The sequence below is a fragment of the Triturus cristatus genome, chromosome 2_2 (genome assembly GCF_964204655.1).
Source record: "Triturus cristatus chromosome 2_2, aTriCri1.1, whole genome shotgun sequence".
Classification (NCBI taxonomy): domain Eukaryota; kingdom Metazoa; phylum Chordata; class Amphibia; order Caudata; family Salamandridae; genus Triturus; species Triturus cristatus.
The window spans coordinates 234,147,675-234,219,763 of NC_140582.1; positions in this window are offsets into that span (position 1 = coordinate 234,147,675).

Here is a 72,089-nt window from a genome sequence, read left to right on the forward strand (position 1 = left end):
AACGTGCCAGATCTTAAGGTTTTTCTTGAAAGATAGATAAGTAGGGGCAAGTCTCAGATACAATATTTGCAGTTAAATAAGAAAAAGATCGACCTTCAGTACAGCTTCTCCGGATAGTAGGAACCTGCAAAAGGTTAGCAGAAGAGCATAAAAAGCACAGGCTTGCATATTTAAACCTTTCTTCTAAGGTGTATATGGCCTTCATATTTAATTGCTCTGTAGGTCAAGGTCCAAATTATTTTTATTAGGTCTGCAAAATGGCCATAAAAGCACAAGTTAAAAACAAATACAAATGTTACATAAGGCAATATCAGAGTTTAAAATACCAGCGCACATCGTCATTGGCCTTCAGTATCACTAAAGCTGCAATCGTGCTGCATATTTTTTCCTTGGACTTATTGCCTGAGTAATCAATTTTAGCACTTCATAGCAGGTTGTTGGTCTCTGTAGAATCAGTAAACCCTCTTGGTGTTTTGTGAGGCCCTTTCCTGATAAAATAAGACGTAAAAACAGATTTAAAACATTTGAGTATAAAGTGCAGAATAACATAAAGTGCTTAGTGGACTGTGTAGACCTACCATCGCATGAACAACAGAGTAAAAAACCAAACCAAGTCCCAGTGAGGGAACAGGCCACCAAAAAGTGGATCATGTTTACTCGAAGACGAGTTAGATAGAATCTGTGAGCTGGAACCTTTATCCAAGATAGATAGGATTCCATGTTTTTGCAGGTTGACAATGGAGAGTATTAGAAAACAGTGGCCATGTCTAGAACTTTCTCAAGTCTCATCTTATCTTTGTGGTTGTAATATATGTCCTTTACCAAGGTCTTCATAAGTGTGGTTATTTCACTAGTATTCTCAAAGAGATTGATAATCCTAGGTATTGAAGAGTACTTTTGACGTACTTAATCCATGGGATAGTTAGCATGTCATACTGTTTCAGGAAATCTTCCACGATTTCCCAAGTAAAACTTAGCTCAGGTGTGGACCAAATTTTAACCCATAGCAAGATGGGTGCCAGGCCCACCGTGTCTTCTAAGAAATTTAGACCCATTTGGTAGTGAGTTATAAAGCTCACTGTAGTTCTGGAGAGTCCTAAAAGCCTGGTTAAAAACGTATATTCTACTGCCTGAAGGGACTTTGCCAGCATGTACCCCCTACACTCCAGCACCGTATGAGCCCACAGACAAAGATTTGCTTTTATATAACATGGTCAGTTCTGGGAGGTTTATGTCCCAAGTTTTTCGCAAATCTAAATAGGGATCCGCATACCGCCTCCATCATGGGGGATTTTTGGGTGATTAGACAGTCCCATCTCAGGTTGACACTAAATAAGATACCCAGACAGCTAAAATTCATAGTTTTTAAAATGGATGTATTTCCACACAAAACATTCTATGAGTGGGTGGTCTTTGGTCCACATATTAAGATGTAAGATTTGTGGTGTTATTAACCTTAAGATTCAGCACCTGCATAAAACTATAAAAACCCATCTAATAGTGCTTGCAGGCCATTTGCAGTGTGAGCCACAAGGACAGCATAGTTTGTGTATAATAGCACAGGGACTAAACATGAACCAATTTTCGGGACGCTAGGAGTGCAATGGGTTAAAAAGGAATAGAGGCCACACACAATGCCTTAAAGGTGCTTCTTTACTGCACCAGAAGCCAATGTAGGGTAGGAAGAAGATGTCCGACGGGCAGCATGTTGCCACCACAGTACATGGTAAGTGCATGGTCTGGTTTATAAAGCTTGCTGAAATTTCATGTGGTCAGGCTGCGTTTGCAAGTATGGTATTGTACTGTTCTAATAAGAGTGGCTAACTGGCCTGAAAAGGATCTTTATTCAAGACAAACTTTCTTGAAAAATAGGATTGCCACAAATAAAGACCCTTTGACATGAAGACCACAAAAAGTATTCGAGCTCCATTGGCTACAAAGGAAGATTTCCCCTGCTACAGTGCTTTGTATACTAGACATAAAGATACATAAATAATAGATCAAACTGAAATTAAACCAACAGAGGGCAGTCAACGTTGAAACTCATTAAGGCCTCATAATCATTAAGGCCTAAGGTGGCAGTGAAGTAAAGGGAGATATTTGTATTGGAGCTCCAGGAATAATACGTGACTATTCAATAACATTTTATTGTTGTATACAAACCTATCAATGATTACAGCTATCAAGAAAATATACAAGATTTGTATGATAACATTAATAAGGAAATTAATGATACAAATGGGCAAGAGACCGTGTCAATATAAATGCTTGTTCATCCTTGTGACATCCTTGTGTGCACAAGACTATTGCCTTTATGTTGATACTCTATTGAGAGTGAAGATTGGAGATTATGATCCACATAACATTTCTAGCACAATAGCCTCCTGTTCACACCTCATGCCATCAACAATCCTAATTTTCAAAAACTGGAATTTGGTACAACACTTCTTGTCAATAGGGGTGGAAAATGTGAAATATGATCACAGGCAGGTAACGGCAAGCACCTTTTCAAGTGGAGGAGAAACTGCAATTATGTGGAGAAGTGGCACAAGAACCATTAAAAAAAATCTGATTGGCCGCACTCTGCTAGTCCTATCAGCGTGTTGCCCCAAAGAATTGTGGTCCATGAAGTAGCGTCGGCGGGTACGCCTATGCCAAAAGTTTAAAATGAAAATGAGTGTCGCGTTAGCCATCTCTGGACACGTGTTTCGAGGTAGTTGCCTCTCGTCAGCAGGGAGTAGGTATGTGTGTGGGGTTGCTGCGTAGGCTGCCAAAAAATATTCTCAGGTAAAGTACCACTCAAAGCACGCAGGTGCGTAGCCATGGGCTCGTCAGCCCCACCGGCTCAAGGGAGCCTGAATATAAACAAAAATCCGATTGGCCGCACTCTGCTAGTCCTATCAGCGTGTTGCCCAAAAGAATTGTGGTCCATGAAGTAGCGTCGGCGGGTACGCCTATGCCAAAAGTTTAAAATGAAAATGAGTGTCGCATTAGCCATCCCTGGACACGTGTTTCGAGGTAGTTGCCTCTCGTCAGCAGGGAGTAGGTATGTGTGTGGGGTTGCTGCGTAGGCTGCCAAAAAATATTCTCAGGTAAAGTACCACTCAAAGCACACAGGTGCGTAGCCATGGGCTCGTCAGCCCCACCGGCTCAAGGGAGCCTGAATATAAACAAAAATCCGATTGGCCGCACTCTGCTAGTCCTATCAGTGTGTTGCCCCAAAGAATTGTGGTCCATGAAGTAGCGTCGGCGGGTACGCCTATGCCAAAAGTTTAAAATGAAAATGAGTGTCGCGTTAGCCATCCCTGGACACGTGTTTCGAGGTAGTTGCCTCTCGTCAGCAGGGAGTAGGTATGTGTGTGGGGTTGCTGCGTAGGCTGCCAAAAAATATTCTCAGTTAAAATACCACTCAAAGCACGCAGGTGCGTAGCCATGGGCTCGGCAGCCCCACCGGCTCAAGGGAGCCTGAATATAAACAAAAATCCGATTGGCCGCACTCTGCTAGTCCTATCAGCGTGTTGCCCCAAAGAATTGTGGTCCATGAAGTAGCGTCGGCGGGTACGCCTATGCCAAAAGTTTAAAATGAAAATGAGTGTCGCGTTAGCCATCCCTGGACACGTGTTTCGAGGTAGTTGCCTCTCGTCAGCAGGGAGTAGGTATGTGTGTGGGGTTGCTGCGTAGGCTGCCAAAAAATATTCTCAGGTAAAAGAACCATTGCCTCCTGTTACAGTAGCCTGTCTACGGTACCCAGTAGCGGCTCCTGGAGGGAGTGCTGCGGGGGTGGTCAGGTGGGGAGGGGCATAGTGGGGGGTAGTAAACTCAGGATTAAGGCCGACCGGAGTTCAGTAACTAAATAAAGAAAGAAAACAAATTACATTGCGCACTGCATCGCCGGTTTGGCGTTGCAGCGTGCGCATTGTAATCCTTTTTTTAAATTTATTTATTTAGTTACTCAACTACGTTCAGCCTTAATCTGGAGTTTACTACCCCCCCCCACCCTGCCCCTCCCCGCCCCGCCTCACCGCCCCGCAGCACTCCCTCTAGATGCCGCTACTGGCGGTACCAAATACAGCAAACACCAATTGTGAGGAAAAGGCTAGGTTCACCAATTTGCTGATGTATTCTGGACAAATGGCTTTAGTTAAGGAAATGTATATGGTACACGACAGGGTTAATAAACTACTTATGTAATTATGTACAGATAAATGTTTTCAAAATGAAACAATCATTTTGTAAAGAGTTATTTATGCTGTATGATCCATTTTTTCTTACAAAAATGTGTTTATTAATGAGATATGTCTATATTTATGTAAATATAAAAAATTAAATTCACATCACAGGCCAAGAATCCTAAGAGCAACAGCTGCAAAAGAACTGTTACTGAAGGAACTGAGCAAGACTCATTTCACAAAGTGTAAAACTGCCTCTAATTGTCATTTTCTTTTATTAAAATGTAGTTGTTACGGGAAGACTGCATTCAAAATTTGAATTAGTTCCTTCACTGAGGCCAGCACAGGCCAGCAGATTGGTAATGCTCTCAACAACTACATATTTAGCAATTAGCCAAAAGATGTGTCTCTTAACCATGCTTGTTCGAATAGAGTTGTTTCTTTCCATTAACTCCTTTATTGCTTCAAACATGTTTGCCCTTTGTCCACATGATGGCCCAATTCAGTGAAAAGCAGTAAAAGATAGTAAAAGAGGAAAATGTATTACCCTGATCACCACAATACACAAATTCATAAAGAACACTGAGAAGTGTCGATGGAGGTTGCCTCTCCTGTTAGAAGTGATATACAAGTAATCCGTCGGACTCTTTTTCATTCATATTTTAATTTTTCAATACAGTTGATGAGATTAAAATCACGTGCATGCATCCAAATTTAATAAAAGCATCATTAGCTTTGATATAAAGCCTTTACAAAAGTGGCTATGGTTCCTCAGTTCAGGAGTACAAAAGCATAAGTTAAACTAAAGAAAATAGAAATACCACAGGAAAATTTTTCTTAAAGTTAGAAAAGAGCTCGACAGCAGGAGTGTGTATATAAAATGCAGGTCCCACTGCCTAAAATGAAACCTATTTCTAGTAAACGGCCAAAAGCTAAATAAAAAAAAGACAGGCCCCGAGTTTTCAAATGTCACTGGGGACATTCTCATTCTGGGCGTTTACCTGTAGAGCAGGTCTGATGGTATGGTAATGAGGAATGAGAATGGCGCTTGTGGTATACTGACTAACCATATATGGAGGCATACTAGCAATTGAATGCAGTGGGTTGCACAATATCCTGCAAATGTACAGCAAAAACAATATGATTTAAGAATTGCAGGATGAAAAAACAAAAATCAACAAACCATCAATCACTGTAACTTTCTAACGAAATATACCCAATATTATGCAGCTTCTAATTAAAATATGCACCCACACGATGAATGAGGCACCCATGCGCCTGGAAACTCTTTACATCTGAAAATCCTTGTTTAGAACAATAAGTAAATTATGCATTAGGAAGAAGTAAGAAAAGGTTGACTTCGCTTATAGTTTCTATTTTTATTTTTATTCTATGATTTTTTTCATATAGGATGATGTGGACTACAACAGTGAAGTAGTGCACTCCACAGCAGTGGCAAATATTAAGGCACACTGCATAATGTAAGAATAAGCAACATTTGATAGAAAATAAACAACATAAGATAAGACATCATGACAATAATGTAGTAAAACAATTTGTAAAAGGTATCTACGCGTGGCAGTGAAGTTCACTCTGTGTTCTTTGTGACAACATCTTGCGAAACACACACAGAAGAAAGATCATCAACTGAAAATTCAGATGAATTGAGCTATGTTTGGACACCTATGACATGATTTTCTGCATAAGATGTTCTGTCAGACACCATTTAGGAGGCCACTGCGCTGACAAGGGCTACCGGGCCTAGCCATGATGATTGAGGCAGTTTGCCAGTGGTGTCCTGGGGTCCATCCTAATATGGCTTCGCAAACTGGCGCAAGTACAACCCTTTCTTCACTTGGCTCTTAGGGTAGCACGCAGTCATAAGCTTCTCAGGGAAGTAATGTGGGGAGCAAGAGCTCAGAACTCAACAATCAACCAATAGACTCAATAAAGTGTTGTCCAGCTAAGTGCTAGTCTTTTAAGTAAAAGTTAGTACTTTCATCACACGGAGTTACAAACTACTACATAATCCAAACTTGGTCCAGCAATAGGGTTGTATACCCACTAATGGATCTAATGAAATGCGAATATCCATTTGATGCCCGCTTCCACACTCTATCTCTCTTGTATGACTAAGGCTAAGATTTGGGTACAGCCTTAGGCTAAGGTTTGGTGCAGATCACTGGCAACTACACCAAAGAGAGGCTCATGTGCCAGTTCAAAATGTTTAGTCCAACAAGTTTGTCCTGGCAAATGTTAGGGTTAATAGCAACAATTTAATCTCCTCAAGGTGTGGGCTGGCCCTGTACACATATTCCACTCTCAAGCTTAATCACCAGGGTGGGAGATCATGTACATAGGTCTAGCCCTCTTCATGATCAATGGTGATGACCAACACTCTTGGAATGCTTGTCAGTGGTCACAGACTTCAGGCTAACACAGCAGACGTTCCTCTTCGGTATCTGAGGCCCTTGAGGCCGATGCAGACTCATCTTTGGCAGTTGCGGACATGGAGGCCAATGCAGCAGCTCCTTTCGTGTGGGTACCGTAGGTGATAGCAGCAGCACTAGGCCCTCAGGGTGGATTCTGGTGAGTACTCCAATCCTTGACCAGGAAGAACTTGGAAATGGAACAAAGTGGGGGGGTTTGGATCCCACTTTTGTGTAGCTTTTAAAGACAAGTGATGTAGATCCACTGGCTAAGGGTGGTTTTCCTTTCAAATGTTATTTTCAGGCTGCTTAAGGCACAGCTTTTCAGCAAAGTGAAGGTTCTCACAGCAGATAGCACAAGTATAAATACAATGACCAAGAAGTGGTTGTGAGTTCTCTGCACCTGACCTTATCACCTCTCTGAAGTAGTAATCAGAGACAGACCAAAGGGCAGGTCCTGCCTAGAAACATCCTCACCCTGAACAACAGAACTCCAGACCTACCTCTTACCTCTTACCTCTTACCCCTATCATCAACCAAATGGCAGTGCTCGGGTTGAACTAACAGTCCTTTGCTAACAAGGCCCTCATTGAATTTCTATAGGCAACCCTGTATCCATCCTCCTTGGTTCAGTGCTTGGGTCCCCACTCTCCAGGCACAGGTATGCAGGCGAACATTCTTCTACTGTCGGGGAAAGCAATCCTCACACTCCTTCTTGTACCAGTCTAAACCAGGGGAATTCAAAATGATTAAAACTGGCCCCAGTACTCAGACTCATACAAACACAGTATCCTACTACTATACTTTTACTACACATGCACACACACTCAGCAAACATATGGAATATCAGAGCAAGGTTCTGGGTTTCAGAAAACGGTAGAACTTTACATGAAGTGGATCATTAGACTGCACTCAATTAAACAGAGAAAAAGGTCTGGCATACTATAAATTACACAAAAATGGGCCACTGCCACTGCCAGTTCATGTGATGTCCCAGGGCATGAGCAGTAGTCAATTACCTATTATGTAGGCATGCTTGGGTTGCCCCTCCTGGGTCCTTGACATCGCATTGCCTCAGGACCCAATATTCAATTAGAAACCAGGTCTCTCCAAGACTGGCTTAGCACCCTTTGTATAATAGACTTTTACCGCCGTCACCGTCTAGTCGCCATTTGGTTGGAGCTAAATAGTGCTTACCACAATCTTGTGGTCTTAAGCATGGACTCTCTCTACCAAATGTTGTCAACAGATAAGCAGCCTTACAGAGGGCTTATAGTAAGTATGTACATTTTATTTGTTTTTGAGCAAAAATGATAAGAAAGTGACAAATGACTATAGCAATCACGTTACATGCCAATTAAATAATTAAGAATAAACAATGACATATTTTAAGGGCTTTAATTATTTTTTGCCCTGAATTAAACTGCCATTAGGATCTGGTTGCAGCCCCCAAGTATCAGTCAAGTAGCAACCGAACTCTACTGAGACCGCAAGATCTGGCAGCTATCTTAGGCACATCCACGTTATTTAAAGCAGCTCCCCCCCTTTCTAACTTCCAGTAAGTGCTGTTTCTGGAAGGAGTTGGCAGTGCTAGAGCCTTACTTGAATTTTGATCTTGCCAGAGTGAATCTAAAGTGTATAGAGGCAGGATAGGTCTTCTTGGTTTTCACAGGAGGACTCCTGTTTTGAAAGGTCTTTTCCTGAAATAGCATAGTTGAGAGAGTGAGTATGACATTGGAATATGCATTGTAACAATATTGAAACTTCGTATTTGCAAATTAAGGAGTGACTAAATTGTTGCTACATTAATCGTAGCACTACAACTTAAATTCCAGTACAGGAGAAAATTATCTTTTACTTTAGTACTGTGGACAGAAAACAAAAAATAGGGGAAAGGAGCTCTATCTCTAACACTATATGATAACAGCATACAGGTGTACTTGTTATGGTCTGGTTTGACAGTGCAGCTGTCAAACCGGGCAGTTATATGAGCAACACTAGAGAGGGGCTTTGGTTCCACCCTTATGTTGGGAGCCAGGAGTACATGTGATTGGGCTGAAGCTGTGTGCTTCGACATAAGAAGTACTTGCCCACGCAGTTGTGATCATTTTGCTTATTTATCCAGCTGCCTAATCTTGAACTTTCAGGGGGCACACGCAATACATTGGAATGCTATTAAAGCTTTTTAAATAACAAGATAATCTATGTTGTTTTTCCCAGGCAGAAGCACAAATAGGAGGAGGGTATTCTTTCACCTACATGGGTTTTTAGGGCTGGCTTGTTAGTGCAACTGTCACCAGACCTTTTAACCTACGCTAATATTATTCTACAGTTCTTTGCTTCCACACAAACACATATCTGTTCTTACAGTGCTTCACATTACCATGCAACATTCATTTAAAGTCATACTTATTGGCATTGCCAATGCTTGTTCAGATAGTGGTCTGCATTCAGAAAGGCATGGTTTGAGGAAGTAGCAACCATAACTCGATTGAGACTTCATGAAACATTTATGTGTAAACAGATCAAAAAAGAACTAATAAACACTAATGTTGTTACTGAAAGAACTGAATTTCGACAAACTTGTGTGAATTGCTTTGGAAAAGGCATGTAACTTAATAACCAAGATGTTATGCTTTTTTGAATCTTCAAAGTATTTTTGTAATATCTTTGCAGGGTTCCAGCTCAGCTTATCCCCCTAAGCTGAGGGGCAGTAGCCTAAGGTCCTTCCCTTAGCAGACTACCTTCAACAGAATAGAAGTAGGAACAATATAAATCTTTATAAGTTAGTGCAATTTCTCTGGTGGTTTTGGAGCACGCCAATAACACTCTCTCTGTCAACAGGATCCCATACCCACGCCACTCCCCTGCATCTTGTAGTGGTCTGCCATGTGAAGATATTCTGGTGGTTAACATGCCAAGGCTGGGGTAGAAGTGCTGACATGCTGCTCCTGCATAAATTCAGACACATTGTTAGGGACAGGTCTAGATTAGCATGACACCAGGGCCAAAATAAAAGTCAGGATACCAGTTTCACTGGCTCCACCCTTTCACGTCTCGACTATGTCATATATACGTGAATTTAGTACCACATATTTGTGTGCTTTAATATAATTAAGTAAAGTGGTGCACTTGACCGAAATACTGAAGGTGCGTTTGCTGTATAATTCAGACATTTACATGAGAGTGCATCCTAATGTTTTCCTTATAGTGGTACCAGATTGCTGATCTTATATATATCTGCATTTGTGAGGTCTGAGTGATTTTGTTAACTCCTATATACAGACATATCCATTTGAATAGTTCCCTGCATTTATTTATACCTGTATATGTATCCATAACCATGCATTTAAATGTGGATTGAAGTGTTTTGATAAGTTAGTGTGAACAAAGGCCTTAAGCATTTGGACTGTAATGTTTAACCTCCAACATGAAAGTTTGCTCAGTTTGCAATGTTTTTTCTTCTTTGCAGGTGCTTTCATACATTCTGATAGTTAGTGAACTGCACATTTTGTATGAGAAATAGTAAGGCTCGGAAGAATAACTTTTGAACAAGCACAAGACGCGCTAACAAACAAATGGAGGACACCTACTCATGTTATATCTAGAGACGGGAGGAATCCAAGTCCTGATGTTCAGATCGTGCGATGAGAGTATCGAATAAGGTTGCCAAGTTCTACTGTGAGTAGGTGGAAAAGTACTGGAACACATAATGTGGGATTCTTGAATGTTCTAATGAGTTTTAATTGCTGGTTACACTTTAGCTTTAGGCAGATTCCTTTTAGACTCAGAGTGGTACAGACCTTTTTTGCTATATATTTATGTTGTGTGGCTTTATGCTATGCAATACTCCTGATTTTGGAGAACTTCTACAGAGGTCCCCGCACTCTTGACACCTTCCTGCTTTACTGGATCTAATTAGGGTTTCCCCAGTTAATACTACTTAGTTCAGGCTTAGCTTAGATAATTTAGATTTACTCAATAATTAGACATGAGGGCCGAAAATCATATATTCCTCACCAGATTTTGTTCCTTATTTTCTGCATGCTATAACTGAATTCCTTGTATGCTTTATGGTGTTGAAACTAAACTTTGTCAGATGATTTGGACTGCCAGAAATGATCCTGTACTTTCACAACTTATTCTTGAGACTTGTTTACATCAGTTTGGCTTTGAATTTGTAATAAACCTACATTTTATCCCATTTAAAGATTTTTGGGTCCTCACTACGTAGCCAAATGGGCTGCACTATGAATGGAACTTTTGGATGATGTTAACTCCTCCTTTAGTCTCAGGCATCTAAAAAAATCTATCTCAGAGAAATCTAAATATTTGTCTCAGTGCTCTGGCACGTGCTCAGTACAGCGATACACAGACTTTTATTTAACCGTGCATGGGACATTCCTGCACCAGCATGTTCCAAATGTTTTTTTTCATTATAGGCCATGATCGGAAGATAGCCTTAATAAAAACACAACTGTCCTGTACACCAAGGGTATTTTAAGGAATTTATTATGCTAGTAAAAGACATTTTTTCTGTGAAGATGTATCAGAATGTGGAATATTTGAGGAGATTTTTATGTGCCTTGTCTCCGCATGCTTTGAACAAATGGATGAATTTTGGTTTCTTCCTTGGGCAAGCAGGCTTCCAAGAATTACCACTTTGTTTAGGATTCTATTTGGCATTTATAAAGTAACACCTTCACGCAAAAGTGGGCATTTTGCCACTAAGAATGGAATGCTGTTGAAAGAAACGGGGCAATTTTTTAAAATGTTATTATACCTTTTGTGCATTTAAGAAAAGTAAAACATAAATTTTAGACAACACAACAGTAATGTCTACAAATTAGTAACGAAGGGTGCGGTTTCCATTATAGTATATAACAAACACAATACAGTACAAAGACCAATACATAGTCCACATTTGGTGCCCTCATGATGTAACATCTGGAAGGAAACATTATATTTGTAAACACCCTGTTAACAATTAAGAGCAGCCTACTGAAAAACTGCTAATCATGCTGTGCATGGAATGGAGGTCGAAGTGGTGTCCCCAAAATTAGAAGTTGCCGTTTTACACATCCGCTATCATGTCCAGTGTGTGAATAACAGATTAGTGGACTACCATCCATTGTGTTACCTAATTAGTGTACTGGGGTTAGGAGCAATAGGTAGATACTCTTGCAGTTTTGTCGTGTAGTTCCTAAAAAACCTATGTAGGATCTGCACGTTTAAACAACATAGACTGTGGGATTGCGTCCAGACTGATTCCAGACACCACCACCGGTGATGTTTTCATGTATACCTAGCTAGCTCACAGTGCCACTGTAAACTCCTCTTAACAAGGAGAGATTCGTTCCTGGCAACTATCGAACAGGACAACTCTGTCCCATCAGGGATTGTGGAAACAGTGCAGTACATTTTGCTCAGTCACTCATGCTCACTTTGTCTCAGAGATACACAGAATAAACGGTGGGGACGTTTTCAGTATTTATTGAACCAGCGTCACTCTAGTGTAAAATAGATGTGCGTAAATAACCATAAGACAGAAACAGATATAAACGATATTAAGCACCAACAGAGTAAATGAATGGTAGATTTTTACCATAGTGCTAAAACAATGAATATATGCAAGCATATAAATACATGACAATAACAAATGTGTACTTCTACGATGCAACCCTAACTAGATGTACCTAAGTGTACTTAGCATGTATGTAGGCGTAGAGCCAAGAATCCCCCTAGGCTGAAGCCAACCCCATTACCTGAAGTGAGAGACTGTGGGACCCCGTCTTGGTCTTGAGATGGACACTCTGCGAGGGATGTCAGACCACCGCGAGCTGGAGTGTCTGCGTGCAGGAACCTCAGTGTCGTGCGTCAGTGTGTCAGCATGGAAGTCTTTCTCCTCTACCTGCATGCCTGCCTGCCTATGCTGCAAAGATAAGGTGTATATATACCCAAAATGTACCCTCAGGGGATTCTACCTTGCTGTGTCATGTCGGCCAAGGATGGCGGAAGGGATGACCCTTATACATAGTTATTATGCAGAAGATGGTAATCCTGCTGTGAACATGAGAATCCTTATGCATAATTAATTAGGATAGTTTTCGGGGAAAACCACACAACATTTATGCAGCACTTAACTAGGTAAAAGGTCAACACCAAAACCCTTTATGTAATGTAATGGTACGATAAATGTAGGTGAAGGGTTAGTGGACTACTCAAGCCTATACTGGGGTACCCTATGAAACATAACAGTGTGTGGTGGATATTCATAATCCTATGTTTAGCAACCTATGGGGGAAGATCCTCCATTTTTGTCTTAATTGCAACAAACATTGTGAGAAGCGTTGCCATCACTTGGAAGTCCCCGCAGTGGCCAAGTCCCAGAAAATGTATACAACTATTGGTATATTGGGCTCGGATTGAACTAGGGGCTCTTCAAATGGACAGCTGCAAAGGGCAAATGAGAATGCACACACAAACATAGGAGAACTTCCTATCCTCTTTTCAAGGACTAGGGACCCAGGGTGAGATAGTGTCGCAACATACACCAGTGGACCCTCTTCCTGAAACCAAAGGAGAAGTAGGCCATTTAAAGCCATAACGTAAATTGATACGACACAGGCGGACAGGATTGAACATGTTAGGGTTGATATATTAACAGGACTGCATGCTCTCACTGCTAGGCTCCACTCTTACCGCTGCCTCCCCTTGCACCAAATCAATGGCTGGAGACATATTGAGGGAATACACTGTCCACTGTATTGCCCAGTAGGCTTTATGGTTTGAGATTAGCACATTCAGGGTGCTTGGAAATCCTGATATTCTTGTGTGTTCCTGATAATGAAACATGTGATAATAACTCACAAAAATGGATGAATTTATATGCTGTATAAGTAATCGATGCAATGTTTCATACCGTTCTTAAAATAAAATAATGCAACTGTTTTTTTGTTTTTAAAAAGTGTAGCGCTCATTGCATCCTACATCATAACATTTCCTCTTCCAAATATTCAACGTTGCAATGTGTTGTGAGTATCGCTGTCTGCAACTGCCCATTTTAACAGTTCTCATGTCTAACAGTCCAGTAACGGGGCCTGAGTTGATCTCCTGGATACGACTGTTGCCAAGTCTGCAAATCTATTTTCTAGGTTTGCTGTTTTCACTCTTTTCTATTGTATAAACCAATTACATTCACTTGTAAAGAGTGGGGATAGGTCCTGACAATCACTTCCTGTACCATCATCCAATTTGAATCCCGGTATGGAGTGAGTTTCATGCAACTTGAGAAATTCTGAGCAATATCCTCTCCGTCTTGTTGACACCTAGAGGTTTCACTGAGAACAGCAGTGTTTATTCTATGCAATTTATAAGGTGTTAAATATGTTCTGTAGAGTAATTTGAATTGGATATAGTTATATTGTGCAAGACATGAGACCTGTGAGGTCAAGTACCATATTGCCTAGGCATTAATTGTCTACTTAAGTCATGTTCCCACAATTCCCTTAGAGGAGAGATGTCTACTTTGGCCTGTTGTATGATACATTGATATACGGTTGTAAAAGCTTTCTTGGCTCTACTATGTGTTAGCATTTGCTGCAGAGTGTTGTATGTTGTTCATCTGCATCTCCCTGCTTACATATTTTATTTGTCTTGTGTAGGAAAGTGCCCCTTTTAGTCATGGTCATTCCCTCTTTTACCACTGGCACTGATGTTATTCAACTGATGTGCACTGGGTCCCTGCTAACCAGACCCCAGTGCCAGTGCTTTTTCCCTAAAAACAAGGTAAAATAGTCTAATTGTGATCCAATTGGCTCACCCTTTAGCACCCCTGTAAGTCTCTAGTAAATGATACCCCTGGTACCTAGGACATGAGTACTAGATATGGTCCCTAAGGGCTGCAGCATGTATTATGAAACCCAAGGGACCCCCATACAAATTGCATGCAGTCTGCCATTGTAGAGCGCATGAAATCATGCAACTCATGTGTGAAAACACGACATGCACACTCAATATGTGCCATGCCTAAGTAACTGCATATAATATATGTAAGTCACCCCTACAGCTGGCCTTACAGCCCTGAGGCAGGGTGCGTTACATTACATGTGAAGACATATCTACATGAGCATATATGCCCCTGTGCTGTCTAGTTCAATTACTAGATGGTACAAGTGAAGAGGGAAGCCATCTTAAGTATACGCACTGGGCTCTGGTCATTACGAGTTCCCCAGCTACATAATGGCTTTCCTGAAACTAAAGTGTTTAGTATCAAGCACCTTGTGTTAATAAATCTGTACTGGATTTATTTTGACATACACCTAGAGGGCACCCTACAAGAGCCCCCTGAAATACCTACCAGTATCTAGTGCGCTGGCTGACAGGTATCGCCCAGCTTGCCACCACAGACATGTTTCTGACTCTCTGCAGGTGAGAGCCTGCCCTCTCTGAGGCCAGAAACAATACCTGCATCACATTCACACCTCCTCCAGCAGGATGGCTAGTGATTAAGCAAATCACGGCTAGTTGCTTCATAGCGACCCTGACTTCCCCTAGACCTGGGAGATGTCCCCCTGCCCTGAGGCCCATTTGTCACCAGTACAGGCAGGAAATTAGCTATGCAGAAGGCATGTTGCACCACCAGGCTTATAACACCCCTGATGTGCTCCACAAAAGAAGGGTTCTGCCATCTTTTTTTAGAAGAAATTAGGAACTCTGGGACAGGGTTATGCCCGCTCCCCAAAGGAAGTGGTCATTTAGGGGGTGTAGTGACCCCAGGAGTAAGTAGTTCACTGGCTACTACCCTTCACTCCCCTCACACCTCTAAATTTAGTCTTTAGGTGACCCCCTAACACCAGGAACTCAGATTCCTTTTCCTGAAGAAGAAGAAGGACAAAGAAGAGCCATAGATGTGAGAAGGGTTGACCAGCATTTTCTTCGGTGCAAAACCCTGCGTGACTGCTGTTCTCCTGACAATCACCAACACCAACTGTTCCAGAAGTGGAACAGCCTCCCCAAACCCTTGGAGGTCTTCTCAGCACTTTCTCAACCCAGCATCATCTCCTTTGAAGTACAGGAGCCACTTCCCTGCGTCAGCAGGCATGGACTGCAGCTGCAGGATACAGCGTTTTGTCGACCCCTTGTCCCACTGCGGAAGCAGCACCCCAACAAAAGGTCTTTGTGCTCCAGGAGGTCAGATCCATCTCTCTGCCAAGTTTGGAGACACCAGCACCCCCAGGAGCTGCCCTGCACCAATACAGAGGAACCAGAACCAGTTGCAAGCACCAAGACTTGTTTATGTTAAGTCATAACCCCACCACAGCCAAAACATAGCTGCATGTTGGGTAACTCCAAGCAAGGCCAGCTCCACACTGAGAGTGGCCCTGCTGTGTTTCTTTTCCCTCTTTTGCAGGGACACCATGAACCCTGAGAGTCTCTAGCTCACCGACCCGTCGGACAAAACATTCCTGCACCCGAGCTCCCCAGCCTGGGCTCAAGCAAACCAATAGTGTCTCTGTGGTCCTGAGACCCTCAAGAGCAGACATCCCCTTGGGTTCTGCCGGACTGGTTCACGAGTGTCAGGAACCTAGTGAACGTCATTTCTGTAATGGAGAATCAGAATTGCAATCGTAGGGTTATTGTGAAGCCCTCTAGTTGCAATTGTTGGGTAAACGTCTAGGCGGAATTGACCCCTTTAAGATGGCCGCCCTATTTGCTAATTCTTCTGATGTACTTGTGCTAAGGCATGGATATCGCGTGATCCGAGATTTCATCCTCGGCGCGCGCGCAATCCATTGCGCACTTCAATTTGAGTCTTGACAGGAGTAGAAGTTTATTTTCGTGTCGCGCTACAGTTTTTGTCAAAACTGGTAGCGTCCCTCATAGTTAATGCACATTCTCTTCAGAAGAGTAGAGTAGCATTCGGACTAGTACGTCCTCATCACAGCTCCTCGTTTTGGGCAGTTGGTCAACTGTGCTGCCCCTTCCGCTGAGAAGTTCAAAGCTTCCCTCTGCTCGTCGAATTCCTGAGAAGCTCCCTACTGTTTCACGGCTCCGGTAGGCTACCGTCAAATACGAGGTGAGCCAGTGGAATACCGTTGTGACCAGAGACAAGTAAGCTAGACTTTGTAAAGACTGCGTCGAGAACACAGCAAGTTACAACTCTGTGATAATAAATGCTCAGTCTCCTTTTTTCCCCCGCCTTTCATGCGTGCTTCCCTTTTCTTACCTCCACCCTTTTTTCCTACCTGGCTTCCTTTTTGCGCATACAGTCCTAGGAGCTGAGCATAAGGAAATCTGCTTTCATTCCAAGGCTTCGCCTTCCCTCCCAGAGATTTGGAATGCAATGAGAAGTACTGACTATTGTTTCATCAAGAAGACTACTCAAACTGCTGTATGTTGTAAATCAGACTCCTCTATTAGGTAGTCGCAGAATTAGCGAGAAGGTAGGAAGAGAGGCCCATAGAAGAATTAGAGAAGTAGGTTGGGAAGGGAGTTTAACTGTTACTTTTCTCTCCCATGTGCACTAGGAAGTAGCTGTCCCTCAATCCCAGCTGCAATCTTCTGAATATACAGAAAAAGAAAGAAGAGAAGCAATACTCACGCAGAACCTGGTAGGATTCAAAAGAGAGAGAGAGAGCTCGATAAGGAGGAAGAAGTCAGCAGTAGGTACAAGTGTAGTATTGAAGTGTTGTCTCCCTCTGTGCATTAGGTGCTCCCGTATCATCTAAGAAAGGCGACGAAGGAGTTCAGGTCCAGCACGAGTGTCTCTTCTCTGTCCACTTCCCCTTTCCCCCGGCCTGGAGAAGCTGCTTGACGCAGTGAGCTCCGGGAGGCGGGCATTGGGAAAAAGCAACATTCTGCCTCCGTGGAGATTCCAGCGCACCTCTGACAGATTGAAGTGCCCACGAATTTCCTTCACCCAGGCAGAATGGCTGAGGGATTTAGTTTAAAGGCTTTAGGAGAAATGTTAGAGGGAATTCAGCGAGAAATGGGGACACTTAGTGAAGACAACAAAAATTTAAGGCAGGATATATTAGCTTCCCGTCAAGAGACTATGTTACTCTCTAAGAGGGTTAGTGAAATCACGACAGGAGTTCCCATGTCCCAGTCCTTGTCTAGTAACATTCCAGCTGACCAAGACCAACGCACAGTAGCACAGGTAGTGCATTCAGTTTCTCCACTCATTCCTTTGGCCCCCCCAGAAAGATTTAGTGGAGATCCACAAAAGGCCCAGCTTTTTCTCACGCAGTGCTCCTTACATTTTATGTGTCGTTCTACTCTCTTTCCTGATGCTCAGTCACGAGTAGCCTTTATATTATCCTACCTGAGTGGGGATGCTGCAAACTGGGCCATGCCTTTAGTTTCACGGGATGATCCTTTTTTGTATGACTTTGAACGTTTTAAGGCTGAATTTTTGAGGATCTTTGATAGACGCAGAATCTCCCAGTTCTACAGATAATGAATTGTTAGAGTTGCGTCAGGGATCCAAAGACCTTATAACATATTTGACTCATTTTAATAAACTTTTAGTAGAAACAAACTGGCCAGAGGAAAAAAGATCTGCCCTATTTTATCGGGGATTACGTGATGACATCAAAGATACTTTGGCACAGATTCCGAATCGGCCTACAGAGTTTTCAGAACTGGTGGACCTGGTGTTGGAGATTGATTTCCGAAGTTCAGAGAGAAAAGGAGAAAAGAGGTCACGAGATATACGATGGAATATTCCACGATTCGATAGAGCAAGAGCTGATCAGAGTAAGAGTTCAGGAACTTCCATGGAAGGTGAACCCATGCAGATAGGATCTGTTCGCGGTCCCTTGACCCGAGAAGAGAAAGAACAAAGAAGACAAAAGAAGCTCTGTATGTATTGTGGGAGTGCTGGACATTTTGTGAAGGAGTGTCCTAAGAGACCTAAGACCGTAGCTTCGGGAAACTCCCAAAACCATCTGTAGGCGGAGTCGCTCAGGTGGTGCAACAAGGGAATCAGACTCCTGTGAGCCATCAAATTATGAATACCCTTCAAACTCTAAGTCCACATTTAACTTTGCAAATGACTGTACGATTCAGCAAGAAAGAAATCACAGGAGTGGTCATCATGATTGATTCTGGGGCCACTGGCAACTTTTGCGATATTAAATATGCCAGAAAGATGGGAATCCAAGCGGTGCTTAAGGATCGTAAGGAATCAGTTAGAGCAGTTGACGGAACCAACCTCTCTTCGGGCCCTATTACACATCATACAGAATTGGTGGAACTCATTCAGTCCAACGGCCACCGAGAGAATATCCAATTCAATTTAATTGATGCCCCGCAATTTCAAATTATCCTAGGTATTCCGTGGCTCTCCTTGCATAACCCTAATATTGATTGGGAAAATCGGACAGTCAACATGGATTCATCCTTTTGCTCAGAACATTGTTTCCCTCAAGCTGAAGAGATTTTGGAGCCCTCGCTAGCAACTCTGTTGTCCTATGGGGGAGGATCCATTGGAGTTATCGATACCCTGGAAATTCCAAAGGAATATGAGGAATACAAGGAGGTATTCAGTGAACAAGAGGCTGAGAAGTTGCCACCACATCGTTCTTATGACTGTGCCATTGACTTGGAACCAGGAGTTGCGCTGCCTTGCAGTAGGATTTATGCTTTGACCGAAGCAGAGAACGGCTACCTTAAGGAATATCTCGATAGATACCTTGCCAACGGCTTCATTAGACCGTCTCAGTCGCCGGTCTCTTCTCCGCTGTTCTTCATTCCGAAGAAAGAAGGTTCCTTAAGAACGTGCATAGACTATCGTGCAATTAATCGAGCAACTATTAAGAACCGTTATCCACTACCATTGATCTCTGTTCTTCTTGATCAGATTAAAGATGCTCAGATATTCACCAAACTAGATTTGAGAGGGGCCTATCACCTTATTCGTATGAAGGAGGGGCATGAATGGAAAACTGCCTTCAGAACCAAATATGGATTGTTTGAATATCAGGTTATGCCATTTGGTCTCTGCAATGCCCCAGCGGCCTTCCAACATTTTATCAACAACGTCATGGGAGATTTGTTGGATAAGATTGCTGTCATCTATTTGGATGACATTTTAATCTTCTCCAAGAATCCTCAAGAACATTCTGGTCATGTTAAGGCTGTACTAGAGAGGCTACGTCAACATCAACTGTATGTCAAATTAGAAAAATGTGCTTTCAGTGTACAGTCAGTAGAATTTCTGGGATTCTTAGTGTCTCCTGGTGGAATCACAATGGACGCTAAGAAGGTTCAAGCTGTAATAGAATGGCCTCCACCTAAGAATGTAAGAGAGATCCAGAGCTTTTTGGGGTTTTCCAATTTCTATCGCCGGTTTATTCAAGGATTTTCGCAAAAGATTGTCCCGATTACTCGATTGCTCAAGAAGGGTGTAAAGTTCCAGTGGTCAGTTGAGGCGGAACAAGCTTTTGAGTACCTCAAGAAGAGTTTCACTTCAGCCCCAATCTTGCTTCATGCGGATCCAGCCGAGCCATTCTATGTGGAAGCGGACGCTTCAGATCAAGCTATTGGAGGAGTCTTGTCCCAAAGGCACAAAACTACTGGGCAATTGCATCCTGTGGCATATCACTCAAGAAAACTTAGTCAAGCGGAGATCAATTACACTATTGCTGAGAAGGAGTTATTGGCAGTCAAAGATGCTTTCGCCGAATGGAGACATTATTTGCTTGGAGCTCGACATACGGTTACAGTATTCACCGATCACAAGAATTTGCAATTCCTCAAGTCCGCACGAACTTTAACTCCTCGCCAATTGCGATGGTCCCTTTATTTTGCAGATTTTGATTTTTTAATTACTTATCGTCCAGGAAACAAGAATGGCAAGGCGGATGCCTTATCGCGAATTCAGACAGAAGCCACAGAACACCCGATAGATCCACAGCCGATCATTCCAGAATCAAAGATTGTATGTACTCTCTCTTTGACCGACTACAAAGAAGAAATTGTAAAACACATGTCTCCTTCTGAAATGACAGAATGGGCAAGTCAGGAAAAGGGAAGAGAGATCGTGGATTCTTTACCATACTTTAATGGAACCCTCTATGTGCCTACTGAGGAGATTCGAGAACATGTTATGAAAGATTGTCACGATCACCCTTTGGCTGGCCATAAGGGCACCCTGAAAACTACCGATCTAATTCAACGTTACTTCTGGTGGCCCCACATGAAAACCCAGATTAAACAATATGTAGATTCTTGTGAGTTATGTGCCCGAGGGAAATCCACTAGACAGGCTCCCCAGGGGTTTTTGCAACCATTACCCATCCCAAAGCACCCTTGGCATACTGTCACATTAGACCTGATAGTGGACCTACCATTGAGTAGAGGTTACAACACAGTATTGGTAGTAGTAGACACCTACACTAAGATGAGTCACTTTATCCCAGTAAAAGGGGTTCCTTCGGCTCCAGAGTTAGCTAAGCTTTTTAGTGAACATATAGTAAAGATACATGGGATTCCCAAGATTCTAATTTCTGACAGAGGTCCCCAATTTGTGTCCCACTTCTAGAGAGCTTTTATGAAAGGTTTAGGAGTAGAGGTCAGACTCTCCACTAGTTACCACCCTGGGACAGATGGTCAGACCGAGAGGATGAATCAAGAGTTGGAACAGTACCTTCGGCTGTTCCTTCTGGATCAGGGAGGCGATTGGTCCGACCTGTTGTGGATGGCTGAATTTGCACAAAACAACGCAAAGAATGTCTCCACAGGGTTTTCCCCATTCTTTTTGAATTTTGGGAGACATCCAAATCCTTTTACCACTCAAGGAGATTTTGGGGTGCCTTCAGTTAAGGATCTATTTACAGAGTTATCCTCAGCTCATAGGTCAGCGGAATCTAACCTACTCAAGGCAAAAGAAAGCTATAAGAAGCAAGCAGACAAACATAGGAAGAGAGCAAGAAAGTATCAAGTGGGAGATTCAGTTTGGTTGTCCTCACGTCACCTCAGATTGAAAGGCAATTGAAAATTTCAGCCTCGTTTTGTGGGTCCTTTTCCTATAGAACAGGTCTTGGGTCCAGTGACTGTTAAATTGAAACTACCTGATCATTTGGGTATCCATCCTGTCTTTCACGTTTCCCTTTTAAAGGCTGTGGCATCAAATCTTAGGAAAAGTAAGACACCCCCCCCCCTTTAAAAATTGAAGAACATTTAGAGTACGAAGTTAAAGGGATCTTAGATTCTAAAAAGATTAGAGGAAAACTATTTTATCTAATTGACTGGAAGGGGTATGGTCCTGAAGAAAGATCCTGGGAACCTGCAGAAGAGGTTCATGCTCCATTACATATAAAACGTTTTCATTTGCAACACCCTTTCAAACCAAGACCGATCAATCGGTCATTGAGAGGGGGTACTGTCAGGAACCTAGTGAACGTCATTTCTGTAATGGAGAATCAGAATTGCAATCGTAGGGTTATTGTGAAGCCCTCTAGTTGCAATTGTTGGGTAAACGTCTAGGCGGAATTGACCCCTTTAAGATGGCCGCCCTATTTGCTAATTCTTCTGATGTACTTGTGCTAAGGCATGGATATCGCGTGATCCGAGATTTCATCCTCGGCGCGCGCGCAATCCATTGCGCACTTCAATTTGAGTCTTGACAGGAGTAGAAGTTTATTTTCGTGTCGCGCTACAGTTTTTGTCAAAACTGGTAGCGTCCCTCATAGTTAATGCACATTCTCTTCAGAAGAGTAGAGTAGCATTCGGACTAGTACGTCCTCATCACAGCTCCTCGTTTTGGGCAGTTGGTCAACTGTGCTGCCCCTTCCGCTGAGAAGTTCAAAGCTTCCCTCTGCTCGTCGAATTCCTGAGAAGCTCCCTACTGTTTCACGGCTCCGGTAGGCTACCGTCAAATACGAGGTGAGCCAGTGGAATACCGTTGTGACCAGAGACAAGTAAGCTAGACTTTGTAAAGACTGCGTCGAGAACACAGCAAGTTACAACTCTGTGATAATAAATGCTCAGTCTCCTTTTTTCCCCCGCCTTTCATGCGTGCTTCCCTTTTCTTACCTCCACCCTTTTTTCCTACCTGGCTTCCTTTTTGCGCGTACAGTCCTAGGAGCTGAGCATAAGGAAATCTGCTTTCATTCCAAGGCTTCGCCTTCCCTCCCAGAGATTTGGAATGCAATGAGAAGTACTGACTATCGTTTCATCAAGAAGACTACTCAAACTGCTGTATGTTGTAAATCAGACTCCTCTATTAGGTAGTCGCAGAATTAGCGAGAAGGTAGGAAGAGAGGCCCATAGAAGAATTAGAGAAGTAGGTTGGGAAGGGAGTTTAACTGTTACTTTTCTCTCCCATGTGCACTAGGAAGTAGCTGTCCCTCAATCCCAGCTGCAATCTTCTGAATATACAGAAAAAGAAAGAAGAGAAGCAATACTCACGCAGAACCTGGTAGGATTCAAAAGAGAGAGAGAGAGCTCGATAAGGAGGAAGAAGTCAGCAGTAGGTACAAGTGTAGTATTGAAGTGTTGTCTCCCTCTGTGCATTAGGTGCTCCCGTATCATCTAAGAAAGGCGACGAAGGAGTTCAGGTCCAGCACGAGTGTCTCTTCTCTGTCCACTTCCCCTTTCCCCCGGCCTGGAGAAGCTGCTTAACGCAGTGAGCTCCGGGAGGCTGGCATTGGGAAAAAGCAACATTCTGCCTCCGTGGAGATTCCAGCGCACCTCTGACAACGAGTCCCACTTTGCAGACTTATCTTACAGTACTTTTCCCCATTGACTTTAGCATGTAGTGTTCGAGGCTACCACTGCTCAAAGCCTCTGTGCACCCGGACACCCCAGGGCAGGTAAACTTGAACTGTTGGTGCTTTCTCAGACCATGATCCCTACTTACCTTAAGTCTAGAAGAACAGTCTTGTAAGTCACCTGTAAGCCAGGTTTTTTTTATCCATCATTACCACGTTTGAGGCTCATGCAGCAAATATGACAGCTGTCATTTTCTACTGTTATTACTGACAACATTGATACCATCTCTTGTACTTACCCGATTCTGATGATCTGGGTGTCTAAAATATTATAGAAATGTTATTTTTCGAAATTGGCCTTGAGTTTCTTCTTGAGTGTGTTCTTATTTATTGACTCTGTGTGTACAACAAATGCTTCACACTACCCTCTGATAAGCCTAAACCGCTTGTCCACACTACCACAAAAGAGAGCATTTGGTATTTATTATTTAAGCCCTATAAGCCAATAAGGGTTGTCTGGACTTTCTACATAGTGTACCTCATTTTGATACACTACATACAAAGACAGCTTCCTACATGTCAAAAATTGCCCTATTTGTACTTATGTGGTCTTTTGCAGTTCGTCAAAGATTAGTAATTTAAGAATGTCAAACATGTCACCAAGCATGGTTATGTTGGCGCTATTTCAGCTGACCCTGCCTAGAGTTGTTTCTGTTATGCAATTTAGGGTGTGTCCCCAAGGGAAGCTCAGGGGTGTATGTTGCATCTGGCTTTGTACTGATAATGCCTTTCTTCCAGCAGTACTTGGCTACTTCCAGTAGTCTAGATTGTTATTATGACCTACCTTTAATGTTTAATACTTCAGATGACATATTTTTCACTGATCTCCACTTCAAGTCCCATTTCTTCCACCACCATCTGAAAAAAATACTAGTTCAGAGCATCAACGTGTTTTTTTACCGTATCTATTGCAGACACTGCAGGTTCTTCTGCTCCCAACTTGAGAATTATTGATCAGGTGTGGATATTCTGAAAGTATTCCTGCCTGGATTGAAGCCTGACTGGTTCGGGTGGATGCGTTCGGGCAAGAGCCGAGCGAGTCTATTTACTGGTAATTGAGCCAAAACTTTACAATCTAGATTTTGCATGAATAAAAGTCAGAAAGATCCCACATTTAAGGGATCCTTCCTAGTTTCAGCAGAGTTATTACACTGTTTTGGGCATAGTAGAGGGTAGTGAATTCACATCCCTAGCTGTCAGAAATGCCTTCAGTAATTGAGATGCTGTTATGTCATTATAAACACCTTAAAACTATTGGGGTAATCCATCACTCCCTAGGGTTTTCCCCGTGGCTAGTCCCTCTAATGCAGCCTTCAACTCCTCATCCATTCATAGAAAGTCTTACATTGACCGCTGTTCAAGTGTTAGTCTCTTTAACTGGGCTTTATAGAAATACTCCTGGTGATCCCCAATCATGCGTGTTCCAGACTGCTCACATAGGGCAGAGTAATAAGAATGCAGCGTTCCATTTATATCGAATTGAAAGCTAGCTACGATATTATCTAATGTACATAGTGCAGTGATTGCTTTGTTTCAGGTCACTCTTGGGACGGAATCTCCACACGGTCTCATAACTTTACTACACGTGAGTTCCTTTGTGATTCGGGACCTCTGTGTCATGCCCATACAAATGCTCCTTATTGCTCAGTTAAAGGCTTCACACTCAATGGTTAAGTCCCTGGCAGTGCCTGAAATTTCTTCACAAAATTGTCTGATCGTAGTTCGGAGAGTGACTCTGTATGGTGAGTCAAGCAAAGTAGTGGGCTTCAGATGCCACAATGGAGTATTGCTGACATGTACCCCTCATTTCAACATCAGTTTTTTGGGCCATGGACCAAAAGAGTTTTTACACAGATTTTCAGAGTGATGAGTCTCCCCCAGGAATAGTGGATAACACAGGAATAAATCAATTCCTGTATGATGTGTGTCCACAGTGAATAATAAGAATACTCACTTATTTTTCTTTTTTCTTCGGATGCATTATGCACCAATAGGCCAATGTGAAATTTTAATTACGCCAGAGTAATCGGAGTAATTCTGCATTAGTCCTTTGATGCAAAATTACCAAATTGTGCCTGTTTGTGTAATTATGAGCAATTTGACACATAACTCCTACTGCAGCTGCACAAGAATAACAAACTGAGCAAGCACAAGCATCTGTTGGTTGCTGTTGTTCATATTCTGTTGCATTTAGCGCTATTTTCTTAGATCCGTTTACGACCAGTGGCAGCCCGTGCAGGTAAGCGTGGTGGGCGGGGCAGGGCGGGGGTCAGGGGGTAGAAGTGACAAATGACAGAATAGGGAAAATAAAATAAATAAAGTCACTCACCTTGCGCTCGCCGCATTGCCAACTCGACCAATGTATGGATTTTAACCTACAGTGTTTTTCTGGATTGTCTTATGGGTGTCAGGACATTGTCTGGCGTATCCTGCCCAGCCTCTTTTCTCCACAGCTGGCAGTGGGTCCTCCTTAGTGAAAGTTCCTCCATGTGTGGTGGCTTATTCCTGCTCATTTTTAAACCTTTTTTCAGTGCTCCACACCACATTGATAATACAAAAAACAGTGGCCCTAAAACGTCGACGCCCCTATAATTAGCCTGGACCCCACACCCATTCCCAAAAACGTGCCACGCAAGAATGTATCATTGCGTAAATTAAAATTGTGATTAAATTGACTTTTACTGAAAACGTGGCCAGGCCCGATAGGACGGTGAATTACAACCAGTCCAGTTGTTCAAAAATACTAATGTTCTCTTTCTTTATGTCACTACCTTGAAGTCCTCTTTCACATCTCTTTACACTTGAGCACTTTCTCTGTCCGCACGTTCCACCTGGAGCAACCGTCTATACTTAATGATAAACGTACATTTTCTTTAAAATGTTCTTGAATTGCACACCATTGGCATAAGAATAACATGCATGATGATCTAAGTTATGGGTTATTACACTTTTTTGTTTCATGTTTGAATAAGGAATTTAATACTATGAGCTGGTGCGCTGCGCCCGAGAATGCTCATGAAAATTGTCGCTAAATATACCCAAACAGGGAACAGATTTATGTATTTTTAAAGAAGGTCTAGGACCACTGTTTTTGTATTATATTGTACCCAGGTCCACGACCAATTTAGGGTTACCCCATTTTTGTAATGGCCACCTCCACACCACATTGAAGCAGTGTTAACAAAGGACCTTGCCTTCCGTGAGAGCCTGAGTAAGGTTGCCCTCCCCGCTTCAGAACGGTATAACCTCAGGGCCTCTCAAGTTCACCCGGAATCAATACAGCTTTATGGTTTTCCAACCACCCTCCAGATCAGCCAAAAGGGATACTACTGAGTTCAACGTCTCCACCACTGTTTCTGTGTCCTGCCTTTCAGGGTTATCTCCAAGGAGGTAAGCAATTGACCCCTAACTGTCCATTTACAGAAGAGTTCTACTGCCCCTTCAATGCTCAGAGCATAGTGCTGTACACATCAGACATGCCTTAATCTGAAATCACCTCTGCCGGAACTTATGATACTTCGCAGTGCTCTATAGCCAAATTCAGTTAGCAATGCCCCCAGTACAGCACACATCCTCAAGCAGTGCACCTAGCATTGTGCTGCAGTCTTTTACTGTGCTTTGCAGAAGTGGATCTAAGTGTCCTCATTGTCGTGTATGGTGTAAATCTTGTGGAGAGATATACTGGCCCTAATCGGTGAGTTGCTCTGAAGGTCGTGAGAAGTTTGAATAAAATTCTTTTGTGTAACGGGAGTTAGTGAAGGGTTTTCAGAGCCGCTGAGGCTGACGCTCTCCGGGGAAGCTTTAAGACCAATCTAGCTGCTGCATGTTCCACTACCTGTAGTCTCCTCTGGGTTGATTTGTTAACCCCTACCAGGAGGCTATTGCAGTAGTCTAGGTGTGAGAGTATTAAGGCCACTGCCACTGTTTTCCTTACAGCAAGTGGGATCAGATCAAATAATTTTTCCATGGTTTTAATTAGGCAAAAGCACCTGTGCCAGGGTTTTAATTAGGCCAAATGCCCTGTGCCGTGCCATGCAGAGCTGCTGCGGGTCCTTATCCTCATTGTGCCAATCCAACTTCAGCAGCCATCCTGAAGCAGTAGTGGTCCCACTAAGTGTGCCTCCTCCATCCTCAGCAGCTTTCCACCCTCACCGGGACTCAGCCACTCTTGTGCAGGTAGCAGCCGTGGCCCTGTGGCAACTCTCTCCGCTACTCAAGTAGAGCAGCTTTCTTGGCCAGATCAGGCCACACTGCTCCCTGGTGCAATCTTGTTCCATGGGAGGCCTCGCGATGGCATCTACTCTCCTGTCTCCAGTGTTCCATGCACCACCTGGGGACCAGCCATCAAGCATCGGGCAACAATCAGGTACATTCCTACAGGGTCCAGGGATGTGATCAGGGACCGCTGAGCCATGATTCTGGTGCATGTCTGTGGAGTTTGGCAGGAGCCGGTTCAGAGCACATCCGGCTCCACTGACCGAAAAAACTCTTAATAGCAACAGATCTACTCGAACATAAAGGTTTTGAAAACATCGGGGAATTGCTAAATATTGGGTGTCTGCTGAAGGATGGAATAAAGTCAGTAACAATACTCAGAATCAAAAAGTACCTGGCCTCAAGCAGGGCACAACCTATTGTTTCTGATCATCAGGACAAAGTTCCTGGGTCAATTGCACAAGGTAAGATGATCCAAAAGAAAGAAAGAATTAGGAACATGCAGAGATACATGGATCAGGCAAGTTGGCTTAGACGCAACTTTTATCCAAGGACAAGCAATCAAAAGAATGGGGACTGAGATCGGGTGCTCAAATATCCTCAATTTTAGCATAAATCTGATTACGCAATCTGGAGCACTGAAGGTAAGACAGAAACCAGCAACTCCAAGGAATATACAGTTTCCAACGAGTAACCATGAAGATAGGGAAAACTATGCTGCTTCACCCGGACAAAGCTGAAGCTAACCACACTGCAATTGTGGCTCCACGAGGAGTAGTTATGTTATGTTATATTGATTTGTATAGCGGCCAAATTACCCTACAGGGTATCTAGGCACCTAAGATTGGCGTTGATCATAATAATTAGAATCCTATCTGTAATCAAGGGATGGAATAGATGTCAATTTCACAGTCCAGGAGGTTTATTGCCACATGTGGCTTTATTGGCTGGTGACCAAAACTTCACTGTGCATACGGTTCCGAGCCCTGAAAGCTGCCTGGTTAGGGATTAAGGTGATCAGCATTTCGTGTTAAAAGGTTACATTTGATGCCTTTATTCTTTGGTATGTAATGTCTTATGAAATGTGGTAATTTTGCCATTTATTTTGTTTTAATATTTTAAATAAAGGTTTTAAAAACTAAAAAACAAATTATGTTTGGTAAAACAAAGGGTATCTGTGAGAAGTACCATGGGCCGCGCGTCTCCACTGAAATAAACTGAATGCTTGAACCACAGGCCCAACATGAGGAATTAGTTAACCCTTGCCTGAACACACAGCTTTACATACTTGTGTTCCGTCAGCGGGTTACGTTACACTTTTGCTCAACTCTAGTACTATACGTTTGCATGTAGCTAGGATTGTGTTACGAATTTCATAACATGACATTGTCATATGTTATCACTCTATAGAAGAGCAGGAGCAGAGTTCAACCAACTCCATGCACATCTGGTGCGAAACTGACACTGATCAGATAAGCATGTTGCTCATTCTTTTGGATCGATCAGTGCTCGTACAGCTCCGAACGCAGATGTTTAGCTATGCATTGTGCAGCATGTGTAGTGGCACTGGGGCCCGTGGGTCCATAGGGCCCATGAACAAGAATGATTGCTGTGTTTACTTACAAGGGGCTGGTGGGGGCACATTCCATCATTTCATTAGATCCCATAGCACCCTGTCTATGCCAGTGTCCAAGTGAGAAGACAATTGTCTCAGATTGCTTTAGCAAAGAATCCTCATAAAAGCCTAGGTCTTGTTGTCAGAATTACTCAGAATAAGAACCCCTCATATTTCATATACATTTTGCAGTTGTTAAATTCCCCTACTATTTGTTTTTATTTGACTGGTTTTTTATCTAGGGTCATTCAGGGGCCATGGTTTTTTCTGACCTTGGTGTTTTATGCTGTGTACAATTAGTCTGTTATTTATTCTTATGTTGATTTCCAATGTTTTTATAAAAAAATGTTTTTAATGGTTTTTAAGTATTTGACTTGTTTTATTTCGCTGATAGGCGTACTTATTACCTGTTATATTGTGTGCTTTTATGATTTTCTTAAAAAATAATAAAGATATTCAATTCAGTTCATAGGCACAGGCACGCAAAGCATTCCTCTGAGCTCACCCTCCATGCATCGTGTGTGCATCTGCGGATCGGTGCTCGGATCCGCTTGCACGGATCAGTCGGGTGGGATCGCGTTACAGCTGGCAAGAGAGTGCACTAATGAATTCATACATTGCTGGAGCAGTGGAGCACACCACCAGACTTTGGAATCCATCGAGCTCGTTTAATGTCTCGAATTGTCCTTTGTGCTCCACTCCTGCGGGATTTAGGCAGAAGGTGTGCACGGCCCTCCTTTTTCTGATGTGCTCTGCAGAAGAATCAAGGCATACACATACAGAGTGGTGACTCTCCGTAGGCATATGTTTCAAATTCCCAATAGATGCGTGAAACTCTGTGCTGTGTTGGGTTTTTCTGGCTCTGAGTCTGAAGCATGACAAACAAGCTGTCCCTCATTTTGTGTGTGTTTGATTCATGAGCGATAGCAACTCAGTGTTGTTGAGCTGTTGCACCCATGGTGTGTGTTCTGTGCAGGAGTGCACTCATCTGCAACCAAAATGGCTGGTGGCATCAGTGGTGACTTTCCTGTGTGTGGCTGAAGTTTTACGTTTTATTGCACCTACAAAACATAGCGTAATCTATACAGCTGCCTAGGTGGCTGTTGAGAGGTCTGCTGTAGAAACGGACTGACTACAGGCTGGTGTAGGGGCGTAACACAAGCCCCCTGTGGTGCATGAGGGTCCCCTTTCAATCCAATGACCTATGAATATCTCTGAGATATGAGAGCTTGAGGGGCCCTTCACTGCTTGTGCAAGGGGCAGCATCATTTTGACATACGCTACTGTGCTGTTTGTGCCTTATCCTGTGGTTTCATGGCATATGAAGCAACACGGGGTGCAATATGCTGGAAGGTTTGGAACACAGGCCAGACTTTGCCACAACCTAGTCAGTGTCTGAAGCACAGAGTTGAAGGACAAACCATGGGTTTTAGTTTTGTGAAGTGTGGTAGGTAGTAGGCGGGAGAAGGTGCTGTGGTAGTGCACTTCTCACCTCTACCATAAAAATACATTTTCTTATGAGGGTATCAGTCAGAAAGAGGCCAATGCAGCGTAAGGTTCTGCAGGATGAAGAGGCCGGAGGAGAAAACGCTATTAACATAACCAATAGCTTCCCCACACCTGCTTCTCATAATGGCCTTTCATTCATTTCATAGAGTGTTTTTTTGTGCAGAGGTATACGTTTTGCGCATACTATACACAATGAGATACAATTTTGTGGGCAATATCGTCCCGTGCTGTATTTTGAGGGATATACTCCTGTACTAATTATTGGGAAGTAAACTGACATGCCTGTAACGTTGAAAATCTTTACGTTGTACCACTATGTTTAAGAATTCGGCATGGATCACCTTAACTTTATCCCTAATACCAAAAGGTTACTTCATCCTTAACCCTATGCCTAACCTTAACCTTTTCTCCCTTCTTTGTCTTTTGACTTGGGGACGCCACCTTCGTATTGACTCCTGCGTCACTCTTTTCCTACAGTTTCTTACACCTACACTTGCCTAGCATCCATTATTTTAACCATACTCTGAATCCCAACCCCTAACCTACAATAACCTTCACTCCGACCATAACATAACAGATGCCCTTACACCATCCCTTACTGTAACCAAATTCATAACCGTTGGACTTGGTCTTCTCTGCAGTGTCATCCCCAAACTTTTTGCCTTCACCCTCCTGCTTTCCAATTCCACTTTTGTTGGTTTTTAGGACTCTGTGCACTTTACCACTGCTAACCAGTGCTAAAGTGCTTGTTCTCTCTTCCTTAAACGTGGCAAAATTGGCTTACACCCAATTGGCACATTTAATTTACTTGCAAGTCCCTAATAAAGTGGTACTATCTGTACAGAGGGCATATATATTACTTGGTACTAGTGGGCCTGCAGCACTGATTGTGCCGCCCAGTTCAGTAGCCTTTTTAAACATGGCTCAGGCCTGCCATTGCATTCTGCATGTGCAGTCTTAAACTGCCATGTCGACATGGCAAAATAAAGCTTTTGCCAGGCCTAAACTTTCATTATTATGAAATCTGTTTATTAGCATTTGTTAATTTAGACATAGCATACATCATAAATGTAATAACCCACAGGCAATGAGTCTGGTACTCAGAGGAGTATCCGTCAGTCGTGAATGCGGTGAGCCGCGGGATCCATCGCCACTACGAGGCGTGGAGTAATGCAAACTGATAAGTGTCAGGGCCACCGCCCGCATTTGAACAGATTCATGGAACAACCAAAATGGGGTAAAAGAGAACAGGTTAAACAACAGAAGCCCAACAGAACAGCAGCAGCAGGTTCGATCTTAGACCATACGACCCTCAGGATACCCCCCCCCCCCCAGTCCATCCCCCCCCCCAGACCCGGCCCCCCCATCCCTCGTGACATATCGTTCTATGGAAGGCAAGTGTCATTGTCCGCACATCCGCCCGATTCGGCTAGGACCTCCCCGCCAATCCCCAGAGTGGGTCTCCCAGGCTCACCTCCATTCCCCTCCCCTCCAGGAAGTGGCTCCGCAGTATGTGTCCCACAGAGTCCCAGGGCATCCCCATCCAGCTGCATCAGGACCTGCAAGTGTACGTCCCATTGATTCGCTATGGGTGTGCGTCTGAGGCCTAACGTTTCCTCTCGCAAGAGAGCCGTACCCTCCGCCCCCGCCCACACTAGCAGGGAGCTCCGCCACGCCTGCGCCCGAGTGGGCTCAGCCGCCTTCCAGCGCTTAGTAATTAACCGCTTCGCCACGATCAGGCCCAGGTCGAGGAAACGACAGGCAACCTTCGTGGGGGGGGGGTTCCACGAAACAAGTGCAACAGACAGGCTGGCCAGTCCCGCCGCGCCAGCGGACCGACGCAAGTACGTAACGCTCCATGCACCGTCCGCCAGTATGAGTCGAGTGCTGGACAGCTCCATAACATGTGCACCAGTCCAGCATCCAGAGCCCTGCAGCGTGGGCATTCAGCGTCCGCCCGGTGGAAATAGCGATTGACAGAGTCGGGAGTGAGATATGCTCTGTGCAGTATGAAGTACTGGATTTGGCGAAACCGCAGGTTCCTGGGGACCCGTGTGGGCCCCCGTAGCGTATCTCTCCATTCCTTGTCGGTCATGGGGCGGTCCAGATCCACTTCCCATTTACCCCGTAATGGAGACAGGTCCGCAGCCACCAGCGTGCGCAAGGAGGCCGCGAACCAGCAAATCATGTGACTGCCCCGTCCCATGACGTGGAGGTACTGCATCATGAGGTGTTGTGCCGGTTCCTCCTGAAGAGCACCCCACCGGCTCGTCAGCGTCGCGATTAGCGAGCGGTGACGGAGGAACTGACCGGCCGCTAACCCCGTCTCCTCCGCCAGTTGAGCGAACGGTATAAGCGCACCATCACGGTAGAGGTCCCCCAGCGTACAGATATCCACCGCATGCCAGTCGGCAAGCTCTGCCGGGCGCAATATCCCTCGACTGCTAGGTGAACCCTCAATCGGCATGGCAGGGGCATATGGGGTATGCGACCGAGTCAGGTAGAGGGCACGCCGATAGCACTTAGAGGCCACCGCCACTAGAAGGGGCCCCGGCTTGACCACTCTGGCCGTCGGGTGGAAGAACGCGATAACATCCGTCAGGGGGAGCGGTGGCTCCATGGATGCCGTGTCATCCCTCTCCCGGTCGGTCAACCACCTGGCCACCCATTGCAGCTGTGCTGCTAGGTAATAGTGCGCAAAGCAGGGCATCGCGAGTCCCCCCTGACCCGTGGGGAGGTACAACTTAGAGAGCGCCACTCTGTGGCGCGCGGTGCCCCACACAAAATCCCAAAGGGAGCGCTCCAAGGCGGCGAAAAAGGACGCCGGGATGTAGGTCGGCAGGTTAGCAAAATAGTAGAGGAGTCTGGGCAGGGCCACCATTTTGACCAGTGTAATGCGACCCGTGACCGCAAGGGGGAGGGTGCCCCAGAAACGCATCTGGGCCCTGATCGCCGTCACCGCCCTGCTCAAGTTGCCCTCCACCAAGTCAGCGGGCCGCCGGTACACTTGAATACCCAGATAACGGAAGGTGTCCGGTTGCCACCGGACAGGCACACCCCCAAGTTGGAACCGGGGATCCAGGGCATCATCACGGAACGGGTAGAGACACGATTTGGCTGCGTTCACCCTTAACCCGGAAAGGGTTGCAAACTCCGTGAGAACCCGTTCAAGGTCTCCTGAAATATTCGCCACGTCCCGCACGAAAATCAAGAGGTCATCCGCGTACAAGGAGACCTGGTGGGTGGCGTCGCCCATTGGAATGCCGTCCGTCAACACCCTCCGCAGGGTGGCCGCCAAGGGCTCAATGGCAAGCGCAAAAAGGAGGGGCGATAGGGGGCACCCCTGCCTGGTACCTCGGCCAACCGAGATGGCCTCGGAAATATACGGGCCAGTCCTCACCCGGACCACAGGGTTCTTATAGAGGAGCGCCGCCATTTGCAGAAACCCAAGGCCTAGTCCGTAATGCGATAGTGTTGCCACCAGGTAGCCCCACTCCAGACTATCGAAGGCTTTTTCGAGGTCTAACACTAGGCAGCCCGCCCGTGGCCAATGCTGCGCACCGTGTGCGGCGACACGGAAGAACCGGCGAAGATTAAGCGAAGTGCTGCGCTTCGGCACGAACCCATTCTGGTCCCTGTGCACCAGTACAGGCACGGTGGGGGCCAGCCGCTCCGCCAGGACCTTGGCCAGGATCTTGTAATCGGTGTTGAGGAGGGCAAGGGGGCGATAGGACCCTAGATGAGTAGGATCACGCCCCGGTTTGGGGAAGGAGATCAGGTAGGCCTCCCTCATGGAAGCGGGCAGGGTGGCCTCCTCAAGGGCTGCGAGATATAACGCGTGCAGACGGGGCACCAGAGACTCCCGGTATGCTTTGTAGTATTCTGCCGGGAGACCGTCCGGCCCAGGCGCCCTGCCAGAGGCCAATGAGGCCACCGCGTCCCCTATCTCCTCCAGAGTGAGGGGACCCTCCAGTGTTTCCTGGTGGGCATCCGGGACTGTCGGGAGGCCGGCGGCCCCCAGGAACAGATCAAGATCCTGTGCCTGCCGTCGCCCCACCGAGGTGTACAGGTCTTTGTAGTGTGCCGTGAGGATCTGATGGATCTCCCGCTGTGTGTGCACCAGCATGCCGTCCGACCCGCGAATGGAGGCTATTGGCGCATAGCCCGATTCCTGTCGGATCAGCCAGGCCAGCAATCGCCCCGCCCTGTCCGATGTGGCGTGGACCCGTGCCGAATGGGCAGCGTAGTTGTGGCAGCGCAACCTCTCCAACAGCTCAGCATGGCGTGCCCGAAACCGAGCCATCCTGGTCGAGTCACGCCCACCACCCTCGCCATGGCGTTCGCATGCCAGTAGCCGAGTTTCCAAAGCGGTGAGTAGCAACGTAAGTTGCTTACGGATATTCCCCGTCACCCCCAGACAGTGTCCCCGCATGGCCGCCTTGTGCGCGTCCCACTCTATCAACGTGTTCTCCGCCGTGCCCTCATTGAGGTCAAAGAACTGTTCGACCGCTGTGCCGAGCGCCAGGCCTAAACTTTCATTTTAATAAATATAAGTCACGCCTAGGGTAGGTAGGCCTTAGATAGCCTATAGGGCAGGGTGCAGTGTATTTAAAAGGCTGGGTATGAACTTTGAACTTTTACAAGTCCTGGTAGTGGAAAACTCCTAAATTCGTGTTTCACAACTGCAATGTCTACGTCTCCCACAGGATAGCATTGGATTGCATTATTACATTTATTAAGGGCTAACTTTTGATTGGGAAGAGGTAAACATTTCAAGTTTGGTGTCCAAGAAATTGCAATTAAAAATCCTCTTTAATGGCAAAGTCAGATTTTAAGCTACAATTGTCAAAATGCCACTTTTAGAAAGTTTACATTTTCCTGCCCTAACCGTTTCGTGCCTGCAGTTTGTTCCTAGGTCACATGACTGGGTGTAGTTGACAGTTTGGCTTTGTTTATTCCTCCCAGACAGCCACATAATAGAGGGATTAGGTGTGCCTGGATGGGCCATTACCTGGCAGGTAAGAGGGAGGAGTTGGGCACAGCCCCACTTGCAGCGGAATAGGCTGGACCTTGCCTTCACTCAAATGATTTGTCACCACTACATTATTCATGCAGACAACTTGGATCCAGGGCACAGGAGGCAGGATACTTCAAGGGCTTCAAAGGGAATTCTCCAGAAACTTTTCCTACTTAAAAGAAGGCATCAGAGATAAATAGTAGACCCTCAGACCCAAATCTTCAGTACACCTCTGGACCTGTGGATACTACAGAAGGATTGCTGTGCTGCTTCGCTGTCAGAAGGACTGCAACTCTACTGTCCTGCCACTCTGCTGATCTGCCTGCCCGGTCGTTGGAAGAGCCCTGCCATGATCGAGTGGTGTGCTGCAAACACTGTGAGCAGCATGAGCAGAAAGGTCGTTTCTTGGAAGAATTATAGTGCAGCTTGTGTGAGCAGAGATCGTTTTCAGACCCACTGGGGATTTACTAAAGACATTGTTCACTACATTGCGGCCACTCACTGAAGTTATATCAAGGCACTACGATGACCAGCAGGCTCAGCGAGAGCCGACGCCCACTGGGGCAGGTGGTTGCAATATTTAAAGACTGTTGTCAGGCTGCATGCAGTGATTTCATTACGTGCCTCTGAAGAAATGCGGGAGCGCATGAAACGCGTCAGGCACTTGAGACTTTGAAGGGATTCCCTGTTTTACGAGTTGCAGCTTCCTTGAATAAAACGAGATTGAAACCTACCTGCATGTGGCTCTCCTTAATGGGTGCTCTCTTTTTCTGGATTTAAAACGGCTGACCCGGTCGTTGGAAGAGCCCTGCCACGATCGAGTGGTGTGCTGCAAACACTGTGAGCAGCATGAGCAGAAAGGTCGTTTCTTGGAAGAATTATAGTGCAGCTTGTGTGAGCAGAGATCGTTTTCAGACCCACTGGGGATTTACTAAAGACATTGTTCACTACATTGCGGCCACTCACTGAAGTTATATCAAGGCACTACGATGACCAGCAGGCTCAGCGAGAGCCGACGCCCACTGGGGCAGGTGGTTGCAATATTTAAAGACTGTTGTCAGGCTGCATGCAGTGATTTCATTACGTGCCTCTGAAGAAATGCGGGAGCGCATGAAACGCGTCAGGCACTTGAGACTTTGAAGGGATTCCCTGTTTTACGAGTTGCAGCTTCCTTGAATAAAACGAGATTGAAACCTACCTGCATGTGGCTCTCCTTAATGGGTGCTCTCTTTTTCTGGATTTAAAACGGCTGACCCGGTCGTTGGAAGAGCCCTGCCATGATCGAGTGGTGTGCTGCAAACACTGTGAGCAGCATGAGCAGAAAGGTCGTTTCTTGGAAGAATTATAGTGCAGCTTGTGTGAGCAGAGATCGTTTTCAGACCCACTGGGGATTTACTAAAGACATTGTTCACTACATTGCGGCCACTCACTGAAGTTATATCAAGGCACTACGATGACCAGCAGGCTCAGCGAGAGCCGACGCCCACTGGGGCAGGTGGTTGCAATATTTAAAGACTGTTGTCAGGCTGCATGCAGTGATTTCATTACGTGCCTCTGAAGAAATGCGGGAGCGCATGAAACGCGTCAGGCACTTGAGACTTTGAAGGGATTCCCTGTTTTACGAGTTGCAGCTTCCTTGAATAAAACGAGATTGAAACCTACCTGCATGTGGCTCTCCTTAATGGGTGCTCTCTTTTTCTGGATATATATATATATATATATGTTTTTAAAGCTAGTGGCCATTTGTTTAGTCTAAGTGCCTGCTTATAGCAATGAGACGTGTGTATAACATTACAAACTTTACTTACCAGTCAAGCTGGCAAGTAATGTATGAGTGTTTGGGTGCTATTTTAATCTATTAGGGCTAGATTACATATTGGCAGTTAAAAATTGATCTCGGCAACTTGCCGTCTGATCAGCCAAGCAGCGACCCCTTAGCGCCCTTAAAGATATTGCCTATCTACATTAAATTTAAAGAAAGCTTCTGCTAATTTTTTCCATGCAGCATGAATGTAGGATGAGACAGCCACTATAATAACTCTATCATCAGTTCTCATACAAAAATCCTCCGCCTCCTTACACGTTCTGATCTTGAAATTTAGGAAAAATGGTCACAGATTCTATTTTCGAAGGCAAAGCGTGAAGTGGCACAGCAGAAGAAAGGGAGATAGTGTCTCCAGACCTCTCAAGGAGCAAAGGCAGTGATCTGACCTCTCGACTGACGATGGGGACCACCTTTTGGTTACTGAACCCACTAAAAGTGTTCCCAGTCTAAATTTTAAATTAAGAGATCCTTTTACTACCGGAAAAATATCATCATTGCAGTCGATAGGGACCAGACCTTGATTAAAAATAAAAGTGACATTTTGACAAGGAACATAGACGCTTAAAGTTCATTTGGTTTTTAGTGGTTCCAATATGCCTTTATTGCTACCTCATGACTGTCCTTTGTGATCGTTTCTGGATGGAGCCAATATTCCTTCAGGCCAATACTAATCAGAGCATCTGACAAGTGGGAAAACTATGGTAGCTTATGATGATCTTGTCATTTCATGATGTCTAGTAAGGTTAGTCTGTGTGATGCCAATTTATTATTGGACCATGTATGGAACCTTTATTTTAATGGAGCCAATGCAGTGTAATCCTCAATTTTCTTTAGACATAATTCATTTCGCACTGGCAGCTTTGGCATGCCACAGCCCTGATGTAATAGCAGATGAATTACATTTTTCTCTGTAGTTTGCATTTCTGCGGTCTTCTTATGTCCCCAAATCGCGGGCCATATAAACAAGCAGTCCTTGCTTTCATTTTGTAAGCCAATGTTGCTGACTTCACTGCATGGTTGCCACAAGAATTTGCGAATCTTAACACCGCTCCTGCTTGTTGGCCCAGAGTGATGTTACTTTTTGATAACTGTGGAAACCACTTGAATTTGTCGTCCAGTCTGATACCTCAATGATTGTAGGTGGATACTTGATTTAAAGGTGTATTGTAAACCTTAAAAGTGGCTCGCAGTTTTTGCTTTTGGTTGAGAATCATGTATTTTGTTTTCCCAACATTGATGCACAATTTCCCAGCGGTGCAAAACGACTTAAAGTCTTTCAGCAGGCGGCGCATCAATAGCTCTGTTCTAGCCAACAGTACCACGTCATCAAAAAAAGAAAGATTGGTATTTGGTCATTGCCTGATTTAGGTACATCCAAATTGAGATCCTGCAGAGTTGTTACAATATCGTTTATGTAGCAGTTGAAGAGAGTGGCGGAAGAACGCGACCTTGTTTTATGCCTCGCTTGTTAATATCTCTGCTGTGTATTCACCTCTAGTGCAGTATATAATCCTTGTGGTGTTACCAGAATGCACTGCAATGAGGAGCTTGAGGATTTCATCTCGGATGCTCACTCCACTTAAGATTTGCTATAGAATAGAGCGATCAAAGCTGTCGAAAGCTGTTTGGAGGTCGACAAAGACCAGATAAAGTGAAGACTTTTTAAGCGCTTGTATTTAAAGCAAATTAAATCCAATCTAAAAACCTGATATGGTGTCCTCACCCCTCCTGAAGCCTGCTTGATATGGTATATCAGATCCCTTTCGTCCAGCCATTGATTTAAACAAGTTAAAAGGAATTTTCCAAATATTTTACTGATGCCTTCAAGCTGTGAAATCGGCCGGTAGTTAGCCATGAGATCTCTTGGACTCTTTTTGTGAATAGGCACGAATATTGATTTATCCATGATCGTGGGATTTGTCCTAAGGACCAGATGTTATTAAAAGTGCAAGTTAGAACCAGAGACCAAAGAGTTAACTGGTTTCGGAAAACATCCGAGGGAATTGTATCCGCACCAGCTGCTTTGTGAAGGTTTTGTAACTTGATTGCTTGTATGACTTCCTCTTTGGTGAATTCTTGCTTTTTTATCCTAAGATCGGTGGATTTCCAGGAGTTGTGCCACTGGGAAAGCAAGGATCTTTTTGGTGTAAAAAAGGAGTATCAAGGTCTAAAAACACATGTGGTTCAATATTAGGTCCTGATGAAAACTTACACCATTCAGGGGCCACTATATATATCTTCTGATTATGTCAAGTGCAACATGATTCCAAGTAGATAAATCATGCCACAATCCTGTGGTTCGCAATCACAAATCTCTTCTAGGTGATAGTGTCAAAATGTGTGTTCCTCTAGAACCACCACTCGCACGAGGAACAGTTGTAGGTGCCCCAAATTCCAAGGCTCCTTGCATTCCTGTTAGGGTCATGTATGGCACCACAAATTCACATCCTGTCTACCGCAATGTTAGTCACTATCACTTAGAAGAGATTTGTGACTGTGAACCATGGGATTGTGGCATGATTTATCTACTTGGAATCACGCTGCACTTGACATAATCAGAAGATATACACAGAGACCCCTGAATTATCAAATTGTTCATCAGGACTAATATTGAACTGCATGTGTTTTTAGACCTTGATAATACTTTTTTACATCAAGAAGATCCTTGCTTTCCCAGTGGCTCAGATCTCTGGCCCTGATGAAGCCTTTGTAAGGTGAAACACGTTTGGGGCGTTATCTTGGAAATAAACATTAAAGAAAAATACTGCATCAATAATCAAGACCCACAAGCATCTGTTTATGTTAAATGTGGTCATACATAACTATTTCTGTTGCCTCTCAACTTTTGGTACAAAAATGTGTTTAATGTATGGTTAATGTGCAGCAGACCATTGAGGTGAAAAACGTGTTTCTTGTGTTTGTTTTTAGTGTATTGTAGTAACTACTTCAGGCAGTGGCTGCATTCCTTATCTTGTAAGATACAGTACAAACCTGGCTCAATGACATGAACCTTGAACCAGAAACCCATGATCAGATGATTGTGCCTTTTGATTATGCCACACAGGCAGTAATTGATAGCAATGCCGCAATTAGATGTTTCCCTCGGACTTATGTGCTGAAGTTTGGGGGGAGAATGTTGCAAATAAATTCACAAATAAAATAGTTTTAAAGCTGTAGGTTATTTAGTAACATACTCTTGCACTTATTAACATATTTACCAAGATGTTGGACCCATGCTGCAGATTTGTGCTGTCTATTTGTGTGGTCTTTTCAGCGAAGGAAGTCCCTAAGAGCAACAGATAAATCGTGAAAATAATTTTGTGGCATGGAACAGAAATCCTGTGACCAGAAATGGAAAAGTGCCCTCTCAGAGAACAGTGTGAGTAGCAACACTGGGATCACACTGCCAACAAAACAGAATCCTCAAAAGTAGTTTAGCTCTCTGCAGAAGTTCAATTTTCAGTCGTCTCACTTCTGTCTGGGGATTTAAAGGCATCATTCAAATGGCAAAATCCTATTTGGAAATGCTTTTTAAAATGAGTTCTGCAATTATAACAAGCAAAGGTCAGCTAATACCAAGACATCCAGCAGAGATGACAGTACAGGTGTATAGGAAAGAAAATATAAAATGTGCTGTGAATTAGGAGCCATTGATATATTGGCATGGGATAGAGGAATGTCCAGACTGGCAACAAAATATCTGGTGTTTACCGCCACCAGTGTATTAATGGAACATCATTAGAGTGCAGCTGAGACTAGCAAGACAGAAAAACCAGGTTGTCAACTCAAAATATACAAATTAGGTATGCTGAAAATTAGAGCGCGTTCTACAAACCCCTCTCATGTAAAGTTTTGCTGTTATGTGAAACTCAGAACCTTACACTGACATTCTCTGTGTATGGCAAGTGTATATGTATATGCAGTGCACATGTAGCACATGTAGGGTAGTAGAACTCTTTGCAGTATCAGTGTGAGTACTAGTGCCAGTGGTATCCTGTTTGGATGCCCTCAATTAGCATGGCACCAGAGGGAGGATGAGGTTATCTTCCCAGACAGTGGAAGTGTATGGCCTGTATTACTGTGACTTGAGGATGGAGACCCCAAAACTGATGTGATCAGGATGGAGACAAGCCTACCTTTAGAAATACCACGAGGGCCAGTTAGCAAGGAATCACTGATTAGTTTGCTCACAGCACTGCCATTTGGTGGTTGATAGAAGTGAGGCGTCAAACTTCAGTTTTTGTTCTTACCTTGCTCAAGGTGAGGACATTTCCAGTCAAGGCCCACCCTTTTGTCTGCCTCTACTGTGTCACAAAGGCTGATGACAGCCAGGTGCAAAGAACTCACACTTCATTATGCAACTGTTTTAGATACCCCTCCTTGGAGCAAGTCTCATTGCTTCCTGATGTCAAACACATCACTCTACACAAGGAAAAGGTCAGGAGAACAGTGTGGAAATGACATTTGAAAGAGAACCAACCCAAACCGGTCTTGAAACCTTGAAAATCCATATCTCCTATCTGGAAATTGTGTTTCAAAGTGGTGTCCAAACCAATCTTGCAGAAGTGAAGGGAGATCAACTGAAGTCTGCACTTTATGCTGAAGGAGTAAAGGGTATGCTTAGTACCTAAAATCCTGCCAGCTTGCCTGTTGTGAGATGGAAGGATAGTTTCTGGCCCTGCCAAATGAGATAATGTTCTGGAGGAGAAGCTCAAATATTCCTGGTAGGAGGAGATAGTAGATTCCATAGAGAGCAAAATCTGGAGAGACTGCCATTGTGAGGGGGGTCTCCCTACCCAGTCCCTGTGTTGATCTGACATAAGACTTTACAAGCACAAGTACCTTTGCGTCTGCCATTGGTCTCTGTGGGTCAGAGAGGTAGTGTTACCACCAACAGCTCCAGAGAGGAGGAGCTGTATCCCCTTTAAAGTGGAGCCCAATTGGCCAGAGCGGTTACAACCACTTCTCCTGGATGCCCATCTGCATTTGGCCGAAAGAGTCACAACTGATGAAGATGTTATGCCGCTATGCAAGACCTGCCATGCCAATCTCATACAGCAATTCCTGATCTGAGGGGAAGCTGCCACTGAAGCCCCTGCAATCAAGAACTGACACTGCAAATGGTAGGGCTGCAAGCTACACATGTCATACCACACAATCTACAACACCATGAAGCAGGTAAAGTGTGCCTTAGCCTGTGAAAAGAGCAAGGGACTTTTCACACACGTCTATACCTGGGGTGACAACTATTGAAGTGAGTTGTACATCTAACCTGTGGGAGTTAAAATGAAGGAATCTTCACCTGTACCAAACTCATGCCTATACCTGAAGCATGACAAGAACTATGGCCAATAGTATCACTCAAGTAGAAAGAGAGGACCAGAAAGGAGAGTGTAGCACTCACCGGATACAGGAGCTAGAATTCAACCATATAATTGCAATTACAATTGACCTAAATGAACTGAGTGTAGTATTTATTTCTGCTGAGTGGCTAAAAATCTTTGTTTTTGAATAAAAGATAATCATTGGGATGGACAGAAGCACCAGATTACCTGCACAATGCAATGGCATGTACACGGTTGGTGGGAGAAGACCTTGACATCCTGTCCTTAGAATAGGTGAGGAATCTGTATTTGGAGAGAGAGAGTAGAGGGCCACCAAAATCAAGTATAGGGAAATCTCTCTAGATTTGTTAAGAACGAGTTAGAAAAATGTGCAGCAGGGAAGAAATTGTGTTGTACTCTGGGGATGGTACCATGATAGAAAAACAGGGTGTGCTTTACTGTCAGGCTCTTTGCCCCCTGGCAAAGATTTTCCTCAGAGTGAGACCCCAAATTTTCTTTACAGCTTTCCTCAGACATTTCACTACCCTTCCTGCAGATTTCAAGGTACCACTGTACCCAACTCCAGAAATTGTTCCCTTAAGTGGGATAAATCTACATAACACTGTGAATTTGAAGTTGGCACTCATGAAAGCTAAGGTTGAGGAAGAAAAGAAGGCCAGGGTGAAGTTGAAATTAGCTCACCAGACCACGGAGGAAAAAATGAAATGAAACGGAGATTTGTAGAGCGCGAAACATTAACCCAAGGGTGTCAAGGCGCTTGCTCATCAAAAAACAGGGTTTAAGCTAGGTGGTTCAAAAGTGCCTTAAAGACTGAACAGCCATGTCTTCAGTTCTTTCCTAAAAGCCAACAGATGCATTTCTTGTTTCAGTCTTCTTGGAAGAGAATTCCATAACTTGGTCACGCCAACCAGGAAACTTCTTCCCACCCAGGAGCATTTCTTGACCCTGGGGACAATCAGATCATGAGCGAAGGATGAACGGAGATGACGGACTGGAACATATGGTATCAGATTCCGTTTTAGAAAGCCGGGTCCTGTGTCCTGTATGGCCTTAAAGACAATGCATAGAGCCTTAAACTCAATTTGTCTCTTTACTGGCAGCCAATGAAGATCGTTCAGCATCCTTGAAACAGATTTGTGTCTTGGGATTTTCAACAAGAGCCGAGCTGCAGCGTTCTGCACTAACTGTTGTTTAGAGTCGAAGATAACTCCCACGTTCTTTACCTTGGTCACTGGTGTTGGTAAAGGACCAAGCTCCTGGGGCCAAAGATCAGGGGACCAAAAATGTGTGTGGGCACCGAAAAGTAAGACCTCCGTCTTATTAGAGTTAAGTTTTAAACAATTAGCGGCAATCCAGTCCCCAACCTTACAAAGGCAGGTATGAAACTGTGCCATAGTGTCAGTGGGTGAATCTGACACTGAGACAATGATCTGCATGTCATCGGCATAAGATATAGCCGAGAAACCCAGGGACCTGCTCAGCCTCGCCAGTGGTGCAACATAAATATTAAAAAGGGTCGGGCTCAAAGATGATCCCTGTGGCACCCCGCATGGCAATGTAAAATTAGGTGATTTATATTCATCTAGGGCCACAAATTGTTCCCTGCCCGACAGGAAAGATTCAAGTAAAATGAGTGCCTTCCCTTTAACACCGATCCTCCTCAGAACTTCCAAAAGATTCTGATGGTTCACCGTGTCAAATGCGGCGGAGAGGTCAAGCAACACAAGTGCTGCATCAACTGTCTGCCTAATCAAAATAGTGACAGGATTGAAAACACACATCCGAGAGCTGGTTATAGGAATACGGGCTTGGAGTATTTTGGACAAGTGGGAGGAGAGGTGATCTAAGAAGAATAGTGCCAGAAAGGTGACAGGGGAAACACCACCTCCAGGAGAGGAAACACCTGGAGTTGAGGCGTATCCACTATGAGAGGTGCATAGTGGAGGGTATGTGCATGTCCCTTGGGGTAGAGGAGACCTAGCTGCAATCACAAATGATTTTCCTACGTTGAGGAAGAAACTTGCTGAATGGTATAAGCAAGTCGATCACTTTGTTTAAATCTCGAAAGTGTTGTGGATTGACTTAAACACTCTGGGCCCGATTCACAGAACTAACTTAAGACAAAATCCTAAACTTACTACCATTTTGGTATTCACAGAAGGCACTTACTCATTTTGGTATTCACAGAAGGCACTTACTCATTTCGGTATTCACAGAAGTTAGGAGTCCTAACTTTCGGACACCTAAATGCCTTCTGTGAATACCGAAAGTCTTAAAGTTAGGATTTTTCGCAGTTTAGTAGTAGTATAGTTAGGACTCCTAACTTTAGGACTCCTAAATGCCTTCTGTGAATACTGCAATTCTTAAAATTAGGATTTTTCTCAATTTAGTAGTCCTAAGTTTAGGACTACTAACTTTAGGACTCCTAAATGCCTTCTGTGACTACCGAAAGCCTTAAAATTAGGATTTTTCGCAGTTTATTAGTAGTATAGTTAGGACTCCTAACTTTAGGACTCCTAAATGCCTTCTGTGAATACTGAAATTCTTAAAATTAGGATTTTTCTCAATTTAGTAGTCCTAAATTTAGGACTCCTAACTTTAGGACTCCTAAATGCCTTCTGTGACTACCGAAAGCCTTAAAATTAGGATTTTTCTCAGTTTAGTAGTAGTATAGTTAGGACTCCTAACTTTAGGACTCCTAAATGCCTTCTGTGAATACCGAAAGCCTTAAAATTAGGATTTTTCTCAATTTAGTAGTCCTAAGTTTAGGACTCCTAACTTTAGGACTCCTAAATGCCTTCTGTGACTACCGAAAGCCTTAAAATTAGGATTTTTCTCAGTTTAGTAGTAGTATAGTTAGGAATCCTAACTTTAGGACTCCTAAATGCCTTCTGTGAATACCGAAAGTCTTAAAATTAGGATTTTTCTCAATTTAGTAGTCCTAAATTTAGACTTAGGACTACTAAATTGAGAAAAATCCTAATTTTAAGAATTTCGGTATTCACAGAAGGCATTTAGGAGTCCTAAGTTTAGGAGTCCTAACTATACTACTACTAAACTGCGAAAAATCCTAATTTTAAGACTTTCGGTATTCACAGAAGGCATTTAGGAGTCCTAAAGTTAGGACTCCTAACTTCTGTGAATACCGAAATGAGTAAGTGCCTTCTGTGAATACCAAAATGAGTAAGTGCCTTCTGTGAATACCAAAATGGTAGTAAGTTTAGGATTTTGTCTTAAGTTAGTTCTGTGAATCGGGCCCTCTGTTTACAATTGTGGTCCCTAGTGATCTATGGTCTGCAAAAATAAGTCTGTGGACGAAATTCTATGGTGTGCCAGGTTTTGCAGTGATGAGGTGGATTCAAAGCATAGGAGGATAAAGGAAACGTTAATGCTGGTTCAGATGCGAAACACAGAAGGGAGAGCAGGTGCAGGTAACAGAAGGGACAATAGGTCGTAATCAAGGGAATGTCCAAGGAGATGTTCAGGGCACACCAGTTTCCGCAGGACATGGAAGAGGGAGAGGTGTCCCATAGATCCCAAAACAGGGATAGATGTTGCTACACTGAAAAGAACAACTGCCTGTCATTTTTTCACAAGATCGGGCATTTGAAGCGCGATTGTAGCTTAAATCCAGCAAATCAGGTGCAGGAGAGAGAACTTGTGCCGGTGACAGATGCTGTAAATCAGTTATCGATGGTGACAAGGCCAAAATCCATTAATGTGGGATGGAATCAGAATCAGTTACTGCAAGTGCCTCAACCTCCGAGAATCTCAAAGGGCAATCAAACGTACCATCAGATGCCTTATATGGAAGCGCTAGATGGATTTGATCAGGACCCATCCCAATGACGGTACCTGAAGGGGAGGAAGACTTTACTCTTGTAGCAGTCTTAGGGGTAGACCAAAATGGACCATATATAGAGGCAGACATAGATAGTAATCCCATTAAAATCTTGATTGATACTGGTCCTACCTGTTTTACTGTGAGATCTGCAGTAGTCCCAAACCTACCCCTCTTGGGAAAATAAATCCAAGTTGTAAGAGTTGCTAACAAACGAATGACAAACCCTTTGCTGGAAGAGGTGCAGGTGAAGATCAGAACTTTCAAGGATCATCACCAGTTCGTGGTGTGTGATTCAAGTCCAGAATGTTTATTAGGCTGTGATTTCTTATGTAAACTGAACTGTACCATCTATTGTACGCCACAGGGAATTGAGTTGCAGGCTAATGACGATGACATTGCTTTCAAACTAGAAAATTAAAATCATTGCATAGATATAAATTCTTCACTGACGGTAGAGGAAATCCCCCTGGACTTGAAAGACACCCTCTCTCTGATGGTATGAGACTTCACGGGGAAGGAAATTGGACTGGTTCAAGGAGTCGAGCCAGTCTGCATACTAAATTGAATTGTACCATCTATTGTATGCCACCGGGAATTGAGTTGCACGCTAATGACGATGACATTGCTTTCAAACTTGCAAATCAAAATCATTGCATAAATATAAATCCTTCACTGACAGTGGAGGAAATCCCCCTGGACATGAAAGACACCATCTCTCCAATGGTACGAGACTTCACAGGGAAGTAAATTGGACTGGTTCGAGGAGTCGAGCCAGTCCGCATACAGCTCAAGCCAAATGGAGAATTTACGAAAAAACCTCAGTACAACCTGATCCCGGAAATGGTGGCAGGGATTACACATGTGAATGAGTCCATGATTGCACAGGGCATACTAAAAGAGATCATAGGAAGTCCGTTCAATTCGCCCATGACGGGATTGCAGAAACTGAGTGGAAAATACCGCATAAATCAGGACCCTAGGAAGGTGAATAACATTGTGATTCCATGTTGTCCTGTGGTATCGAATCCATCTGTGATCCTTTTTCACATTCCTTGTGAAGCTGTTTGGTTCACTGTGATCGACCTTTGTCAGGCATTCTTCTCCATTCCATTGCATGAAGAAAGCCAATTTTTATTTGTTTTCCGTCTGGAGAATCGTGTCTTAACGTGGTGTTGTATCCCTCGAGGGCTTACTGAAAGTCCATCCATCTTCAATCAGGTCTTGAAGAAAAACCTCCAGGGTTTGCTTGTGCTCTATACTTCAGTGCTAGTTCAGGATATTGATGACCTCCTCTTTGCATCCGAAACACAGGAGGCTTGCAGGGACGATACTATAGCTTCAGAGTTTCCCGGATGTCTCAAATCCGTTGCTACAAAAGGTGTCAGTATTGAACGATGTGAAAGCTTTGTGATGGTAACTATATATATATTGTTCTCAGTTGAACTCCTGATGACGAGGACTAAAACACAGAATTTGACTAATAGCAGGCTGAAAAGATATGAGCAGGTGTTGCATGCAGCAGAGATCGTCACCTTGAAGCGCTGTTCTGTGTTAAACCCAGCTACCTTGTTACCTGCTCCAAATGCTCATGGGGAAGAAATTGGACTGTCTGTATGTTACTGAGCTTTGCACCAAACCGGGACATGACATTGTCAATGAGCCTTGTCTGATCCCGATCAAGTCCTTTTTGTTGATGGTTCATGTCTAAGGGACAATGGAGGTAATCTGAGAGCAGCATTTGCTCTCTGTACCATCTCTGGAGTTGTGGAAGCTGCTTGTCTACAGGGAGTACACTCCTCACAAGTGGTCGAGATCATTACCTTGACCCGTGTATGACTTGTCTCTGAGCAGATCAGAGTCACCATCTATACTGATAGCCAGTATGGGTTCAGTGTAGTTCATGCTTTTGGACAGCTATGGTCACAGAGAGGGTTCCAAATTTCATCAGGATCTCCCATTAGGAACCGGGGAATATGTGAGACAACTGTTGGAAGAATTTCAATTACCAAAGGAAGTGACGGTCGTAAAGTGCCCTGCACACGGGAAGTGAGATGATTTTGTCACCATAGGAAACCACTACGTGGATGAAGTTGATCATATTTTTGCCACACACACATGCATTTTCAATGGGTAATATGTTGGCAAGAGTACAGAGAAGACCGAACTCAGCATGATGCCAGCTGTTGCAGACACATGGGATGAAGTTAGGCAGTTACAAATGAAAGTAACAGATAAGGAACAAGCAGGTTGGATAAGAGCAGGTTGTGAGAAGGGAGAAGATGACATTCGGGTTTCAACTGATGGTAGGGCAGTGTTATTGGATTGGTTGCTGAATCCAATGGCAAGACAGCTCACAGAGGAAGAAATGCAATGGTGAGGTTGTTCAGGCAGACTTGGTTTAATCCGATGATCCATGTGATTGCAGAGGCAGTGTGTCATCGGTGTGTTACATGCCAAAAAATTAATGCTGGGAAGAATACTGTTGCTGCCTTGAGCCACATTGGGAGGTCGGGGGTCCTTTCAATCGGATCCAATTGGACTTTTTTGAGATGCTCGTATGTAATTGATTGAGATACATTTTGGTTGTTGTGTACATCTTTTCTCCGAGGATGGAAACGTATTCAACTAGTAGGTGTGACAGCCTCACAGTAGCAAAGTTATTGTTGAGGGAGCTTATACAACTCTTCGGATTTTCAACTACATTGCAGTTGGATATAGGAACTCATTTTCACATCGAGATCATGAAGCTGTTGTACCTTGAGTGTGAATCAGAGACTGCATTGTAATTACAGGCCAGAGGCATCAGGCATTGTGGAGCAGAGCAATGGGATATTAAAGGCGAGGTTAGCAAAAGCGTGTGCTCCAATATCTTTTAAATGGTCTGCCGCATTGCCCTTGGCCTAATGAGCTTGCGCAGCATTCCTGAGAACAGGGCTATATCCACACGAGATCCTGATGGGAATGGCGATGCGCTTACCTGCAGTACCAGCTACAGCTTTGATAAGCATATCAGATGACTTGGTCCTTGACTTCTGCAAAGGATTGGCTGATTTATTTATTTATTTTAAATATATTTTTATTAATTTTTCAAACAACATCTGGCAAATAATACAGCATTATTGATACTCATTGTATAACTATGCTATCCCACCTTTGGTCAAGTGGCCCAGTTCCTCTACCAAAAAAAGCACTCGGTGTCACATGCTAAAGGTTATAGTCTATCTCCCACCCGCCACTCGCGCTATAAAATTTTGCACTTTGGTAGAGGCTGCAAAGGATTGGCTGATGTGGTTCATTCTGTGTCTCACCAGGTGGGAGCAGCCACTGCCCCGACATCGAAAGACCTCTGTCACGACCTGGGCCCCGGAGATTAGGTGCTGGTCTGAAAGCACATGAGAAAGAACTGTCTTCACTTACGGTGGCGTGGACCATGCCAGGTGATATTGGTGACGAATACCACTGTGAAGTGTGGAGGATGGCCAAACTGGATACACTCTTCACATACCCGATGAGTCTCAGGGCCCTCTGATGAAACAGCTTCTCACCCAGAAGTGGTTCCAGCTGTGATCGCAAGGTCACCAGAGAGGGCAAGCCAAGCTGCTGGGGTTCCTGGAGAGGCTGGATACCCACAAGGTCAAGCTGATAGGGGTCAAGCTACACAAGACCCAGGTATAGACTCGGAGGGAGAGGGTAACATTGTAGTGGTATAGAGTCAGACTCAGCAGAAGAGACTGGTGTGGTAGTTTGTCGTGTGCAGTCAAGGAGGAAATGAGTCATGGCCTGTGAGACAGAAAAAAGAAACTTGAGACTTGCATCTCAGAAAGAACTTGCACCAATAAGTGAATCATCTGAGTCTGATCTAAGTGAATCCGAATAAGACCCAGGAAATATGAGGAGATCAAGGAGAACAAGAGTGCTGTGTCAGAGATACTCCTTTCCTGAGTGGACTTATCTAGCTACAAATGCCGGGGAGAGCGAGATTCGAGACTTCAATACTGATTGTTGAGATCCTGCTGAGAGTTCCTGGAATAGAGTCTAATGCAATCATGTCATTGACTGTTCCTTATCCGCCATGGTTGAGTTACGTACTCCAATTTTGGAAGACATTAAATTCCTGAGCTTTGAAAATCAGCCACTTCCGCAGGAGATTTCAGCATTCAGATCTGAACTGTTACAGCGAGTCATTGATGAGACTGTCTCTGATCTCATAAGGGATATAAATTGAACATTGAACTGTAAAAATAAAATGTTTGCTTGAAAGATGATAACCTAGGCCAGAGTGGAAGAAGAATAAAAGTAGGGACCTTTCCTTTAAAAGAAGAAAGAGGGCTAAGGAAGTCTTCCAAGCTGTGTAAATACTGTGCCAGAGACTGTTATAAATTTTCCTAAGATCCAAAAAGAAGTTGCTCAAGGACTTTGCTGCGGGTGCATAAGAGGTGGGAAAAATAAACTTTGTGTATTAATCCTTTTACAACTACAATCCGAGCCACTTTGAGTCTAGAAATTTGAATCATAGACACAAATGTATTATAGCTACATTTATTGTAGGAGTTATCATAGTGATAGCTGTAGTCATTACTAAGTCCATTGTAAGCTCACACAAAGCTGAGGTACAGGGAATGGGGGACATGGACATCCATACCTACCACTGCTGCCTCAAAAGAGGGTACATTAGGATCTGATAGAGGCTTAATAGAACAAACTAGTCCCTTATTGCATGCAGATTTGTCTAAAAGTAATTATACGCTGAATTCTTATGCAAAGTTAGTGTATGAATACTATAGATGTGAGAGAGCGTTATGTGTGTATGCAATTGCCTACTTCGGTCAAGAAGGGTTTTAGGTATCATCACCTGCCCTTGACATATGGTATTAGATGTAGTTTGCTCATTAGCATGTGCTTTGGAAAGGGTCATTACTAGTACTATTTCTTGGATTATGATTTGGTACTTTCAGAAGTTCCAGTCTACAAACATCTGAACAAATATGATAATTACAAGCAAGAAGAGAGAATGGGAAAGTATTTCATACCCACAGTAATACTAGATACACCTTATGCACATAGACACAACTTAACTTGTACATTAACAGACATAGAAAATAAATTTGTAGATCAAGTAGAGCTTATTAATAAGGAAGGAAACTTTGAAATGGACCAAGGAGGAACTAGTTCACAAGGCTAAGGGAAGCTATGGTCCTATAGCTCTAGATGGGGAACAGCGAGGCAAGCTTTGCATTCGACAAGTACAGCGCCGTTATGACACTATCTTTAAGGGACAGAGTGTGTGTGGTCACATATTCTTGATTGATGCTTCTACAAAGAAGTTCCTCCAAGAAGCAGTACAAGTGGTGCCAGGAGTATATTTTGTGTGTAGGAAGAATGTATATGTTCCGCTTCCGAACAGTTGGTATGGTACTTGTTATGTAACTGTTGAGTTTCCAAAGATATAGCATGTGGAGGATCTGCAGAGTTTGGAGGGAAAGTCGAACCATAGGGAGAAATGCTGAAATTGTAGGAGATATATTCGGAGCAATGATATCTAGTTTGGGTGTGGTTTTGAATATCAAAATTAGAAGGTTATCTACCATTGTGGTTAAGTTATTGGTTAAGTCATTGTTGCTTGTAGATAGAGAGATGATTTTGAAAAGGGCTATGGTGATGCAGAACCGCCTTGCTTAGCTGTGCTATTAGCAAAAGAGGGTGGAGTCAGTCGCATGCTGAAGGTCCAACAGTGCTGCACTTATATTCCTGATAAGAGTAAAGATCTGAGTAGATATATAAGTAACATCACTGAGATACACCATGAGATACATGACTTGGCAACTGAGGGAATTTGGGATAAGATTGGAAAGGATTTAGAGCAGTTGGAAGTCGGTTTGCTACAAGTCGAGGTCGAGGTAATTGTCGAGGTAATTGGAGAATTCCTTTAAGGAGAGGGAAAGAAGGGTGGAAAGACTGCAGGACAGTCATTATGAGATTCTGGTTAGAGGAGTTCAGACGGAAGAAACTAGCTACGACATCTGTTTAGATGGGTCTACACAACAGGGAATTAGAGGGGGGACTAATGTAGCTGAAATTAAATTTTATTTGTAGGGCTGAATTATAATCACACATGTAGAGTGTACCCGCAAATAATCCTTTGTTGTGTTAACATGAAGAGTTAGGATCTTGAAACTTAATGACATGAACTGTGATGTATTTAGGCCATTTAATAGTAAATGTGAAGAGTTAATGTAGAAGTAAATGTAACTAGCAGAAAACACTAACATGAAGAACTCGTGTTGTGCAACTGACAATCATTCATTTATTAAATATGTTTATTAATGTGTCATTTTCCAAATAAGTAGGAATATGAACTGAATGTGCTTTATTTTCTGTGCAATTTCATAAAGCTCATATGACATTTCTCTCAAGTTAGCTGAATACAATTTCCCTGGACGCTCTAGCTTTAGAATCAACAGTTTGAATTCCATGTGTGCTGTGGATTTCGTTCTTTCTCACGTTTGTGTTGCAGGTGGAAGAAGTGACTTTTTTAGCCAGAATAATGTCTTTGTTTTATTAGTCAGGCAAGGAGAGAAGGGGATACATCGCGACCTAAAGCCGATAAGAGGAATTGTTGTATTTTCACACTGTAGAAGGCCTGGGACTCAAGGTCATTATGTTGCAGTTCAGAAATATCTCTATCACGTGGAAAAGTGCCTATAAGATCGTGGTCGGAACAGATGGCGTAATCCGCAAGGACTCATGGGAAGATACCTGTAATAATAAACGTTGCAATTTGGGAAAGTGCCCACTTCTTCTCTGTCTTCGAAGAGAGAGCATCTTAGAACAGGCTCTGTCTCAATGGCTTCATGTTATCCTACACATCGATGGGGGAGAGACTTCTTAGGAAGACTCCACATACTGACACCTTTTATTTTTTTCCCTGATGAGGCTGAAGCAGGGATTTCATTTTAGTGCTAGTGTAGGGATAGATTGATGCTTTATATTCATCAACACTCGATGCGGGGAAATTTGGACTCATGCTTTCTGATCCTCTGCATCCTATTTCCTGAGTTACTTGTTTTGTGCATGTTGCATTGACTCAACTTTATTAGAAGATTCGGATTTATGTTGATTCCAATGTATTTTACACTCTTGTTTTAAGGTGTCTCTATGTCCAGTTATTTTTGGCTTTGTAATAAACTAACTAACCTTACGGAGTTGCCTATCTGTCCAGAGAAATTCTAAATAAATTGATTGGCGTTATTAACGATTTTCTCACCTCTACGCATTCATACATGCTGCTAAAAAGAACCATCGGATTGTGATTCTAAAACAGGTCCAGAACTTATGGGCCCGGCCCTTTCAGAAGAAAAGGCTCAGGACAGCACTGGAGAAATCTACATCCAGGAAAGGCGATTCCACATCCAACTCTGCAGGAGTACCTGCAAAGATTCCAAAAGAACTTGTAGACATGTATGTGACATTCTGAAATGGCTTGTAAGCTTATACATCTCTTGTAGAGCATAGGCTTTGAATAGTGTTGAAGGCAACCACTTTAATGAGTTGCTTGCCCAAAAAAGGAACAACTGTCATTGGAGGATGCCTATAGCAAATCAAATGAACTATGAGCAACTGAAAGAAGCTCTGATCAGATGTTTTGGACTGAAGCCAGCTCAGTTCCTTCAGAGATTCAAAGAAAGCAAACAAGTGGATGGTGGTCTGTTTAAAACTTGGATTCATGGTATGATTCATAAATGGAATGAGTCAGTGATAGGGATGAAGGACAAGGAATTTCATGCCCATACCCATTGATGTTGACAGAGCGACACAAAGAGGAGTGTTCTACGCCACTTAGGAAATGGCTGTCAGACTTGACAGAGACTCATCCAGAGAAGCTTGCAATGTTGGCTGACATGCAGTTAGCTTACAGGGTTAACAAAGGGTTGGAGCAGGTATGTCTCTAGGCCAAAGGGAGAGAGGAACTGTCAAGAGTCTGATTTCAAGCCAAAGGGTACTGGTCAGAGCAATTGTCATGGGCAAAAAGAGAATTGGGCTCCAAGTTAGGAGCACAAGGAAAAGGGAGGATCGAAAAGTTCTTCCAAGCCCAAAGTAACTACGTGTTACAGGTGTCAAAAAAGATGCATTACAAAAGGGACTGTCAGGTAGAAGACCCTGTAGCATATGTGTCAATCATAGTGAGCATGTTATCTATGGTTGAATAGGATTCAAGAGGCCATGTTGAATGCAACTACTCAAATTAGTAGCAATGGACATTTTGAAAGGGACTCAGATGGTCTTAAACACATTTGTCAAACACTGTGGGGTTTATGTTGGAAGCTAATAACCAAGGGAGAAAGGTTCCTGCCCTGGGGGATGCAGGTGCTTACAGGACTATGTTTGTGAGGAAGCATCTCAAACCCAAGGAGATTCTTTCTGACGCTAGTAGAGACAATATTGATTACACGATTTGCCCAGGTTGAATCAAAATTCAAATGAATCATAGTAACAATACGTTTATTTCATAGGTAATTAAAACCATTCAAACAATTAGCATACACTCCTAAATACTTATAGTGCCATTTAAACAATAAAATATTTTAAAAAACAGACTTTCTCTCTCTCTGGTGACAATTAAGACTTTGTGGCTATAATCAGATTATCTCCTCAGCCTCGCAGGGGTACATAGGTCAGTTTTCTGCAGCTTGCAAAGCTGCACCAATGGTTCAGGGATAAGAGAGCAGGCTTAAAGCTACCGGTACATGTATTGTCGAATACAATATTTGAATCTATTTAGGGGAAAATATCACTATACAAAAATCAATTCATACAACAGGTGCTCATCTCCAAAGCTATTGCGCTACAGGAAGCAACATGTAAAGTGTACAAGATGCAAGTTTAAAGTGCACATATTTGTAAAAACATTATTTTATAAACCCATGATATTGGGAATGACATATAAAATTGTTGCGAGCATCTGTTGATTGCGGGCTTTCGATCAAAGGATTGTAAGATTTTTATTTGTTGATCGTTTTTTACAGCTTTACCCAAAAAAGCTTGAAGGCCCCATATAATAAATTCGAATCCAGAGGGAGGATCAATTCATGCTCTTTTTCTCCAGGGGGACGCCAGCTGGTTAAATAGCTGTTTTTCCAAGTGGAATTTTAGACTCCCTACTTCAGTCTTTTTTTCTCAGATAAGATTAGAATTTGGCCTCACATAACAGATATTGTTGCAGAGGGCTGCACTATTGTTTAAAGCAAATTTTCAATAGTGCAGTTCCTCTGTGGCAATATCTGTTCTGTGAAGCCTGTGAGAAAGTGCCCTCTTTCTGCATGGTAGCCCCCACTTTTTGCTGAACTGCTGATGTGCTTTGACGAAGTGTGCCCTGGGCTCCTGACAATCAGGTACCCAGGGCCTATGTTCTTTCCCTAAAACTGCATTGAAACCCAAACCGAATTGGCATCTCTGACCACAGGTCAGCCCCTGGTAAATGGTACCACAGGTACTTAAGAACCAGGGCCTTATGGGCCTGGCGGCGCAGGGCACGCCTTAATCTCCTGAGTTCACCTGCTTTGTTGAACAGAGACACAGGACATTCTGTTGAGCGTAGAAGATCAGGTTTATTAGCTGCAGCTAAGTACAGTTGTCCCAGAAGTACACTCAGTATGTTCTTAGGAGACTGCCACTTTACTCCGTGGCGCACAATCTTTTATAGTGCATAGATTCACCAAGAACACTCCCAATGCATACATGGTTATCCAATGAGAAAAGTTTGAAAACAAAATATCAAGTAACCCAAATAAACCTCTCTTCCAACTGTTTTTGTCACCCCTCCCCACAAGTTAATCAGTGGTAGTGTCTACAACTCAACTTGCAGGTGGCAGGACATATTTGTATGCTTTGGAGGACAGTTGTGAAATGAGAGAATACAAGTAGAGAATAGCGAAGGCCAGAAGATAAGATAAAGTCAGGAAAGAATGGTGTGAACCGACAGACAGTTGAGACAGGGTTTAGTCAAACAAGACGAGGATTAGTGGACTCCCTGACATCAGTCTCGTAAACAGAGGCAGAAGGTTATTTGACACGTTGCAGTAAGATCAGCAGAAAAACTTCGTTCATTGTGCTGCCTGAGTGAGGGCAACACAAAATGTCGGTGGAACACAATTGAATACAAGCGAGATCGAAAATCGAATTTCCTCAGACCCTCCTTTTGCCATAACTCAGGCAAAACACACAGATTCACGTTAATCTGAATCAATGTCAATAGCCATGAGGTCGTCAAACTGTTGCTGCAACATCATTTTAATGTTCTCTGTTTTCTGTGACTCAGGTCTTGGGACACACAGAGTGGCACAAAGACCGCAGATGGCGGGGCCACACTTCATACAGAGACAACAGGAAAAAATGATGGCCAAAACCACTCCAAGGAAGGTTAGTACCTTCCATCCCCATTTAGATAGTAATTCCCAAAACCATCCTAATAAAGACCAATCACCTTCGTCTTGATGAATCGATTCTGCGATTATGTGTAATTTGGAGATGGCTTGGTATACCGTAGGGGCGTCGTCAGGTATATAAATACAACAGCTAGATCCGATCAATTTACAGACTACACCACGATCTGCAAGAATAACATCTAGTGCAATCCGGTTCTGCAAAGTCATGAGACGATCCGCCTGAAGTTCAGCTGTGAGATTACTCAAGGCTCCCACAGTGACATCTATGGTAGTCTCAACAACATGAACCAGCTGTCTCATGTTTCTGCTGTTGGCCATTGGGCCCCAAAAAGGAAGAAATCCTTTGAGGAAATCACTTCCCTCTTGTCCTGCCGTGTCTTTAGAATCAATAATCCCTCTGCCATATCTGTTTCTATGATGGCCTGAAGGAGCAGTGTATGTAGGAGGGAGAAGAAAAGCTATATAGCATGTTCCTGAAAAATCCGTTGGTAGCCACGTGTAAGCTCTATCGTGGCAGACAAAATATGTGCCCTGGGATGGCACTAACGGCAGTGAATTCTGAGACGTGTAGATGTATGTATGGGAACAAAAGCTTTTTCTTTGTCCAGTGTCAGTAGTCTGGCCATTCATTTGTAAACAGAAATTACCTTGATGAGGGACAGTCCAAATTGGTGGAGAAATTCCCTGTTTAGTTTTATCAGTAATGCTAGTAATGTAACGAGTCACGTTCCAATAAGTATATGTTTGTCTCTCGTCAACAGGAACCTTATTATTCTCCACAATTTTAGTCATAGCCACCATTCCCTTTATCAGAGAATTATGACTAAAATCTGGCTTTCTACCATAGGAACCAACTGGACGTCTAAATCGGCTCTGATATTCATTTGAAAATATTACAAAATAGGCCCAAGCGGAACCTTCATAAGAAAATGGAAGGACTAAATATGGCATCCCTTTGTCTGTGGTATGAGGCATAAGTCCACACACCCAACAGTCGGTTGTGTTGACTACCAATTGGTGTTGGTGCAACAATTGGATAAATGAATTATTAAAATATTCTGTTCTCCTGATTAGTTCATGTTGGGGAAGTGTATATAATTGATGTGGGGAGATAGTAGAATGAAGAGGCAAGGAGATAGAATTAGGGACAACTTTTTGCTGTATAACATGAATAACCCAACCTACACAAGCCAATAAGATACACAAAAATATAGAAACACACAATGTTACGCCACATCGATTGTACAATATTTTACAATATTTCTTTCTCATCTTTTCCTTATTATCCTTCTTTCCAAATTTAACATCCATCCTCTAAAATTGTTGCTCACGGCAATCTTCCTTACTCACTTGGCTGTGATTATTAGCCGTCCTATGACACTGCAATTCCTGGGGGCCTAGCCATTATACAGGTCACAAACCAAGACTCCTACCGTGACCCTGCAACCTGGACAGATGATAAATGTAGCAGAAGAGATGGAAATCTCAGGTGTCCTTGACCAATCTAGGTCTTAAATTGTATCTAGTCCTTGTTGGTACAGTTTGGTCTTGAAATAGGGTCTGTGGCTCTGTAGTGTTTAATCGGAGATGGGAAGGTACGGCTTCTTGTAGAATGCCGCCATCTTCTTTCTCCGATCGAGTTCCATCCAGGTGTGCACTACTGAAAGGTATGAATCGGGGGACTTTTTCTCCTTCAGAATCACCTATACCCTTACGAACCCACTGATCAAAAGGCAAGGGCAAGGGCACTTTCTTGCAGTGCACGCAGTGGATCCAGTTCTTTTTCCCTTCGACTTTTACTGCTGTGCGAGTTGTCAGGAGAACTTGTCGAGGCGCCTTCCAGCGAGGTTCCAAATTCTTTGTCCTCTGAAAATTCTTCACACAGACCCAGTCTCCAGGTTGGATAGAATGACCTGGGTCTGTGGAGGCTTCTGGTAAAGCGTTTTGAACCTGTTGGTGAAGAACACGTAATTTAGTGGTGAGGTCATGTAACTAGTCAATCAGCATTGGATACTGTATATCAGAATACTTTCTAGGGCGAGGGACTCCCCATACATTAGCTGGGCGCCCGAAAACAATCTCGTATGGGCTGAGTCCCAAACGAGAATGTACAGCTGTTCTAGTGGACAGGAGAGCCTAAGGTAAAGCATCGGGCCAATTAAGACCTGTGCTGGCTTGTACTTTTGCAAGCTTAAGTTTGAGAGTGCCGTTATAGCACTCTACCAAACCCACGGACTGAGGATGATTTGCCGCATGAAACTTCTGCCTTATACCAAGACCGGTACACACCTTTTGCATCATTTGGCCTACAAATTCACTTCCATTGTCACTCCAGACAATGCGCGGCAAACCAAACCTAGGGAAGAACTCTTTTAGAAGAACCTTGGCAGTGGACAAAGCAGTGTTGTCTTTCAGGGGGTAAGCCTCTATCCATCTTGAAAAGGCACATACCACTACCAGAACATATTTAAGATTGTTAGATCGATCCATGTGAATGTAGTCGATTTGCAAAACCTCAAAAGGATATGTTGGGGGAGCAAAATGACCTGCCGGAGTTGGGGTTCCCTTTCCCGGATTGTACATCAAGCAAATGATACAATGCTTCACCACATTATCTGCACATTTTGGAATCCCTTCGTTCAGCCACACTAGAGCCAGAAGTTTACATATTCCTTTTGCACTGATGTGGGCTGGACCATGCGCCATAGTAACTACAGGCAGTACGTAGGCGTCTGGTAACAGCCAACGCTGGTGTTCTGACAATTCTATCCAACATCCTGTTGCGTCTAACATTCCTGTACTCTCTTCCCACTTTCTCAGCTCTTTCTCTGTAGCATCTCCCTGAATCGATCTCACACTTTCTATTGTGTCCTCACACATCCCTCTTTCCCTGACCCAATTCGCAGGGCCTGCAACATACATGCGACTTGTAACATCTCTGGCTGTCCTTTTTGCTACCTCATCCGCAAAAGCATTTCCGCGACCAACATCATCAGTAATCTTCTTATGCGCACTACATTTCACAATTGCTATCTGGGTAGGCAAAACAAGTGACTCAAGAAGATCAGTTACCAATTGACCATGCTGTATTTTAGTACCGTGGGAGGTAAGAAATCCTCTTTCCTTCCACAAACGACCGAAGCTATGCACCACACCGAACGCATACTGGCTGTCGGTATGCACATTCACTCTCTTTCCTTTAGATAACACACACGCTCTGGTCAAAGCTATCAGTTCAGCTGCCTTTGCTGAATTATGTCTGATGCGTGCTGTCTCCACGATTGTATACAAGGTGGTAACAGCATAAGCTGAGGTTGTCTCACCATTAGGGAGTTTGAAACAAGACCCATCCACCCATAGGATGCCATCTGGATCCACTAACGGCGTATCTTTCAAATCAATCCTGCCTTTTGTCTCCTCCTCAGCATGGAGAAAACAATCATGTTGTTTCCGAATATCTTTCTCTTCTGGAAGAGGTAACAGTGTGGCTGGATTTAAAATATTACATAATTTGATGGGCACATGACTAGCCAAGAGCGTCAGCTCATATCCAGACAATCGAGCACTTGTAAGATGTTGTGTTTTCGTCCTATTTAGCAAGGTATCCACTGCATGTAGTACCATAACAATGAGAGTATTATCTAGCACCACTCCAGCAGACTGACGAATAGAAATCGCTGCTGCTGCTGTAGCTTTGAGACAACTAGGCAATCCCTTGGCTACTGGGTCTAACGTAGCTGAAAAATAGGCACATGGCCGCTGTTTGTCTCCAAATCGTTGTGTTAAGACTGACAACGCACAACCCTCTCTTTCATGGACATAGAGCGTGAAGGGCTTACTGTAATCTGGAGTACCCAACACAGGAGCAGAACACAGGGCAGTACGTAAATCCGAGAAACTCTTCTGACATTCGTCAGTCCAAGGAAGGGGTTGGGGTGTGTCTTTCAGAGTGAGTGCTAACAAAGGTTTGGCCAACAAAGAAAAATTCGGAATCCATTGTCTACAATAAGAAGTGATGCCCAGAAAGGAGCGCACCTCTCTTTGTGTAGATGGCACAGACATTTGCGCAATTGCTTGAATTCGTTCTGGGGTTAATCGCCTTCCCTCCTTTGATAAGAGATGACCCAAATAGATAACCTCTCGACGGACATATTGTAATTTAGAAGGCGAAACCTTATGATTAAGATCAGACAAGTGACGTAACGGTGCAATAGTCACATTCTTGCAGACATCCTCTGAATCAGCAGCAATCAACAAATCATCCATATATTGAATAAGAGTAGCACCTGGGGGCCAAGGAAAAACATTGAGCTGACATTTCAGAGCTTGACAATAAATGGAGGGGCTTTCACAATAGCCTTGGGGTGCGAGCTTGAACCGGAAACTTCGGCCTCCTAGAGAGAAACCAAAAATATCCCTACTCTCTTTGGCAATGGGAATGCTGAAGAAAGCATTTTTCAGATCAATAACAGAAAACCAAGCCGCTGAGGCAGGTATCATAGTTAACAGGGCAGTGATATCTGGAACAACAGGAAACTGTGGTACAACAATTTTATTGACCTCCCGAAGATCAATCACAAAACGATAAACAGGAGGCTTAGAAGGATCAGTGCGTTTAAGAACAGGAAGAATAGGACTATTACATACATTTCCTCTCGTTTCCTCAATCACACCCTTCTGAAACAAATCATAAATGATATCCAAAAGCGCTCTTTCACCTTCATTGGAAATTCTGTATTGAGGAATGCGTGGCAATTTAGCATTGGGCATGAGAGTAACAACATAAGGCGGGATCTCAAGACAACCAACATCATTTGGACCCGTAGCCCAGAGCGTTGCAGGAAGAGAGCAATTCAGGTGGGAATTGATCTTTAGACAAATACATTGAAGAAGTCAATTTCTGCCCTAAAGTAAGATGCACACCAGAAGGAGAACCATATATCGTTGCATGCATTCTTTTCAATAGATCCAAACCCAACAGATTCTCGCCGCAACCAGTCGTTAAAAGAAGAGGAGCTTCCATATCATAAGGGCCAATTGAAATAGGCAAAGGACAGGAGACCGGGTTACGAACTGGGGAGCCAGAAAATCCTACCGATACATTTGTTAAGCCAGAAAAAGGTGCCCCAGGGAGTTTAGAATGAATGATAGAACTTCTCATCGCACCAGTATCTAAAAGAAATGGCTCTGAAACACCCATTGTAGAGACATTGACATAAGGCCCATCCTGATTTACTGAAATCGATACAACTCCCTCACTTTGTCTATGGCTGTCCTAGTTAGTGTGAAGGCTTTCAATTTCACCTTCAACATGATAATCATCATTGTAATACTGTGTAGACTGAGTATTCTGCTGATCGGAGTAGTTCGGAGAATTTGGAGGGGGTAAGGAACGCTGTTCTTGAGGCATCACACCTTGACCTCTACCCCTGTATATTATCTGGAAACCACCACGGCCTCGTGGAGCAGATAGTTCTCCCTTAAGTTGCAATAAAAACGGGCAGCTATTCTTAAAATGATCTTCCTCTCTACAATAGGCACATTGGTTAGGACCTAATAAAGGTCGCGGAATAAAGGTCTCAGGCCTTTGATACACCCTCTGAAACTGTGGAGGCTGTTGAAACTGGCGCTGAGTATAACGAGGAGGATAAGCTTGTTGCAGAAGAACCTTCGTTTTTAATTCTTTTGTCTTCTTCTCTTGCTTATCTTTCTCCTCTTTATCCCTGTTCTCATAATATTGAGCAGTAGCCAATATCTGGGCAGAAGAAGAAACAGCCCATGAACTCTCGGAGTCTTTCAACTTATGGGACAGTTCGGGAAGCAAATTAAATACGAATTTATCTACAAATAATCGCTGTCTACCCTCCGTAGTCATATCCTGACCACTGTGATCAATAAACGTCTCCTCAAAACGAGTGAAGAATTCAGAGACACTCTCATCTTTCTTCTGCTTACACGCAGCTAATTTATCCCAATTAACTCGCAAGGCGGGCATCATCGTTTTCATTAAAGTAATAATCCTACCAGGGAGTTCTGAAATCAAAACATCAGGCTTAGCACCACCCACTTGGGCTGCATCCGCGGCAGTTATAGCAGCCCAATCGCCACCCAATGCTTGGGCGTGATCCTCTCTACGAATCCGAGCCCATAATGCTTGTGGGACTACATTTCCCATCAACATATCAATATCGGCTAAATTCATAATACAGGCATCAACAGTCTGGGACAACTCCTTATAATAGCCAGCAGGGTTTTTACGGGGATCCGGTAGAGACTGTTTAAGAGCCAAAACTTCAGATCTCTTCCAAGGGACATATACCCATATACGCTGGAAGTGCGCGGGAACAGCTGGATTAGCACCTGCTTGTGCAACCGCTTCTCTCCACACTGGAGGAACCTCTCTCATGGGATAATGTTTGGATGTCAGCCTAACAGCAGGATCGGAATCAGAAAAAGTCTGTGAGGAAAATAAGGACCTAAAAGTGACAAGTGTCCTTACGGCATCCTCAACCTTAGAACCCACAATGAGTCCCTTATCGAAATTAGCCTGAACATCTAACAAACCCTGAGGAAGTAAACCCAAATCCATATCCTACCATTCTTTAGCAAGAGTGTCACACATCACATTAAATACATATCTCTGCGTGGGCGCCTCCCACTGATGAAAGGTGGTCATGATATCTTTCACACTATACTGGGGACCCTTCTCGATCCATTTGCGAGCGAGAGAGTCCAATACCACCCGTTCGTCGGAACCTGGGAGTTGACTACGAGACTGTCTTCGAGAAAAAGCCGGAGACATATTCAAAGTCTCAAAGACAGGAGACAGAAACCCAGAGACAGTATCTGTGATTTGTTTGCGCACAGTAGGAGAATTAGACATAAGAACAGGGGACAAGGTATTAGGTGAACTAACTGAATTAAAAAAAATACAAAAAATGGTTTGACAACCAGAGGGTCTGAGGGAAAATATTTATAGAGACCACACAGGGTTTGTTCCCCCAAAGAATACTTAATCAACAACCAAGTGAAACCCTGGGGTCTACGCTGAAGTTTACAAAATGTAAAGAACTATAATATCATTAGTGGGTCAAAAGATCCCAGATACACAAGTGAAACAAGTGAAACACCGCCTAAGAAAAATAATAATAATGGGCATATCCCTTGAAAGGACGAAATCCCTCACTCACCAGAGGTCTAAAAAATTGTTGACTAGTGGTGCACTAACGTTTTAATTGTAGCCAAGGACGCACTATGAACAAAGCGGTGCTCTGACGCTCTTGAGCTATTTTTACTTTCACTTGCACTTTATATCACATAAATTATAAATAACAAAAATATTTTTCCTGCGCTGTGCCCTTACTTATACCACTAGCTCGCCATTGTGGATTTAGTACATCCCATTTATTTGAACAACAAAACATCCGTGTGCTCCTCCCTCACAGTGAGGGAGTTGTAGCCCCCAGAGGAACTAGGGGTTTCCTCTGGGATTGGAGAATCCCAATGATGAAGCATGTCACCTCTGGTGAGTGAGGGATTTCGTCCTTTCAAGGGATATGCCCATTATTATTATTTTTCTTAGGCGGTGTTTCACTTGTTTCACTTGTGTATCTGGGATCTTTTGACCCACTAATGATATTATAGTTCTTTACATTTTGTAAACTTCAGCGTAGACCCCAGGGTTTCACTTGGTTGTTGAACTAACTGAATTAACAGTTATAAGGGGAGCCGAAGGCAAAGGAGATTGATGTTCAGGAAACGTAGGCAAAGAAGTCGGTGGCGGAAGAGGTGGGGGTGGCACTACCGGAAAGGGCAAATGCGGAAGAGCCGGAGCAGGCGGAGGCGCAACTAATGGCTGAACTGGTTGTAACAATGGGGGTGCATTAGCACCTTGTACATAAGGAGGAGGCAATCTCAATAAGTGAGACATCAAAGGGTCTTCCTCCGGATCCTTACTTTTATCAGAAGGGGAAATAGGCAACACCGGATAGCATTTATCTATCGCCATACGATGCTGTCTCTCTGAAATTTCCATTTCATGATTAATCTCATTATCTTTAACCTGCTGGGCAGCCTGTATAATCGTCATACTTTGTGTTTTCTTATCTCGTTTTGCCTGTTTAATTTCTCTCTGTTTGGCTTCCTTACGCCAGAGGCGGAAAGAGTCAAACATTGCCGGCCGGGCTTTTCTTTTAAACAAAATTGCTTCCAAATTATCTAATATGTCAGGCTCAAAGCTACCATTCTGTGGCCACTGTAGAACACCATAATTCTTTGTGTATCGGATCCATGACTCATTAAAGGCAATGGGGCCAACACCATGTTTAGAATAAAGCTCATAAGTGGGAGTTCAAACCGGAGGAATTGGACAAGAGTCCTCCAGCCGGGAATCCCTATCACAACCAAAACAACAAAACTTTCTAAACTTACTCAGACCAGGCATCGTTATTTCACTGGACTGTTCACAAACATCAAGGGGTTAAATCAAATAATATAGCACAAACGTACTCACCCCTCGGCTTCGGCTTTTGCAATAGCCGAATCAAAGACGCAAATCAAAACAAAAATAGTGGGAGCTACCCACCAATACTTAACTAAGTGTCTTCTTACGCCAACAGAGGCCCGTCTAACGTCTCGCAATACCATACATCACCAAAAGGGGCCAAAGCAAGGCGGCAGTCAGGGCAGCAGTCGTCAGCAGCCGTCAGGAAGGAGAAACCGCGCTGAAAAAGACCTTCGGACCACTTCGACATACAAGGGTCGCTTGACGTGGTTCGCGATTCCTCCAGAATTTTCTTGCGGGGTTCCTCACGACCCTCAGGCAAAATCGTTACCTCTGAAGCCGCCTCACAGAGGGCACCAATTGAAGAGCCAGGGCCTTATGGGCCTGGCGGCGCAGGGCACGCCTTAATCTCAGAGTTCACCTGCTTTGTTGAACAGACACACGGGACATTCTGTTGAGCGTAGAAGATCAGGTTTATTAGCTGCAGCTAAGTACAGTTGTCCCAGAAGTACACTCAGTATGTTCTTAGGAGACTGCCACTTTACTCCGTGGTGCACAATCTTTTATAGCGCATAGATTCACCAAGAACACTCCCAATGCATACATGGTTATCCAATGAGAAGAGTTTGAAAACAAGATATAACCAATGAGAAAAGTTTGAAAACAAGATATAAAGTAACCCAAATAAATCTCTCTTCCAACTGTTTTTGTCTCCCCTCCCCACAAGTTAATCAGTGGTAGTGTCTACAACTCAACTTGCAGGTGGCAGGACATATTTGTATGCTTTGGAGGACAGTTGTGAAATGAGAGAATACAAGTAGAGAATAGCGAAGGCCAGAAGATAAGATAGAGTCAGGAAAGAATGATGTGAACCGACAGACAGTTGAGACAGGGTTTAGTCAAACCAGACGAGGATTAGTGGACTCAGCCAGTCCCTGACATCAGTCTCGTAAACTGAGGCAGAAGGTTATTTGACACGTTGCAGTAAGATCAGCAGAAAAACTTTGTGCATTGTGCTGCCTGAGTGAGGGCAACACAAAATGGCGGTGGAACACAACTGAATACAAGCGAGATCGAAAATCGAATTTCCTCAGTACCCAGGGCACTGTGACCAGGTAAGGCCTCTAAGGGCTGCAGCACTTATTGTGCCACCCTTAGAGGTCCTGTACCTTTACACACACACACTACCTTTGCAGGCTGCGTGTCTTGGTGCATAACAAAGTGAAGAGTCCACATGGCACGCATCCCTGTGTGCCATGCCTACAATCCACTGTCCTGGAATGGATCAGTCACCCCTCTAGCTGGGTGTTGTAAACCAGTGGTGAGGGTACAGGTGCATGAGCCCTGTACCCCTACAGTGTCTAAGTCAATTGTTAGACATTGTAAGTGCAGTGCTGCTATTAAGAATATACGGTGCTGGGAGTTTGTCATTACGAACTCCACCGCACCATAATGGCTGCACTGAAAACTGAGAAGTTTGGTATCAAACTTCTCAACACATTAAACCCACACTGATGCCAGTGTGGGATTTATTGAAAAATTCACACAGAGGGCATCTTAGAGATGCCCCCTGAAAAACGACCTACCACTAGTGTTCAGGCTGAGTGGCTGCTTTCATCTGCCACCACCAGACATGTTTATGGACCCCTGAGTCGAGAGTCTGCTGCTCTCAGGGGCCTGAAACAATGCAAAACCTGGGACGAGGTGCCAAGCCTCCTCGCCCAGGATGGGCAGGGTACATGAAGGGGAAGCTTCAAAGGCTTGCCACCTTTGTGAGTTTCCCCAGGCCACTTGCTGCTTCCAGCAACTGGTCTCCACTGGGTCTGACCCCCACTTTGGGCATAAGAACCGGCGAGAAAACTAAGTGAGAAAGGGAGGTGTGCCCACCCCTGCCAACTCCACCCCTCAGGTGGAGGAGGCGAGGTGAAGCACAACTCTCAGTCCCGTCATCTTGCAGATGTGGGGACCTAGCCAACCAGAGTGAAGCATATGCTCCCACCCACTGGAGGGTGGCATAATAGGGGGTGTACCAACCCCAGGGAAGGGACCCATTGGTCCCAACCTTTTTACCTACCTGTAACACCCCTAAATCTAGAATTTAGGGGGCACCCCGATTCTTGCTTCCTCAGAAAAGAAACCAGAAGAAGAAAAGAAAAAGGACCGAACAGCCGTGCCAAAGCTAACAAGAAGAGGACGCCCACTGACTTGGCCCCAGCCCTACCAGCCTGTCCCCACCTCGAACCTGCAGAAGCGAAACTCCTGTGTGTCCTGCAGCCAGCAGCCTCATGAACCCCGAGGACCTCCCCTCCCTTCAAAAGAAAAGACTCTGTCTCCCATGAACACTGGATTTGTTCACCAACAGACTCCAGGTCTGCCAAATTCCGCAAGTGTGCACCACTGTGCGCCCGATGTCCACTGCCCGAGTTCGAGAGGCCCAACATCAAGAGGAGGTCTATCTGGCGATCCTGACTCAAGATCTGGTGAACTCCTGCCCTGCCTCAAGCCTCCAGCTGACGCTTGTAGCCTCAAACCGTAAGGTCCCCCCAACCACGACCAGGAGCTGGTAAGTAGATTCGACCCTAAAAGGCACCCCTGCACCCGATGCCCCACGCCCTTGGGTGGCCCAACCGACGGTGCCTAACCAACCCTCAGCTTCCCACATTACCTCTCCAAGTGGTGGTCGCACCCAGAAGACCTTCGTCCCCGAGCCTGCAGTGCGTTTGCAAACCGGAGAATCCCCATTGATAGCTACAGGGCTCCCGACGCCAAAACAGCACCCTGCACCCGGCCGCCCCAGTGTCACTGAGGGTGCACCTTTTGTGTGGACTCAAACCCCAATTTGCCCTGAGCTTAAATCCAGGAGCTTTGCTTACACAACACAGTAGCCTGCTCATCAGCAGCCACCAACAGGAGGTTCCCTATCCCCCATTGGATACATTGGGCCTCAGCACTCTGCACCCGGCCACCCTAGTGCCGCTGAGGGTGTAACAAGAGTTCACCCTTGACCCTGGGGGGCACCTGAGTCTAACCCCAGAATACCAACTCCCACAACAAAGTACTTACCTGTTAACCGATAACACTATTTTCCTCCATTGGATAGCACTGACTGAGAGTTGGAAAATCTATAAAAACCTTTAAAACTGTAACTAAATATCAAAAACACTTTTACTGACCTGTTTACAGGAAATGTCCCAGTGCAGTATCCAGATGTACTGCACTGTGTAAGAAAAGTAATCTGTAAAGTAAACTATTTGACATTCTACGATAAGCCTATACAAAGTGTATGTACAGTATATCAAAAGCATTGCATTACCAGTAACTCAAATGCAATCAAATCAAAGTGCACATACAATTGCAATTCAAACTGTTGACAATCTGCATTACTACTGTAAAGTATTTATTGCTTACGTGTGCCAGGCTTGCTTGGTTCTAGAAAATAAAATAACTAAATGAATATTTTTATACAAAACCAATTGGTCTGAAGTTCAGTCTTTGAGTGTGAGATATCATTTGCTGATTGAGTGAGTACAACAAATGCTTAACACTACCCTCTGATACAGCCTTACTGCTCAACCACACTACCACAAATATTGATTAAAGTGCTATCTACTTTTACCTTTGCATGCCTTTGGGGTTCCACTGGACTCTGTGCACACTATATCTCACTTTGATATACAATATACAGAGCCAGCTTCCTACAAAGCCAGATTCTAAGCTTATCTGAATTTGGGAGTCTATAAAGTTGGCAAAAGAGTCTTTATTGGCTTTTGTTTAACCAGTCTCCAAATTTACCTGGAAATACTTCCAAGCCATAGGTCAGAGCGGGTAAAAATGTGGTTTTGATATCCTGCATTAGTGGAAGTAGAAAAGGTCCTGTGATGTTACTTGCTATTTTGCACAGTCCAACTGCTATCCCTGTGGCACATTTTTGCAACGCTCTCATATGACTATTTGGGGCACGGCAGTTTGAAATTCAACTCCCAAGTATATATAGGAGCTGGTCGTACTATTTCTATGCTCTCCTAATTTCCTTAGCCATTGCTGCTGCTCATGCAAATGTAACAGTTTTTATTTTTTCCATGTTTATTTCCAATTCATTTTCCTTGCAGTAAGCACACATATTTTTGGCTGTTGAGTCTCGGCGCACAAGATTTTGCTTTGTTTAGAGCAGACTCGATTATGGCAGTGTGTAAATTAAATAGAATTGGGGCTAGAATGCAGCCTTGTTTTAGCCCTTTGTCAATGTAAATTCTCTTTGACAATGTATCTTCGTTACTGAGTTTGACTTGGATCCAGTTGTTGGAGAAAAGAGCATTTATGAGGTTTAATATTTTTGCAGGAAGATGCCATAGCATAGTCCTGTTGATGCTGTCAAATGCCTTTAGATAATCAAACATACGTGTAAAGAGCATTTACTGCTGAAAGTCTTATGGATTAGGAAAGCATGCGCCATTTTGTTGTCTACAGTTCCGGTGTTTTTGCGGAAACCTGCTTGGAACCAGGGAATTATATTTGATGTTGCAGCTCATTCCTCTAGATCTTTTAAAATCAGTGTGGCAAAATATTTAGTGTCCACATCCATCAGTGCTATCAACCTGTAATCCTCAGGGTCATCTCTGCTCCCTTTTTTGTGAATGGGAACTATGGCGGTGGTATCATACTGGTAAAAAGTGAATGATTGGAAACATTGCTCATTGTGCTGCTCAAAAATGCAGCTCAGTTTTAAAGATTGCACTAGGCAAGCTATTGGGCGCTGGTGCACCATTGGTGCTCCCTTTTAAAATGGCATTCTTAACTATTAGGGCATAATCTTAAGGCGGCTAAAGGAGGATGAAGAGCTTGTTGGACGTGTCATTACAGGACTGTTTCCTGAGGAAGCCGGAATTGAATGTTGTAGCATTAACATAGTTTTACATAGACCGGATACATAATTCCCACATATTCTGCTGTCCAGTTGGTTATGCCTCGGAGGATTGTACAACCGAGTGAGGGAATTTACCCATCTCCAAAATTCTTGGGTTTATCTGGACTAGCGGCTTCTACCAGAAAAACCCATGTCCGCACAATTGCTGCTTGCTTTGCTTCCCAAACTAGCTTTTTCAGTGCTTCCGCATCTGTGTGAACTTGGCTTGTCGCTCTTCACTACTTACACCACGTGTCCTGACCATTTAGCTATCTTCCTTTTTTTCACTTCGTAGGCTAGTGGTACAATATGAGGACAAGGGATTTACTGGGGATGTTAAGAGATCACTTGATTTTCGCCTTGTTCCCCTTAGCATCAAACAAATGTCATTCTTGGCTCCATTCCACGTTGATGAACTAAAGACTTGATTATTCACTATAATCATATTTAGATAGTTGGAGCACTCGCCCCGAAGGTTTGCCGCCACACAGTTAACTGTTTTTCTGCATCCGAGGACCAATTGATTCAATCTGTCCTAGGAGCCAAAATGCCCTCCCCCCTCTTGCATTAACACAATCAAGTTTGTAACCTTAAATCCAAAGTGCTAGATTTTGTGGGAAATGGTCCCTTTCCAGCCTTTGGTCTACTTGAAATTGCCACCGCTGGCTTCATAATTGCTATGATAAGAATGTGTAGCCCAATACCGCACTTTGTTCGGAGGAGCTGTGCATGAATGAGGCTGGTTGGTCCCAGCAGCAGCGGCCATTCAATGCGCAGAGACCGAGAGGTTGCAGGGATTCACCTAGGGTGTCTCTTATTGCATCATGGTGTGGCGGATGGAAGAGCTAAGGCAGAATATCTCATATTAAATCCATCTATCTCGAGGATACTAAACTGCCACAGTAATTTAAAAAATTCAGATTTAAATCACCTGTGAGAAATATTTTGGCATGTTGATTGGCCAATACGATTTCCTGGAGATAGGTATTAAGGTAGTCTACCTCAGTACGTGGGGATTTTCAATCTGGGCTCAAGTATGTACAGAGCACAAGCAGATTTTGATGGCATTCATTTCGGATTTAAATTAAAATCCCTAAAATCCAGAATTTGTCTGAGTTTATTCTCTCTATTTTGCAGTTCATGAACGATCGACACAGTATTGCAAGTCCACCAGCTGATCTTCCTTTATCTGCCCTTCTGGTTGCTGGCTTTTTGCAATTTGATTTTGTCCCAGTCAGCGATGTTCCATGAGCAAGGCTTAAAGACTTAGGGGCTGATTTACAAGCCCCTTGCGTCATTTTTGCGCCGCCGTTGCGTCACTTTTTGTGACACAGCAGCAGTGTAAAAATGCGGCCCATTTACAACTTGATGCATCATGTTGTAAAGCCCTGCGTCAGGTATAATGTATGCAGGGTTGGCGTTCCAACGCAAAAAGTCTCGTAGAAGTGACGCAGTGAAATCTACAAGATTTCACTGTGCCACTTCTAGGACGCCA